Source organism: Photinus pyralis, unplaced genomic scaffold, assembly GCF_008802855.1.
Source record: "Photinus pyralis isolate 1611_PpyrPB1 unplaced genomic scaffold, Ppyr1.3 Ppyr1.4_LG5, whole genome shotgun sequence".
In the NCBI taxonomy this organism is placed as follows: domain Eukaryota; kingdom Metazoa; phylum Arthropoda; class Insecta; order Coleoptera; family Lampyridae; genus Photinus; species Photinus pyralis.
Genome location: NW_022170596.1, coordinates 32,188,020 through 32,259,034, shown reverse-complemented (window position 1 = coordinate 32,259,034; position 71,015 = coordinate 32,188,020). Strand labels below are relative to the sequence as shown.

General features: G+C 37.1%; 5 protein-coding genes and 1 pseudogene across 14 annotated transcripts; 4 read left to right on the top strand and 2 right to left on the bottom strand.

Moving 5' to 3' along the window:
* The first annotated feature begins 16,659 nt into the window (after positions 1 to 16,659).
* On the top strand, positions 16,660 to 17,935 carry LOC116172073 (retinol-binding protein pinta-like). Of its 2 annotated transcripts, XM_031489187.1 has the most exons (6): positions 16,660 to 16,872; positions 16,919 to 17,078; positions 17,128 to 17,503; positions 17,555 to 17,663; positions 17,712 to 17,834; positions 17,876 to 17,935. In XM_031489187.1, the coding sequence occupies exons 1-6, from the start codon at positions 16,740 to 16,742 to the stop codon at positions 17,884 to 17,886; spliced, it is 912 nt and encodes a 303-aa protein (XP_031345047.1). In that variant the 5' UTR covers positions 16,660 to 16,739; the 3' UTR covers positions 17,887 to 17,935. The 2 variants fall into 2 exon arrangements, with proteins under 2 accessions (XP_031345047.1, XP_031345046.1); XM_031489186.1 differs by having other exon boundaries at positions 17,712 to 17,934.
* Positions 17,936 to 20,326: 2,391 nt separating this feature from the next.
* LOC116172367 (retinol-binding protein pinta-like) lies at positions 20,327 to 21,526 on the top strand. Its single transcript, XM_031489576.1, has 4 exons — positions 20,327 to 20,500; positions 20,548 to 21,083; positions 21,132 to 21,240; positions 21,294 to 21,526. The coding sequence occupies exons 1-4, from the start codon at positions 20,335 to 20,337 to the stop codon at positions 21,443 to 21,445; spliced, it is 963 nt and encodes a 320-aa protein (XP_031345436.1). The 5' UTR covers positions 20,327 to 20,334; the 3' UTR covers positions 21,446 to 21,526.
* A 2,486-nt stretch (positions 21,527 to 24,012) lies between these two features.
* Positions 24,013 to 25,327, top strand: LOC116171971 (annotated as a pseudogene).
* A 2,971-nt stretch (positions 25,328 to 28,298) lies between these two features.
* LOC116172583 (retinol-binding protein pinta-like) lies at positions 28,299 to 41,067 on the bottom strand. The gene is made up of 7 exons (XM_031489812.1): positions 40,460 to 41,067; positions 32,843 to 32,911; positions 30,149 to 30,289; positions 29,944 to 30,103; positions 29,080 to 29,449; positions 28,921 to 29,023; positions 28,299 to 28,874 (listed from the first exon to the last, which is right to left on the bottom strand). The coding sequence occupies exons 2-7, from the start codon at positions 32,856 to 32,858 to the stop codon at positions 28,723 to 28,725; spliced, it is 942 nt and encodes a 313-aa protein (XP_031345672.1). The 5' UTR covers positions 32,859 to 32,911; positions 40,460 to 41,067; the 3' UTR covers positions 28,299 to 28,722.
* Positions 34,046 to 37,067, top strand: LOC116172581 (retinol-binding protein pinta-like). 3 transcript variants are annotated; one of them, XM_031489810.1, is made up of 5 exons: positions 34,046 to 34,123; positions 35,820 to 36,006; positions 36,053 to 36,588; positions 36,638 to 36,746; positions 36,797 to 37,067. In XM_031489810.1, the coding sequence occupies exons 2-5, from the start codon at positions 35,841 to 35,843 to the stop codon at positions 36,946 to 36,948; spliced, it is 963 nt and encodes a 320-aa protein (XP_031345670.1). In that variant the 5' UTR covers positions 34,046 to 34,123; positions 35,820 to 35,840; the 3' UTR covers positions 36,949 to 37,067. The 3 variants fall into 3 exon arrangements, with proteins under 3 accessions (XP_031345670.1, XP_031345671.1, XP_031345669.1); XM_031489811.1 differs by lacking the exon at positions 34,046 to 34,123 and adding an exon at positions 35,312 to 35,571 and having other exon boundaries at positions 35,823 to 36,006; XM_031489809.1 differs by lacking the exon at positions 34,046 to 34,123 and adding an exon at positions 35,315 to 35,571.
* Positions 41,068 to 41,220: 153 nt separating the features above from the next.
* Positions 41,221 to 47,823, bottom strand: LOC116172580. 7 transcript variants are annotated; one of them, XM_031489803.1, is made up of 10 exons: positions 47,553 to 47,619; positions 47,368 to 47,496; positions 46,942 to 47,321; positions 46,123 to 46,331; positions 45,572 to 46,073; positions 45,418 to 45,522; positions 45,271 to 45,369; positions 44,134 to 44,811; positions 42,538 to 43,727; positions 41,221 to 42,490 (listed from the first exon to the last, which is right to left on the bottom strand). In XM_031489803.1, exons 1-10 carry the CDS (start codon positions 47,597 to 47,599, stop codon positions 41,327 to 41,329), a joined length of 4,503 nt encoding a protein of 1,500 aa, XP_031345663.1. In that variant the 5' UTR covers positions 47,600 to 47,619; the 3' UTR covers positions 41,221 to 41,326. The 7 variants fall into 7 exon arrangements, with proteins under 7 accessions (XP_031345663.1, XP_031345662.1, XP_031345661.1 ...); XM_031489802.1 differs by having other exon boundaries at positions 45,271 to 45,522; positions 47,608 to 47,823; XM_031489801.1 differs by having other exon boundaries at positions 45,271 to 45,522.
* Between the last annotated feature and the right edge of the window lie 23,192 nt (positions 47,824 to 71,015).

Sequence of the window (71,015 nt, the reverse complement as noted above, 5' to 3'; positions counted from 1 at the left end):
TATTCAAACATTTTTTTAAGTATACCATACCGCCATGTCATGTCATATGCGCTCTTGATATCAAAGAAGACCCCAATCAAATGCTCGCCACCATCAAACGACTTTAGGATGTTATCAGTTAATTTAACCAAATGATCGACCGTCGACCGACCTCTCCGAAAATCGGCCTGATAGGGGACGATGATCTCGTTTTCTTCCAGAAAGACCCGCAATCTCCCATCAACAATTTTTTCCAAGAGTTTGCCTAGGCATGAAGTCAAACTAATTGGACGGTAGTCTTTATTCAACCAAATAACGTCAATAATAAATAACAATAAAAAACTAAAATGAAATTTGAAATTTGTTGATCCATCAAAACAATTATTAATAATTTTTTAATTATATCCAGAATATAATATAATAAATTAAACGAAAAGAAATGGAAATAAAATGTGTTTGAGAATACAAAAAAATTTAGACATGTTGCGCTCTTGGGTAACATATTATTCTACAAGTGATCGTTTGAATTTGGTGTGTGGTAATGATTTGATATGACTTGGAATGGCATTATACATTTTTGATATTGCGTACAAGAACGACCTTCGAAAAAATGAAGTACGGGTATTATGGAACGGTATTTCTATTAGCCCTCGATGCCTCAGATTAAAATTATGTATATCCGTTCGAAATGTTATCTTATTGTAGAGATACGGTGGAGATTTTGTAATTAACACATATGATAAAAGCAAATTGAATGCACTAGGTGTCTGTCCATATTCAGTCAAATGGCTACTTTAAGTTTATGTGATACGTGTTCCGTGCGCCTGATGCCATAAATATAACGCAGACAGGAATTTTGTACTTTTTGGATCCGTTTCTGATCATACTTGTCTATGCAATGATTATAAAGTACATCACAATAATTAAAATGCGACAACACAAGGAAATCTGTTAACCGAATTTTGATTGACGTCTTCAATAGGTGTCGGCTGCCGTAAATTAATCTGAGGTTAGCATAGGCCTTTTGCAAGCAGTTAGTAACATGCCGATGAATCTCATATCTGTGTCAAAATAAAGACCCAAGTTACGAGAAACATTTCTGCACTGAAGAATAGAATCGTTTATGGTAATCTTTAAACGCCCTACAACACGATCTCGAGCCTTCTTTCTACCCAAACACATTAGTGTAGACTTATTAGGGTTTATCAGCAAAGAGAGCTGTTCACTAGCTTTCATTAGTTCAGCTAAATCCCTATTCACCCTTTTGTTCACGTCGTCAATGTCCTTTTCATCAAAAGTGTAGGTAAGTTGAGTATCATCGGCAAACATATGACATTGACAGTATTTTAATGCAGTATGTAAATGAAAAGTATAAATTATGAACAATAACGGTCCCAAGATTGACCCCTGCGGAACTCCTGAAGAAAGCAGCAAATGTGTCGAGAAGGACATAGGTACTTAACCTGACAATTTGAGACCTATTGGAGATGTAATTAGACATTAAGTTAACAGCAGATTCACTGAATCCAATGTATTGTAAAATTGCAAGTAGAGTGTCATAATTTATAGTGTCGAAAGCTTTGCTGTAGGTAATCTAACATGACTAATAGAAACAGTTTATTGTTGTCTACGGCACTGCAAATTTGATCAGAACTAGTTGCAATTACAGCTATAGCCAGTTCGAAATCCCGATTGTACTTCCGGTAGAATATTGTTAACGCATAAAAAGGTCTTTATTTGTTCGTCCATAATCTTTTCTAAGACCTTCGATAGAACAGGTAGGATACTTATAGGCCTAAGGTCATTAAAATCCGTGGCGTTACCTTTCTTTGGAAGAGGTATAATCAATGCTGTTTTCCATGAAGTTGGAAATAGACACTGTACTCTAAACAAAAGTTATAATCATGTGTAATATATGGGATAAATGTTGGACACAATAGGGTCTTCCTGAAAAAAAAAATTGTAACTTTTTTGTGTCTTACTGTAAAGTTTATAACCTGTAATTGAACATCTTATATACAAAACTTTTTTTCCTAATTGCAGCATGTCAATAAACAAGATATAATATCGTAAAACTTTCAAATTTTGTCATGCAACCGACGACATGCCGATATTGGCCGAGCGTCGCATACGTCACTACGCGGGTTGCCGATCGGGAGTTATATTAGTGCATGACACTGATAGGAGTTCGATTCGACTTATTATGGCAATCTGCCATAAACTGAGTTCTGACTGGTTCGTAAAGGGGCAGTTAGATAGTCTGCCAAAGGTTGAAGTGTTAATGGTCGCCGCCTTTTTCTCGAAAAGTGAGTTTTTCCATGCCACTCGTTTGAGTGGAGTCAAAGCCCAGAAGCAAATCTGTTATGGTTCATAGGAAGTATAACATCAAGTTATGTGTGTATAGTGCAAGGTATAGTGTAGGTACCTAATACAGTATGCACCTTACGGATTTCAACGAGAAAATTAGGGTGTTGGATATGTGGAAGTGAAAATAGAGAAAAATGTGTGCGCTGTAAGGGCACAGATATGCCCAGAACAGAGTTCGAAGTAAATCATATTCTGAATTACAATTACAATATTATATATCTATGGATTTTCGTCGATAACTGACTGAAAGTAAATCGACATTATGCACTTTAATTAATTAGAATCGTCTTCACAACAATACAAATGGGATGTCAAATTCGCGGTATCACGTCGAACTTTTTTCGTATATTTCCTGTTGGGACGTTTATATACAATTTATTAGGTTCGCGATGACTTCTGCTATCACGCTCAGGTACAAATGCAATAATTATTCGACGCTTTTTTCCGTCAAAACGACTTTTTCTTTCTCTGAATCGATTGTAAGCAATGCTACGGCTGAGCGCCAACGCGCGTAGTGACGTCACTGCAATGTGGCGGTCATTCGAAACTTTTCAAACGCCGTTCATTTTAAAATCGTGTTTGCTAATCACAACGATTTCTCTTGACAAAAAAATGAGTACCACTAATATTTTTAATGTGCTTGGAGTTCATTTTCAAGGTTTTTGAAAAAACGCGGAAAACCCCATTTCTCAATGAAAATGTTCAGTTTGTCGATTCCTGCCGATTTAGATGAAATACTATCAATACGCAGAATTATTTCTTCTTTTATCGCCATAAACCTAAATTCCGTTAAATCACCTTTGTGAAAACTATGGTTCAAGTAAAAGGTCAAGTGGTCTGTATTTCCTAATTGACTGCAGGTTCGAGTATTCTGAACAAAATAATAATTTATTTTGTTAACGTCCTCAAGATGCACTGGTAGGGTTGGAGATTTCTTGTTGTAAATGTTTAACTTCCTGACTGTATTCCATAGTGTCTTTGGTGTGCCGTTTTATAGGCTATAAACTATAAAAAATATAAAATTTGGAATAACGATTTTAAGGCATGTTGCAATGTCGCGCGGACACTGAATTACCTAATCAAAATCATGTCTTGGCCATCGAAATAGTGCTCTTGGTCTTTTTTCCAACGATCTCGTTGCAAGAATAACGATTTTGACATGTTTTGATCAAAATACATGTTGCTATAGAAAAACAATTTAACATCTTTTGAATCTAACACATAATACAAGACTCCACATATGGTCAACCTTCGGCCATCTGTTTTTCGAAAGAGAAATATTTTTTAAGAATCTTAATGTTTAAACAAACACATTGCAAATAGGTAGCTTAAAAAATTATGTCAATACTACCGTTAATTAAAATTAATACAATTAATATTTCTGGCTGCTTCTATCATATGGAGAGAGCGCATGCGCACTCTATTACATGCGATGCCTACACCACGAGCAGCTGTTACGCTGACACAGGCAGAAGAAAATGCTGTTGAATTAAAAGTTGTATAATTTGTGAATGAACCTTAAACATTTACTTATTTAGTCTTATGATGTAACGGGTTTACCAATAAGAGCGATAGGATTTTAAATTGAAATAAAACACAGTCAATTTGGTCAAATTTAGGTTTGATTGGTTTTATTAGATGCTGTATTTCATGCCATTTATGATTTAAACAAAATATTGTTCAAATGGCCACCGCGGCTCTTTTTGCACTGGCTCATCCGATCGGACCAATTTTCGATGACTCGGTGGATCATATCGGGTGGAATGGCAGCTATGGTCGCTCGAATGTTGGCCTTGAGCTCGTCAAGAGTCTTGGGTTTATTCGCATAAACCTTTGACTTCACATAGCCCCACAAAAAGAAGTCCAATGGTGTTAAATCCCATGATCTTGGCGGCCAATTGTGGGGGCCATTTTGAGAAATCAACGATTCACCAAACTGTTGACGCAATAAGTCCATTGTAGCGTTCGCTGTGTGGCATGTTGTTGGATAATTTCCAAGCGTTGAGGCAACGTAAACTTGTTCATGATGAAATGGCAAGCCTTACTGATGACAACTGACAGCATATGTCAAATGTTTGGCATCCAACATAGCCGCCTTAAACGTTTAAAATCCTATCGTCCCTATTGGTAAACCCTATATCAAATCGTTACAAATAACGGACCAGTTATGACCCAAAATAACCTAAGATTTCGTATGATGTATCAGGTTGTAAGCATGGTTATCTTAACCGATCCGTACACGTTGCGCGGTTATGGGTAAAATACCGGACGGTCGGAAACAGAACGAAAATCATGGAAATTATGCGTTTAACTGGGGTCAGAGTAAATAGGTATTACAACCGACACATCTACTTTAATGGAGGGACAGTTAATTTATTGTTAGAGCGCGATGTACAATCGCTTCTCTAACCAGAAAACAGGACCGTGGTACTTAGGATCAGGACAAAGATTCTAAGACCCCCTTCTGGTTCGGTTTCCGCATCGTACTGCTGCTCATATAGTTTTTTGGATTTCAGTGGTATCAATTCTTTACTTACTTTGGCTGCTCTTTTGTCACCCACTACCAAAATTATGACACTACCAATGACAGTTTCCAAATTATTTTTGTTACCATAGCATAGGGATTGTCGTACCAACGCAACGTTCCTATGGTAACTTGTTAAGCAGCGATTTTTTGAAAGAACGCGTTCTCTAACTCCATGCATATTAAGTGTTTCAGTTTCGGAAGTACGAAAAATATCGTATATACCTTGCGACTGAAGTAGTGGTCTTATTCCCTCAGGTAAATTATGGCCCTCCCTTCGGTCGGGCCATAAACTTTACCTTTGGGATTAAAAGTACTACTTCAGTCCCGCGGTATATAATATACTATTTCCTTTCGTAAAAGGAAGCGATTATAATAGTGATATGTCATAACTTCTCCGTTTAAAAGTAGGATAGGATACTCCGTTAAAGTTACGTAACGGATTGCGGTTGTTAGTAAAGGATCTGATACATCATAAGACTGGAACTGTCAACACTTTACAGTACAGCGGTTTACTTAATCGTCAATCATCAGTTACTATTCTACATTTGATCAACATTCCATCTCCATGTATCTAGCGATAGCCAAAAAATTGTGTGTTAAGTTATACTGTGGTCTGTAAACAATTGGTTAATCCCTGATAGGAACATTTAATTGTAATTTAGGTAACATGACAATAAAGTTAGAATAGTTGTGCTTGACTTAAAAATGTTTATTTGATAGACCCATTTAATCACATTAAAATTTTTATAGTATGAATGGTGGTAATCTTCCAGTTAACAGCAATGCATTCCTTTTTTTCCGCCAGCGGTACATTTTCCTCTGTAGAAAAAATTGTGGTTATAAACTTCATGTATTAGGTAGGATAATAACAGATACAATGTTCAGTTCAATTTTAATTTGATCAAACCTCCAGTATGCTGATAATACTTGATTTGACTAACCATAAATTATAGTTAACATAGCATAGGTACGAAGTAGTACTATAGATCAACGGAATATTGCAGTTGGATACTGGGAATATGGGGGTTAAACTGGAAAAGTTCGGTTTGCGTTTAAATAAGTTGGTTTACGTTTGTTTATACTTTTGTCTATATTATGTACTAATAAAAAAAACTTACAGATGTTTAGTGTCCTTGGGGCAAGCTTTATTATGAACTATGCAAGCACACATCTTTTCTTCGCAGTGCGCTACTTGGAAAGCCACCAATACTATCAAAAAAGCCAAAACCAGGAACTTCATTTTTAAATGTTAGGTTGTCAACGTTACCTGGACTTGTTTGAAATTTGCACGTTATCCACGGTTTTATACTAAATTGAAGCGCAGTAATCAGTAATCTTATCAACACATACGAGATTATACAGAACAAGAACATGTATATTTATTATATACCCAATCGTAGTATGTTATTACAATAATTGCGCCGAAAGATATCTGTATCTGTACTTTTTATTTTGGCCGTAAATTGTTTGAGCAATAATTCTGTAAGGTTTTTTTATAGCTTGACAGAATTTTAGCGTTGGAAATGCTTATGTATTGTATGGGTATGAATTTAACAGGTTTGCCGAGTAGAAAAGAAGACAAGTGGTGTCGCGTCTAGTGTTGATTGTACCGTACTCGACTGCAATCGGTAGATTCCGGAAAAGTCGCGGATACTGTCGATACGGTACTTACTTAACAGTGCGCAGGGGTTTTGTTGATTCGAATTTAACATTCTCGCACATCGCCCATGAAAGTATTAGCAGCATGTTACGCTGCTTATTATTCAGAAGCTCGCTCGTGTCGCAAGATTATTCTGTGGAATAAGGGTTACCTATGCCTTTATAGGATATACGGCTATCACTTCCAATGTCTCCGATGGTTGCAAGGATTGCGAAATCTGTGAATTTTTTGTTTCTAAAATGGCTTTAACTTGTTATAATCGTCGTCGTAGAAGCTGCAACGCTTTCGTTTCGCGAACAACAATCAACGCCTCGTCGCCATGGAATTATCGCCTTCGTTGTAATATTGAGGTACTTCGAAACAAGAACAATTAAGTTCCTTTATGCCTATTTTCCTATCGTAACTTTTGCCTAACGTCAACCATATTAAGAATATTTACTTTATATATTTTTAGTAATAAACACGTTTAACATTCGTGTCTGTATTCTTTTATCCGAATGCATAGTAAGTAATTCATAACTTCAGTCCATTATATATTTTTTTATTATTGAAGCCCTTTTGTATGCTCCATAATTATGGAACTGGTGCCAAAAATTACATGACGACAAACTAGTTCATAGAAAGTTATTCGAATTTTAAGAAAGCAAGAGAGTGAAGATGTGGAATTAAAAGTTGTAATTTGACGTCGTATTTATCGGTCAACAGTAGTTGCAGTCTAACAAATTCTCGATAGTGGTCACATTAGATAAAGGACTATATAATTAGCTAATGTGAATGAATGCTGTTGATTTGAAAATCATAATGTCACATATTCCTAAGACGAAAAGTGCACTAAATGGATATCTATTATATTGTAACGTTATTTATAAATTCGGGTTCGATTTATATCAATATTTATTAAACAAAACTAAAACACTATAAAATCCGTACAATTTATATCGATTATTTATATCACACACTTCGAAATTTATATCAGCTTTTCGCGCTCGATGTTTCCGTACTCGTTCGATAGTAGACTAACTAGCGCGATGTTCGGTCCGCAACCATTTATACACGCAAGCAATGTAAGTCCCGAACATCCGCGTACCTTCTCGAATATTCCTACAAATTCCACTATCGCGCGCGTAGAAAATTCCAGAACGCCAAAGGCGACGTCATGTCTGGAGCATTTCCGTTACACTGCCCCCTTCTTAATTCTGGACGTCTCGTTCAGAAACTGCGTTAGTATTACTTTTTAATGCCTCGTGTCGGAATCTGCAGTCAGAGCCTGCTCGACAAACACCTTTCTTGAAAAAGTAACAGTCCACAGTTTTGCGGAGGGTCGTCCCCTGTGGGTTGAAGCAGCATACTGTAATTCGAACGTTAGTGTTTCTAAAAATCACTTCGATCATGGTTCGCACTATCTTCCAGTCCAACCCATCTAAACCACATCCAATCTTCGGGATCGCCAAGCTATTTATGTCATAGAATGCCATGAGTTTCTTTAAGCTTTTTAAAGCAGACCAGAGGTTTTCATAGGTGGGTTTGCCTTCTGACGTTTTCTTTGAAACCAAGTAGAACAAAGAGCGTTGACTATCTTCCAAGCGCAGTACTTTACCCACTCGTGGTCTTTGCTTTAACAACTCGTTCATTCTTCCAAATCTTTTCCGGAATACGGAAGCTATACCTCTACTCATGCGAAGGTCTTCGGCGACACAATGGGCGATGGAAACGTTAATCGGAAGCTCAAAAATATTTTGACAAATTTCCTGAGTAACGCCAAATCGAGCTTTCTTCCGCTGGGCGTAATTTGACATAAAATCGTTAAAGTTTGGCTCGATCCCAAAGCTGCGTTCCTCTTCTCGAATACCTCTAACTTCTTCGTTGTTGTTGGATCCGGCATATCGTGCGAGTCGATTAATGTGGACAACTTTCGGTTTCCGGTGGTTCATTCTGATACGATATATCACGTCATTTATTTTCTTGATCACCTCATACGGACCTTCCCATTGTCTTTGTAGCTTGGGAGAAAGACCTCTTCGTCTCTGTGGATTGTGCAGCCATACCAGATCTCCAGCTTCAAAAGTTTCATTTGCCGAGCGGAGGTTGTATTGATTTTTCATGCGATCGCTGGCAATCTGAATATGACTTCTAGCCAAGTCGTGAATGTCGTTCATCTTCACCCTTAGTTGGTCAACATAATTTTCACCTGCGACATATTCTTCATGGGGTTTACGCCCAAACTCGAGATCACATGGAAGGCGTAGCTCACGACCCAACATAAGGCAGGCAGGAGTCTGACCCGTGGTCTCGTTGACGGCTGATCGATATGCCATAAGGAACAGGTGGAGGTACTGGTCCCAATTTTTCTGATGTTCTGCCACGACTTTTGAAAGATATTTACCCATCGTACGATTCATTCTCTCCACCATTCCATCTGACTGAGGATGCAAAGGTGTTGTTCTGGTTTTATTGGCTCCTACCAATCGACAAACATCTTGAAACAAAGCCGATTCAAAGTTCCTTCCTTGGTCTGAATGGATTTCTATAGGAACACCAAAACGTGTAAAGAACTCCTTTACCAACACTTCTGCAACTGTTGCTGCCTCTTGGTTTGGAATGGCGTAAGCTTCAGTCCACTTTGTGAAATAATCCATAGCCACTAGGATATATTTATTTCCGCCATCTGTCTCGGGAAACGGTCCTGCGATATCGATAGCAACTCGTTCCATCGGACTACCAACGTTATACTGCCTCATGGGTGCCTTCTTCTTGGAAACTGGTCCGTTTCCAGTAGCACATAACTCACATTTTTGACACCATCGCCGGACATCTTCTTTACGGTTGACCCAATAGAATCGCTCACGTACCCTTTGCAACGTTTTCGTAATACCAAAGTGTCCTCCGGAAGTGCCGTCATGCAATTTTCGCAATACTTCCGACACTTTGCTCCTAGGTACTACTAATTGCAGCGTCGATTCGGTGCCATCTTCACTTTCAAGGGTCCTATACAACAGGTTGTCTTTCAGAGTCAGGCTATTCCATTGGCCCCAATAACGCTTTACTTCAGGACTTGTGGCACTAATGTCTTGCCAGTCTGGTCTTTGTCCGTGGCGCATCCAATTCAGAACAGTTTTTAAACTTGGGTCGTTTTCTTGGGCCGTTTTGATTTCGCTTGGCTTCCATTCCTCACTCTCTACAGTTGTTCGCCGCAGATGGCCAATCTTGTCTTCTATTTTAGAACAATGTGTGCAGTTGTCCTTGCACGGTCTTCTTGACAAAGCGTCTGCATTATTGTGAACTTTTCCAGCCCTGTGTTCAATGTCGTAGTCATATTCCTGAAGACGTTCTAACCATCTTGCCACCTGTCCTTCTGGGTTTCGGAACTGCAAGAGCCACTTTAGCGCTGCATGATCTGTCCTTATCAGAAACTTGCGGCCGTAAAGGTACTTATGGAAATGTTCGCATGCCTTTACCACACCCAGGAGCTCTCGCCTAGTCACACATAATTCCTCTCGGGTTTCGACAGTACTTTGCTGAAATAGGCAATGACTCTTTCCTGTCCGTCTTGCAATTGAGAGAGAACAGCTCCAATGGCGGTGTTACTGGCATCGGTATCTAGCACAAACTTTCCTTCATTTCTGGGGTAGCCAAGGATAGGTGCGCTAGTAAGAGCTTGCCGGAGATGTTCGAAAGCTCTTTGACAGTCTTCACTCCATTCGTACTCATTGCCTTCTTCTGTCAACTTTATTAATGGTTTGGCAATGTTGGCAAATCCTTTCACGAATCGTCTATAATAGGTGCACAAACCGAGGAAACTTCGAATCTCGTGCTTGTTCTCAGGAATCGGCCACTCTTGAATCGCTATAATCTTCTCTGGGTCAGCTGTAACACCATCACGAGATACGATGTGCCCCAAATATTTAACTTCTTTTTGGAACATAAAGCATTTCTTGGGACTTAGTTTTAAATTGGCCTCTCGTAATCGTCCAAACACCTCTCTCAGGTTCTTTAGGTGTTCTTCAAAAGTTTTTCCTACGACAATTACATCATCCAAATATACCAGACATGTCTGCCACGTTAGTCCCCTTAGAACTGCTTCCATAAGTCTCTCAAACGTCGCGGGGGCATTACACAATCCGAAAGGCATTACTGTGAATTGCCAAAGTCCAGAGCCTATAGAAAACGCGGTCTTCTCTCGGTCTGTCGATTCCATCCCCACTTGCCAATAACCACTCTTTAGATCGAGTGTGGAAAACCATTGGGCTCCAGATAAAGTGTCCAAGGTGTCGTCTATTCTTGGCAGTGGATAGCTATCTTTCTTGGTGACCGAATTTAACAGACGGTAGTCAACGCAAAATCTTGTGGAGCCATCCTTCTTCTTTACAAGCACTATCGGTGATGACCAAGGACTATTCGATGGCTCGATGACACCTTGTTTTCTCATGTCTCTAATAATCTCCTCAGCTTCGTCTCGTTTAGCTAAGGGGAGTCGCCTTGGCTGTTGTCTAATCGGTTGGGAATTGCCAGTATTTATTTTATGGGTGACTATGCTTGTCTTGCCCTTGTCCTGGTCGTTTACCGCGAACACATCTCGGAATTCCACAAGCATATTTTTCACCTTTTGTCGTTGTCTATTGTCCAAATCTGGAGTGTTCTTAATGACCATATCTATCAGCTCTCTTGGATACTTTCCTTTAGATAGATTTTCCGATTTCACAGAGCGAATAGCCGAGATGGGCACACACTGTCCAACTACAGTTCGTTTGCTTAGCTTAACAGGACTATCTTTCAAATTCATAATTCGAATCGGAACGCCATTTTGAACTTTTACCAGAGCCCTAGCCACTAGAAATTCCTTTTGGTTTAGTGCTTCGACTATCCGTAGGCTTCCCTGGCGACAATATCCATCTAAAGTGGTCATTATAATTTTTTCACTAAGTCCGGGTATAATGACGTCATGAGTGGTTAACAGGCGGATAACATCTTCTTTGTCTTCATGGAAAGGGAGTTCTTCATCGCCGACCTTTAACACGCCCTTTTTCACGTTTAACACAGCTCCGAGTTTCTTAAGAAGATCCATCCCCAAGATGAATTGATCAGAAATATCAGCAATTAGCACCTGGTGATTGATGGTGGTCTTTCCGATGGTGACAGACATTTGTATTTCTCCGTGCGTTTTTATTCTTTCACCAGTTGCTGTTTTTAACTGCACGGTCGAAGATGAGATCCGAGAATGATTCTTCAATAACTCTGGTCTTGCAATAGTTCTTGTTGCACCTGTGTCTACCAGCAAGGATCTGTCTTCTCCATTAACTCGGCCGTCGATGTACAGACTCAGAACTTTTCCAGACGACGTAATGTTTACAGTGAAGATCGGGGCTTTGTTTCTGCAGGTCGACGATAGCCCCTTCCTGTCGACCTTTCTTAGTTTTCCGACTGCTGTAATGGTTTTTGGCAGTTGCGGCGAACGTGTCCAATCTCGCCGCAATTCCAACATCGTGGTTCACGTTTCTTTGCCAGTGACTGTATTGCTTTATTGACCTTTTCTTCCATTACTTTACTGACCTTTTCTACCACTACTTTACTGACCTTTTCTTCAAAACTTTCAGAACCACCTTCCTCTTCGATGGTTCTTACCCGGCTGTCACTGCGAGGTTCCACCATACGTACTCGCGCACTTCCATGACTAGCTTTCTTGGCGGCTTCGAATTCTAACGCATGGGCCAAAGCTTTCTCAATTTTGTCGTGCCTAGCCAGTCTCAAAGCCTGCTGGGCATCTCCATCACGAACGGCATCGATAAATGTTTGTACAGCCAGTTGATCAAGAAAGCTCTCCGGTGCCGTAGGGTATGCCAATCGAATCAGTCTAGCGATGTCCGCTTCAAGTTCCTGCAAACTTTCTCCAGGTTTCTGCATTCGATTCTTGACTTGGGCATAGTAAACTTGCTGAAGGTGTTTATCGCCATATCGCATTTCGAGTCGCGCTACTATTTGTTGGAAGTTCTGTTGATCCTCGGGGATAGTCCGCAACACATCCAGAGCATCTCCTCTCAGAGCAAGAATCAGGGCTGTAGTTTTGTCTTGAAGAGTCCATTTATTTGCCGCAGCCGCTGCTTCAAACTGTCGAACGTACGTGGTCCAAGGAATCTTACCATCAAAAGTAGGTGGCTTTACTCGGGCTTGCTGAACGTCGCCTTCTACTCTTGTATTTGTTTCTGGGTCGACCTTCTTGTAATGAGTAGACTGTGGCACCTCAAGAAGACGGTCCATCAGTAATTCATCTGGGGCACTACTAGTACGCTCTTCCGTAGTCAGTCGCAAGAATTGCTCGCGCAGCTCTTCATACTTGTGCTCAATCTCAACGAATGTTGCTTTAAATGTTTTGGAAACTTCCGTAATTCTATCTTCAACTTTTTCTTCAAAATTTCTAGAATTTTCTTCCAACTTCTCGAACTTCTCTTGAATATTTCTAGAATTTTCTTCATTAATCTTTCTAGAATTTTCTTCCAACTTCTCGAACTTCTCTTGAATATTTCTAGAATTTTCTTCATTTTCTCGTTGCAACACCTGTTGACCATTTTGGATTTGCTGGAGCAAATTGAGCATCGTTTCTTCCATTTTAGCTGCAGCAGATCTTGTTACAGGCATACACAAACACAAGCACTTAATTTAATTTTATTTACTTTTAATTAATTTAATTAATTCCACTCCTGACACCAATGTAACGTTATTTATAAATTCGGGTTCGATTTATATCAATATTTATTAAACAGAACTAAAACACTATAAAATCCGTACAATTTATATCGATTATTTATATCACTCACACTTCGCAATTTATCTTTCCGTGCTCGATGTTTACGTACTCGTTCGGTAGTAGACTAGCGCGATGTTCGGTCCGCAACCATTTATACACGCAAGCAATGTAAGTCCCGAACATCCGCGTACATTCTCGAATATTCCTACAAATTCCACTATCGCGCGCGTAGAAAATTCCAGACGCCAAAGGCGACGTCATGTCTGGAGCATTTCCGTTACAATATTTTTTCCACAATCATATTGTATTGAGTACCTATAGTTCAAATAACTGGCTCTTGTAACTAACTGTAGATACTTCTCCTTTGATAGATCCATAACGCCGTGAAATGACGCTTGAACCACGCGATTATATTAACAGCGCTTTCTTTTCTTTGGTGGTCCTGGTAGGTTTACGTTGAGGTCTTGATTGTCATCATAATACCATAATTATTGATACTTGATACTTTATTCTAAATATTTTTTGTAGCTCGATAGTCTGGCTTTGGTGTTAAATTACACGTTGCAAACAGGTCGTCTTAAGTTACTTATGCAACGTTGCAGATTGAGCGCAATTTGGAAAAAATAAGCTGAATCGGCAGATTCAGAAGCTCCGTGGACAACCCTGAAAACCCGGTGAAGCAAGTAAAATTAATCCCATATATCTCCGCCATTATTATTCCATCATGAAGCAGGCGTCAAAAGATTACTAAGTAACTGGAGAGCGGAGGGATTTGCACGAAGATTAACCGAAAAGCAGCGGTTGCACTAGATGGAGACGATTCTTGATTTGGTAGTCGACCCCTTCAGAAGGTCCAATGAGATTAGCGTACACTTAAGAAATTTCCTCATATTTAATTCAATTAATTTAAGTTTTTCGGATTAAAATTATACTGACCAACAACAAAATTATCATCAGGAACAAGTTTGTATTTCACAATGATTGGTCAAAAATCCAAAACAAATAGTCATCGATTAGAGGTTGTTTCAGGCCGCCGGGTTTTTAATCACGCAACCCATAAACATCTCATATCCACCCCAGATTAATGAGAAAAAAAAGTTAAGCGTAAGTTCAAATTTTCCACGTCGAAGAGAGAAAAATTGTAAATAAAGAGGTTAGTCGTACTTCTACTCGTATATTTTCAAATATATTCGATAACTTCAAGATTTGTTGTAAAAGGTAAATTTAACCTGTTTATTTATTTTTTATTTTTATTTACGAGTAAAATTTTAAATGAGTGATCTTAAAGGAGTCGAAAAAAGTGTACCTTTTAGGTGTGTTATTATCAAGAAGGCCCTTCTGAATTTGGTGTTCATTCTAATCAAATTTTCTCTTTCGCAATCAAAGGGGGTTTCATGAGTTCCATTGTGAAAGAATCGACGGTCAGGGATTATCTATTACATAATTTGTTAACGAAAAATCAAAATTAAGGTGGGCGCGAAACGTAAAGTATTCCTGGGAATTAACCGCATTTCAATTTCAAATCATTAACTTAATTAGAAGTAAGAAAAGAAATGGCCATTTTCCAATAAACTATAATTATACCAAATTATGACAGTTAGATTGATTAGAAAATAAAAATTAATGTAAAACAAAAAATAAATGCAATCTGTTCACACGAAGATTACCGTCTAAAATTATTTTACAAAGTTTTACAAAAATGTTTCCGAGACTCGGGACACTGGATTTATTGTAACGTAGCACCTATGTTTCACCTTGAAGTTTCATACCCAAAGTACCGTATATTTGTGAAATCGATCAGCTCTGCTGAATACTCTGTGTCGGTTGGGAAATCTGGCGATCCCTTCATGAAATAGCCGAACTTTATAAAAGGTAAAGCCGTTGTTTAGAGGAGATATTTTTGCATTTGAGTTTTAAACGAAATGTAAGATCTTTTGCTTTCTGACTTTTGCACTTCCGCAAGCTAAGTTTTGGAAATAACGTAATTTTGAGTACCTAAATTTATTTTACAATGATACCGTTTCATTTTTGCTTTTACATTAATTTTACGGCACCGTATCTATAACTTTTTTGCCTTTTCGTAAATTTATTTATTTGCAAGGTAAGCTTTTTGTTACTTTTTGTTTCATTAATTATAAGGGGGTGAGGGGATGTTGTTTCGCTTTCCTGCATTTACTTTCTCGTAGATACGGCTACCGAATCCGATTATTTCCCGTTTAGGGAACTGTACGCTTTAATTTTGTTTTAGAAAATTAAATTATAGTCATTATTCCACTAATGCTTATTTCATTATTTATGCCATTTGTGCGCAGATTTACTACCGAAGTTCGTCATAATATGATTTTCTTACAATAATTTTCATAGCAACTGAAGGCATGAGTAGTAAACGATCAACAAATTTCTACTAAAAGAAAAGTCGCAAGATCTGTGGAAATTCGCTATTTATGCACCGAGTTGCAAAATGGGCGTGTTTTTTGCACTAGACGTGAAGACGTGTGCATTTAGAATGTGTTTCATACAAGGTTTTTTTACAATTGTGCCAAAATTTAAGTAAAAATTAAATAATTTCGACGACGAATCAATTAAATTTACAAGTTAGGTGGTTGGAAATATTTAGTTGGTTACTGTCGTTTTTTTATACCTAATAAGCAACGAAAACAATCGGAAGTTGTACTCGGATTTTTAAAAGTATAGGTTGTTTAACTGTTTTTTTCAAAAAGAAGAAGAGAACTTTGTCGAGCAGTGGTTCCCAAACTTCTTTCCATGGCGCCTCCGTTCTGACATGCCCCCTTTCCCAGATATAAAAAATAAAAACTGATTTTACTACAAAAAAAACGTATTAATTAAAATGTTGGGGGGTGGGTTTTTTTTTAATTTTTACTATAGGGACCGTAAGAGGTACACAGTTGCTTAATTGCAGAATGCAGAACTTTATCCTGATTAATTTGCCCTTACCTTGTAAGTCTACAAATAGCGAAGTTATAGGTAGCCAAAAAACCGAAAGATTCAAAAATTCAAGAAGAAAAACTCTAAAAAGAGATCTAGGTATTTGGATGTCAGTCAGACAGATAGTTTAAGTGCGATTATGTATTTGTTCATTAAATCATTAACATAAAAAAAGTAGTTTAATACTTCAAATACTTATTTATTTGAGGTTTACGATAATGTGCTAAAAAAAGTATACTTTGATCCCATTAGATTCGGAAATAGTGTCGAAATCTTTATCCAATGCACTACCTTATATTCTGAAAATAATTTGTATGTGGGACAATTGAAAACAAAGGTAGATACATTAATGTTGCCTGTTATTTATCACAGGCTTTTGACATTGCAGGAAAATTATAAAACTGGCACGTTAAAAATTAATTATCAACATTAAGTACAAAACCTCGCTTTGCACATCACCAAAAAGTTGTTTCCTGTACTTTAAAAACGGAGGTGTATTTCTTAAAAAATCTGCGCCTAAAATGCGTCAATTATCAAGTGCATTACAAATAGTTGCGGAAGCTGAGCTAAATGAAGTTCGTTCTCGATTGGAGACCGACTTTCAACAAATAAGAGATTGGTTCAAAAAACAGCCACACCTAAGTTTTGAGATTGGTAGCTATTTCCAATATCGATGTCAATGATCTAAGAATTTTTCCAGATGACCAGCTGCTGATTTCATTCCTTCGATGCAGCAAATTTAGTTTAGAACGCACAAAGGAAAAATTAGACTACTACTTTACGATGAGGTCGCTGGCACCCGAGGTGTTTACCAACAGAGACCCTTTGTTACCGGAAATTCAAGCCATCTTAAATGCAGGGTATCGCCATTTTTCATTCACCATCTTAGAAGTAAGCTTCTAATTACAGCTTTATGCTTCCGCTGCCAAAGGCACACGGCGAAGACGGTAGCAGAATAGTGCTTTGTCGCTATAGTGACAACCTTGATCCTAATACAATGAATTTTACCAACCTCTTTAAAGTGAATTATATGCTTTTGGATATACTGTTAAGAGAAGATGACAATGCTATCGTTAGCGGTATCATAGCATGGGTTTATTACAAGAAAATGCCTCCAAAATACGCTGTTCAGATGACTCCAACCGATCTACACAAATACTCAATGATTACAATAAAAGGATATCCATTAAGACATAGGGGAACATATCATACTCATCTTCCGACCTTATTCCAAGTACTTTATGACTCTATAACTGTTATATTCCCAAAGAAAACGCAGGAAAGGGTAAGCGCTTATCAGTAAAGTCGATCGCCTCCACAAATGGCAATGTTTCAGTCGGCCATATTTGGTGAGAGCAACTTCGCCAAGTTTTATGATAAAATACCACAAGAGCTTTTGCCTGAGGAATTCGGAGGATCTAACAGTTCTGTGAAAGATCTAACAGGTAAAAAAACTTTGAGGTCAGTGTAACTGTATATTTTATTCGTTGTAGTGTTTTGGAAGCAAAAGGTGGAAAGTTATAGGGATTGGTTTTTGAGCGACGAAAAATTGAAGACCAATGAAGCATTGCGGCCCGGTGCGCCAAGAAATGGATCGGACATTTTCGGCGTAGAAGGTTCGTTTAGAAAACTCAATATAGATTAAAGTGTTGCGTAGTTCTGTATTAATATGTTTGTAGAATGTGTGGAATGGTATATTAAAAGCCGAAAGATTTACTAGAACTGCTCTTGGTTTCTTAAGGTATTTTTAGTTTACATCATACATCCTATGTATTTCCCTGCGATTTCACTTTATCTTTCCGGAGCACTTTTTGAGTCCTTTTATCGCTTATCCTCATTACCTCCAACTAGGTACCTAATTGTGCTGCAGTCGCATCTTACCTTGGATTTCTTCTGAATAACATTACTTACGAAGTTCTTGACTTTATTGCTGTCCGGTCCGCGTTGTCCAGTTTTCCGGTTTCTGTCTATCACTTGCTTGAAGCATTTCAATTTATTGCGAAAATACATAAGTAACTCTTTCAATGTTATGGCGTCCTCCGGGACTTCGTTTTTGTTTTCGACTAATTCCAGGTGGTCGTTAATTTGATATCCGAGACACCTGGTTATTCTCGACTTCCGCTGTAAGAATGCCATGCAGTCGATAGAATTCGGTACTTAGTTTCGGTCTTATGTGGTGTTATCGTATTGTTGTAAAAGTAACGATTTCAGTTCCTTGAATGTCGGCTCGAAGTGATCGATGCCTCTCCACCATGTTTCCGCGGAACCGCGAAGGTGTTTAAGGGCGAGTTTGGTTTACTTCCTACTTTTTAGCTACAACGAATTTCGTACCTCAGATGACTTCACGTTAGTAGCTCTAAGTTTGGCTACAAGGGTCCTGGGCTCGAATCCCAGGTAAGGCATGGCTGTATGTGGTTGTATAGTGGGTTGAATGGGGAAGAGTAGCTATAATTAGCTAACACTCAGTCCACTATCAAATAAATTAAAAAAATAAAAATAAATAGAAAAAAATAAATCTCTTCGAGAAATTTGGCGTGTCTCCTCCAAGGTCTCCTCTGAAAGAAAGAAGGTCGATTTTGTCGTTTTGCAGCTTTTTAAGCGCCAAAACCTGACGCTAGACGCTAGTTTTGTCGTCTTTCGGTAGCGGTTGTCTTGATATCGTGAGTTGGATGGGCGCCAGTGGACGATGCCGGGTTCAGAACGGGTGTGTCCCCACCCTCCTCGTTGTCGCTGGCATATCTCAGTGGAAGGTTCAGGGCGTGATCCTTGGATTGCGTTGTTTCTGGAGACCGAAAACATTGGATGCCAACTGTTACCCAATAGTGAAATTGAGTAGACGCATGGAATCACAAATGCGATTGGGTGGGGGACTGTGCAATAACAATGCAAGGATTCTGTAATCGGTCCGTGCAAAAAGTTGTGGTAGGACCAATTTCAAATCTACATCGAAGAAACGGGTTTAAATTGTTACCAGGTGGAGCTCCAAGTGAGCAGGTGAGGACGGGGCGATGCACAACACGAGCAAGGTGCAGTATCTATTGCGTTGTAGCTTACACTGCTAAGCCACTATATCTATATGACTAAATAAAAAGGTTCACTAGTAGTCTTAACGCCGTGCGGTGGCAGTGGGTTCAGTGAGGCCGTGGGGTGGCGGAGTGTTCGCTGCGCCAGACCTCAATCTGCCTACTTCTGGCGGTTTGGGGATCTTGAGCTCAGCCGGCCAGTCTCAGCCGTCTGCAAGGGGTAGAGGTGACTTGCCCAAGCTCAAGTGGTTTTTCCATGCCAACACACAAAATAGCCGATCTGTGCAGAGCAAACCTGAAGGAAGGGCCAATTTTATTTGGATCAAAACCGTGACCAGAGCTCCTGGTGCACAAAGGTAGTTATGAACAATATCGCGTTGTAACATGGCCGCTTTCCGTCCTGTTACCATTTGTTGTTTTTTTTTTATTCTCAAGCTCATTCTAACCAAATGTGAAAGAAAAGCACATTAGGCAACCCACCATACATAAAAGTATAAAATGAATTTAACGGGCGATCAAAAATGAGTTGCTGTCGAGTCGCATTTTTCCCATGTAGACAAAAATTCCAAAGGTGACTCGACAGCAACTCTTTTTTGATCGCATAGTATTAATATTGTTACTGAATATTCAATGATTCTAGTAATATTTTCAGTCTGAATCAGACTTTTAAAAACACGAAAATAGAGCAACAAAATGTTGACCCATTCAATCAGAATGGAAGTATGGCTCTATCCCTTTGGTTTGTAAGATGTTCCCTAATTGAGTCTACATTCTTTAGCAAATTACCATCTAGATTTGATCTTATTCTGGTATAATTTTAATGCTTCTATACAAATGCAAAAACCACATTAAGAATCAGGGTGAAAATGCTTTAGTTCTGTAGATTTGTACAAGTAAATGAGCCATTAATATGCGAGAAAAAAATTTGAACACAAAAAATGGCAGTGTGATTGTTAGGATTACACGAACAAGCCATTAACTTCTTACCTACAAGTGAATACACGCAAATTTATTCCAAACGTTACACATTTAAAGAAGTTTGTGTACGTTTTAAATGTTGCATCGCTTTTATTAGTTTACAAATTTTGTCGTCATGAAGGTGGAAACATCAGTACCGATAAAAGAAGTGCGCCCACTTCCACAAGAGTTGCAGCGAATTGCTGAGAATGAATTAAACGAAGTGAGTTCCCGTCTTACAAGCGACATTCAGCAAATAAGAGATTGGATCAATAAGCAGCCACACTTCAACTTTGAAATCGGTAACCATATAAGTATTCGCTTGTATTCGATCTAACCCGCTTTCTAGGTGACCAGTTGCTGGTTTCGTTCCTTCGATGCAGCAAATTCAGTTTAGAGCGCGCAAAAGAAAGGTTGGATAGATACTTTACAATACGAACGATGGCACCAGAAGCCTTCACAAACAGAGACCCCTTACTACCTGAAATGCAAGCTATCTTAGAAGCGGGATGCATTCTTCCACTACCCAAGGTGGCAAATGAATATGGCCCCAGAATAATCGTCCTTCGGTTCAGCGACAATCTTAATCCCAATCTAATGACGATTGTCAACATTACTAAGCTAAGTTATATGATCCAGGATATACTGCTACGGGAGGACGACAACGCTGTTATTAGTGGTATCTTATTCTGGGGCTATTGTAAGAATTTTTCGTCGAAATACGCCGTTCAGTTGACTCCATCCAATTTACAACGACACGCGGTGATTGAAGAAAAGGGATTTCCGTTTAGAATGAAGGGGGCGTACTACTCACACCTTCCGCAAATTTTCGAAGCTCTTTACAATTTTTTGAAATTTTTCGGATCAGAGAAACTAAAACAAAGGGTAGGTATTGGTGTGAAAGCAATTCGCCAAATTACAGAAATTTCTTAGATGGGATTATACAGTGAGAGCAACTTTGAGGAGTTATTTAAGAAAATTCCAAAGGATCTGTTACCGGAGGAGTTTGGAGGTTGTAATGGCTCTGTAAAGGATCTGACCGGTAACACGATACAAAAAAAACTTGCGCGTTAAGCTGGTATTGGTTTGTTGTAGTTTTCTGGAAGGATAAGGTGGAAAGTTACCGAGATTGGTTCCTTAAGGACGAAAATTGTAAGATTGACGAACGATTACGACCAGGTACTCGAAAAACCTCTTCTGAAGTGTTCGGCTTGGAGGGTTCTTTTAGAAAGCTGGATCTAGATTAATATTAGTATCACTTTGCTGTAAAATCAGTAAAGAAAAAAACATCGCTTTTATAAAAGAATGTAGCAAACGAAATTAAAGTGAAAGAATAATGTTAAGGAGTTTAGGACAAAAACACGTGAAAAAAACCGGAATAAAAACCCCCGGAATAAAAACCCACGGAAAGAAATCCCCCCGGAAAAAAACCCTGGAATGAACACCCCCTTTTTTAAATCTCCACAATAGGTAGGTATACATCTTAGGGCGATTGTACAAGGCAAATAGATACCTATAGTATAAGCTATTCCAAGTCTGACGTATCTACAAGAAAATGTTCCCCAAGGTGCCGAGGATCTCTACTAGTTTACTTCAATAATACATACGTAACCGAAACATACAGAAGGATAGGTGGGGGCAACAACAATGTTCCAGTGCGGTTGCGAAATATTCCGCCAATTTTTCCTCCTGAAACATGGAACGCCCACCATATTACGTTGAAGACGGAGAAAGGATAAACAACCACACCGAGAGGTGGAATCACCGATTCGCAAATTTAGTGGGTCAAACCCATCCGACTGTGTGGGTTTTGATTATCAAGATGCGTCAAGAGGTAGCTGCCGATAGAACAAAATTGCACCAACAACATTTAGGTCGATTAATCCCAAAAAGGAGAAAAGCAAAATATGTACTGCTGCAAAGTAGACTAAAAAATATCTGCGAAGAATACAGCGCCGGACAAAGAGATGTGGTAAACTTCTTAGAAGCTATAAGTCATAATATTAGGTTTAATTAGGGTTAAAGGTAGTTTTAGGGTATTATGCAATTACCTACTTATTTTGTGAAAATTGTGAAATATCGAGTTCTGTTTGATATTCCTGTTTCAGTAAACAATATGCAACTTTAGCTCTCGCGCAATATTTCCTTTTTTCCCTGTGGTTTTTCTTCCGGTTTTTTTACCAGGGGGTCTTTCATTCCGTGGGTTTTTTCCGGGGGGTTTTCTTTCCGGGGGATTTTCTTTCCGTGGGTTTTTATTCCGGGGTTTTTATTCCGGGTTTTTTTTTCAGGGGCCTAATGCATAAACTTTCAACCTGATGAATTAGCTGGGGGGTCCATTTCGGAATGACAAAAGGAAAATTAACATAAGATAATGCCTTGAAGATATAGAACAAAAAATAATTAATTAAATGTGACCTGTGATAATTGGTTTTCTGGAATAGAGCTCGTAAAAATTCTTCTCGATGAATACAAACTTACATATTCGGGTACTATTCGCAAAAATAAACGCGAACTGCCTATAGAGATTACCTGTCCCAAAAAATAGACCAATTGGATCTAGTCTTTTTGGATTCCAGACCAATATTGCGATCGTATCCCATGTTCCTAAAAAAACAAAAATGTGGTATTGGTGTCAAATTTGCAACATGATGGCGCTTTAGATCCTAACGGAGAAAAACCAGAAATGGTTTTAGATTACAAGGCGATCAAAAGGGGTGTAGATTCGGTGGATAAGCTGTGTTCCGCGTATGATTGTGCTCGAAACACGATGGTAGTGTTTTACTCCGTACTGAATGTTGCCGCCATAAACTCTATGGTGTTGTATTTTTTAAACAATCCGGAAACTCGGACGCAAATTTCTACGCCAACTGTCATTTCTACTCGTGGAAGGCCATCTCAGAATGAGGATTCAAATAAAAAAACATTCCAAACACATTGAGTGGGAGAATTCTTGAAATTATCGGTGAAGATCAAACACCTGACCCCAGCCCGGAAAAACCAGGCAACACCAGAGGCCGTTGCAGTTATTGCGACCGGAAAAAAAACAGGCCAACACGATTTTCTTGAAAGAAGTGTGACAATTTTATATGTTATACTTCTTTAAGAAAATGTGATTTATTGTGTACTAAAACATTTCCAAGTACCATGGACATGGAAACTATAAAATCAGGCCATATACCATTATATAAGTGTCTTTCCAATGGTAGTAGGTACACTCATGTTATGTTCAGTGCACCCAACGCCGTACCCTCCTGTTGCAATGCTCAGCAGCGTTTTCCAGATAACACTTTGATAGTATTAGGAGCACGTTACGGTGCTTATTAATCAGAAGTTTGACGTTTACGACACGAGCGAGCTACCGTGCGAGTGGAGCAAGTATTTCGATTGAAAAAGGGTTATTTGTGTTTTACGTGTGGCGTTATACGGTTATCATTTCCAATGGTTCTGATGGTTGCATGAATTGTGATTTGCGAAATCTGTTTTTTTCCTTTGTGTACTAAGGTGTTGCCTTAATGAGTCTATATTATGAAGTATGTAAATTACCGTGTGTAGCATTTTAGTCAGTAGTTTAATATTTTATTCATTTAAGTGTGCGAGAAAAAAATGTAATTGTCAGAATTATAATTTTGTAATGAAGTGATTGTTTTCATCATACTCGAAGCAGAAATGGCAGAGTAATATGGGATTATGTACATTAATTAACTTATTAAATACGCAGATTAATAAGATGTATATAATTATGCATTTATTCCCAAAATTTACAAATTTAAAGTAGTTTATTTACGTGTTAAATATCGCATCTCTTTTAATTTTTGTCAGTTTACCAATTTTACCGCCATGAAAGTGGAAACTACGTTACCTACAACAAAAGTGCGCTCACTTTCACAAGAATTGCAACAGATTGCCGAGAAAGAATTGAACGAAGTGAATTCTCGTCGTACTAGCGACATTCAGCAAATAAGAGATTGGATTAATAAGCAACCGCATTTCAACTTTGATATCGGTAACCCAAATGTCTTCACTTGTATTCAATTTAACACGCTTTCTAGGTGACCAGTTGAAAAGAAAGATTGGATAGATACTTTACAATACGAACGATGGCACCAGAAATGTTCACAAACAGAGACCCCTTACTACCCGAACTGCAAGCTATCTTAGAAGCAGGTTTCATTCTTCCACTACCCAATGTGGCAAAAGAAAATAACCACAGAATAATCGTCCTTCGGTACAGCAACAATCTGGATCCCAATCTAATGACGATGGTCAACATTGCTAAGCTAAGTTATATGATCTTGGATATACTGCTACGGGAGGACGACAATGCTGTCGTTAGTGGTGTTGTGTTCTGGAGTTATTGTAAGGATTGTCCGTCCAAATACGCCATTCAGTTGACTCCAGCCAGTTTACAACGATACTCGGTGATTGAAGAAAAGGGATTTGCTTTTAGAATGAAGGGAGCGTACTACTCACACGTTCCGCAAATTTTCGAAGCTTGTTACAATATTTTTAAAGTTTTCTGCTCAGACAAGTTAAAACAAAGGGTAATGTATAGATGTAAAACCAGGTCATCATTTTACATACCTTTCCTAGATGGGATTATACAGTGAGAGCAACATTGAGGAGTTATTTAAGAAAATTCCAAAGGACTTATTACCACAGGAGTTTGGAGGTTGTAATGGCTCTGTAAAGGATCTGACGGGTAATAATATGCAAAAAAATGACCGATAAACTGGTATTGGTTTGTTGTAGTATTTTGGAAGGATAAGGTGGAAAGTTGCCGAGATTGGTTCCTTAAGGACGAACATTGTAAGATTGACGAACGATTACGACCAGGTACTCCAAAAACCTGTTCTGAAGTTTTCGGCTTGGAGGGGTCTTTTAGAAAGCTAGATCTAGATTAATGTTATAATTTTAACTTTGTACAAAGAATATTTCAAAGGTGCTCAAGCGTTCATTTCCGCATAATATCGTTACACTTTGGAATGAAATGTTTTCTTGAATAACAGGTGTCTTGGTGATCAACACATCAAGAAACAACTATGGAAGGTTCTGTTCGAATTTCAAAATAATGCAGCTTAAAATGAGCCTTAGGCAATTTGTTTTAACCAATAGATTCACTTGTTTTCTTATTAAGTAATTTTTATTGTTAATGTTAGTTCACGTTGCGCAACCTTAGATAATTTATACTACGATAGAGGTTCAGTGGAAGAGCAGCTTATTTGAATTCCGCCTCTACTCTTAATTGTTTGTCTTATTAGTCTCATCATACCTATAAAGGCATTATCATTATTAAACGAAATTATGGTAGCAGAATAATTATAAGAATGCGCAGTGTTCCCTCGGCGATTTCGTTTTACAAACTAAAGAAAGAATATGATCAGTAATTGCCTACTTCGGTTGTTTAATTTTTTTGAGTAATCGCAAGCCTTTTCGGTAATCGCGAGTTTATTTTGATAATCTTGAACTATGTTTGGAATTCGAGAGTTTTATTTTATTCTGGAGCAAATACGCCATTCAGTTGACTCCATACAGTTCGCAATGATACTCGGTATTTGAAGAAAGGGGATTTCCTTTTAGAATGAAGGGAGAGACGCTTTCTATAAATTTTCGAAGCTCTTTACAACATTTTGAAAGTTTTCGGTTCAGAGAAACTAAAGCAAAGGGTAGGTAGGTATAAGGTGTGAAACCAGACATATACCTAGCTTTCTTAGATGGGATTATATAGTGAAAACAACCTTGAGGACTTATTTAAGAAAATTCCAAAGGATCTATTACCGCAGGAGCTTGAGGATGCAATATGGCTTTGTAAAGGAAGTAGACAGACGTCACTTTTGCAATGAGAATATGTCGAACGAAATAAAAGTAGGAAAATGAAGATGATGAGCCATACCATTTCATCGCCGATTGCAGACGGTATGTAGTAAACATCAATGTGTGAGAAAAAAAATGTGTTGCCAAAATTATGATTTTGTATAATTAAATAATTTTTTTCATCATACGCGAACCAGAACTACCAGTGTAATTGTTAGCATTACATGAAAAATCCATAAACTTACTGCATACGCAAGTTAATAACATGAGTACGCAAATGAATTCATACTTTAAACATTTAAATTAGATCATTAACGGTTTAAATATCGCGATTCTCTTGATTTTAACCAGTCTACAAATTTTGCCATCATGAAGGTGGAAACTACGGTTCCTACAACAAAAGTGCGCCCACTTCCACAAGAACTGCAACAGATTGCCGAGAAAGAATTGAACGAAGTGAATTCTCGTCTGAATTCAATTTAACACGCTTTCTAGGTGACCAGTTACTGGTTTCGTTCCTTCGATGCAGCAAATTCAGTTTAGAACGCACAAAAGAAAGGTTGGATAGATACTTTACAATCCGAACGATGGCACCAGAAGCGTTCACAAACAGAGACCCTTTACTGCCTGAATTGCAGGCCATCTTAAACGCAGGTTTCTTTCTTCCGCTACCCAAAGTGGCAAACGAAAATGGCCCCAGAATAATACTCCTTCGGATCAACGACAATCTTAATCCCAATCTAATGACGGTGGTCAACCTTAGTAAGCTAGGTTAAATGATCGAGGATATACTGCTACGGGAGGACGACAACGCTGTTGTTAGTGGGATTTTCGGTTCACAGAAACTACAGCAAAGGGTAGGCGTAGGTGTGAAACCAGTTTGCCATTTTACAGAAATTTCTTAGATGGCATTATATAGTGAGGGCAACTTCGAGGAGTTATTTAAGAAAGTTCCACAAGATCTATTACCTCACGAGTTTGGAGGTTGCAATGGTTCTATAAAGGATCTAACGGGTAACAATATGCAGAAAACTTGCGCGTTAAGCAGGTTTTGGTTTGTTGTAGTTTTTTGGAAGAATAAGGTGGAAAGTTACCGAGATTGGTTCCTTAAAGACGAAAATTGCAAGATTGACGAACGATTACGACCAGGTACTTCAAAAACCTGTTCTGAAATTTTCGGCTTGGAGGGTTCTTTTAGAAAGATGGATCTAGATTAATGTAGCATAAGTAAGCTGCTTTTGTACACAGAATATATCAATCGAAATTAAAGTAGAAGAATAATGACAAGAACGCATACTATTGCTTCGGGGATTTTCATTAACAAAGTAGAGAAAGTAAATAGTTAGTGATTGCGTTCCTGCAATTAATGTACTGTTGTACTCGAAGGCCATTAGTCCGGTCAATGACTGTACATACTTACTGATAATATTAAGCCGCCCGCGTGGCAGCTACAGCGATTAGATGAACGACGAACGGCTAGCATAAGAATGCTGCACCACGAAGCCCACCAGAGCAAGTCGTATTCTCGAAGTTCAGCTCGAAGTTTGATTAGTTTTTTGAAGTACATAATCGCAAGCCTTTTCCATAATCGCGAATTTCTTTTGATAATATTGAATTTTTGGAAATCGCGAGCTTTTTTGTAACCATGAATTTTTTTTGGGGACCGCATGCTGTATTATTCATTTACTTGCCAGCTATCTCAGTAAAAATTATTAATCCTTTAATCTTAAACTCGCCGAAAAACTAGGATACAATTTTGTTGTGATGTTACTGACCGAAATGTTAAATTCTAAACGATAACTAACTAAAACTATCTTAGAGTGGAAGGCAGCAAGCCTATCGTAGAAATTAATGGAAACAATACACCAAAATGATTCAAATAATCAACCTTAAATTACGAACTTCATTAGTAGTTTGAACAGTTTGCGTGCTTCTTTATTCCACTGTTGCAAAATAGACATAAGGAGCTTACTACCCACGGAAGATTTCATAATAAGGTTTGAGATCGCTCGCTTGCTGCAATACGTTTCTTGATATGGCTCGTTATCGCCTCACATATCTTGTTGAAGTACACTATTGAGCGGTACATGTGCAAATGTGCGTACCAAAATATAAATTCGAAAAATTACCTTTATTTCTGATTCTAAAGCGACCACTCGTTACAATCCGCAACATTCTTGTGTGGTTACGAAGAACTGGATAATGGATATATCTTGAAAACTAATCCTTTGAAAGTACAATTTAATTTCACTATTGGAAAGACTGCATAGAGTATACATCAACTTTCATTTCATCTAAGTTTGACTACAAAATGAAGGGAAATAGAGATCAGATGGGCTACTTTAAGTTGCCAGACTAAGAAAATCATTTTGTTTGCACACACCTCCTTTGAACACAGCATCATAACAGTTTGACAAGTATGGATATGGGACATTTAAATTAATCAATCCCCAATTTCTTAAATGGTAACACTGAGTCCAAGCTCATCGGTACTTGTTTTTTTTAGGGCGGAGGTTTCATTAGATTTGTACTTGCGTTGTCTGGGAACCGGTCTTTATAGCACATGTTTCTTTTTTATTTTTACATTCGTGATCGGTCAACTGGTATCTACTGCTACAGTACCCTCACTTTTTGGAGTGGGAATAAATCTACCTAAACTATTAACATACAATATATTTGATCTAATTCAAACTGAAAATTCAAAAAAACTTAATTAATCAACTGCTAATTTTCTAAACGATCCATCGACTCCAAGCTCACTGTCACTGGTTTTTGGTGGACCGGGTCGAAGATTTTCATTAGTTTTGTATTTAGCGTTTTCTCGAAACCACTCTCTATAGGATTCCATTTTCTTTTTCCAAATTGCTGAAACATGGACCTAACGCAGAGCTTCTTGAAGTTGAATACTAACCTCCCAGCTCTTTAATTGATCCATTTTTTCCACCATGCTCTATGGGCAGCATTTCAAGCGGAATTTCCTTTTGTAAATTGCTATCCTCCCTGTAGACATGGAACTGAAAAGGAACCATACATAACATTATTTGTAAATGAATTTGTAAATTGTGCTTACCCTGTTACTAACTTTACCCTTTAAACAAGCGTTCGCTATTTTAATTATAACGTCCATAGCTGGTGGACAATTGTCGATCTGTATACCTTTGAGTCTCAGAGGGTATCCTGTTTCGGTACAGTAGACGTGCTGAGTCAGAATAGCCGGAGTTAATTGTAAGACATATTTTAGCGAAAATCTTTTTAAGTCGAATAGCAAGTAAATACCGAATGCAACAGTATTAAGATCCTCGGCCATTAAAATCTCGTACATCATTAGACACACTTTCATAATGGTGGTGTACGGTACAAGAACGGGATCATAACCACACCCGTAGAAAATAATTCTGGGTCCACATTTACCCAAGGTATTTGGCAGTGGAACCATAGTTCTTCAATAATAATAAATGAAAATGTATTACGACGTTTAAAGGAACCCATACGTACAATTTTATCATTAAATGTACCAGACCAAGGCATAGGTGAGTGTAAACAATTTAAATAGCACGTATTGGCATATCGCCGCCCTATAGTAAACTACATATTTTGCGCGAATCCTTATGATTACCGTAGTAGACAAATTCGCACATTTTCCCACAAGACGGGAATGATGATTTGCAAAGATTGCCATCAAAATTTTTCATTTGGAGATATTCTTTTCAGTGAGAGTCTCTAATCCACTCTCCATTCACTGCATAAATTGTGGCCTCGAACTACTACAAATCTGTTCTGTTATTTAAAAGTTCTCCAGTGTGTTACATTTCTTTGTCACATTAAATTTTAAACCTTTCAAGATACGTGCACAATGCAACCCAGAAATAAGGGTGTGGATTTGGACTTTTCGAGTCGAGACGTAGGAGTTCCTCAGTGTATACTCGTAACTTACCCTACATTTAAAAGCGTTTGAATATCAGACGCGAATGGGTCTCGGTCGTCAAACATCTCTGGAAGCAAGGTGATCATGGAGTAATAATTGTCGAGTTTTTCTTTAGTACGTTGGATACTATATTTTGAACTTCTTAGAAATATTAACAACGATTCGTCATCTGTAACAAGAATTTGTGGAACTCGGACACTTTGGAAAAACTTACCATCTCTGACATTCAGGTGTGGTTGTTTTCTTAACCACTCTCGAATCATTTCCAAACCATTTTGTATGCTTATACTATCTTCATTTAAATCTTCCTCTTTACAAGTATTTAAGACGTCGTTATTGCTCATCGTATTGGGATCTACGGTGATAGCACAGACTTCCGTGTAGGCAATAACAACTGATACGGATTGTAAAATAATTTAAATACAGGCATTCATTAAACAATGTCCATATGACGATTCTGCCATTAGCGAAAGTTCTGAAGCGTATACGTGGCAGTATATAATATTGAGATTCCTTATTCAATGATAATGTTTATAACAATTTACAGCACTCTGATTCAAATGAAATTGAAACATAAAAAAAAATAATTCCTCGAAATGAGTTTCGGTTATTAGCTACCACCTAATTACTTATAATTAACAATTCTTTTAAAGACTAAGGTCTGTGTAACTTTTAGAATTTATCTTTGGATTTCTGAATAATATGAATAATAATATTGGGCTTTTACGTTCGCGTTGTATAATATGTACATGAACAAATTTAAATCTTTCTTGGCCCTGAGAATGCTATATTCAACGCGTTTTTTAGCGCATTTCCACACAAATAAAAAAATGCGCTATTGTGGCCACTTTGTCCGTCCGTCCGTCCGTCCGTCCGTCCTCACGTTTTGCGACGCTACTAGTTCTTTATCTTAAGAGCTATTGTTCTACTTTTTTCGCTATTTGGTTCGTTATGGTGTCGAGTCTTGCACCGAGGAAGGATTTTTTTCTGTACCGCTTACAAAAAAAGTTATTGTAAAAAAACAAAAAACCGTTTTTTACATGTTCCATAATTTTACACTTTTGCCGTTTATTAACGATCCTAGAGATCGTTTATAATTTTGTATTGCTGTCTGTCGTCTGTCTGTTGGTCTGTCCGACTGTTCCTTTGTCTGTCTATCCCTGTATCTGTCCGTGTGAACGATAACTTTGTTTAGAAATGTCCGATCGCTTTTACATCTCCGTTAGTTATTTACTGAATTGCATGAAATACAATATGGGCATAGCTTTAGCCATATAATACGCAATGCCTAAAGTTGAGTCGAATCGATTCAAAATTCACAGTACCCTTTTCGCATCTCGACCATTTATAAACCGAATTGCAAACCTTTTTACTTATAAAAGTATTTGAATGAAATTTGATACATAGGCACTTGGAATAAAGGAAAATCAAACACCAGTTTCAAAATTTTATTTTGCGCATGCGCATTGAAATGAAATTCTTCTCATAAACTGAAATTGAAGTAGCACGTCAACAATGGATTGCCCATGTGCAACGCTATCTTTCATATTTGTGGCCGGATTTTTACGATTTTAACAAAAGTTGCATCTTGCAAATGGGAAATGAATGCAAGTGGAAATGCGCTCTATGTAAATCGTTTACGATTACTTTTTAACTTGTTTACTTTAGGGCTATAGTTAAAACCAGTGATTTTAAAATGTTTACTCTTCTATGTCTAATGTGTGTTTTTGGACATATTGTATATTCCCGGATCGACTTTATAAAAGCAAAAACATTTTTATTATTTACTTTTTGAGAAAAATGCATTGTTCATAAAAGCTTTTGCTTGTTCTAAATAAATAAAAAATATGGTTATTTCCGTTTATACCTTTTTATAACATCATAATTCACTAGTTTTTAGGTGTATTATAATACCTACCTATATAACGCCCAACGGAATTATCATAATTCCCAAGGGCGTTATTTTATTTATTCGTTTCTATACCTAACAGCATTTAAGAAGAACAGTACCTACCTACTTCTTTGAGGGATTGTCAAATGTTGTACCGTCAGTGTATTAATAGTTCCCGATAGGTACAGATATTATAAACAGTTGAGAGGCTTCTTACCTATAATTACTTAGATATTTGTGAACAATCAACCCCTTTTCAAGTAAGTATTATATTTGTGCATAAAGAAATGCGAACAAAACTCTCCGACAACTCTTGAAAATAAGCACGTTGCTAATACGGCATTCAAAGGATGTCCTGCGTTTCCATTCTTCTAACTTTTGCAACTTTTTTGCAAATGCTGTTACCGACTTCTTTGGTATGACCTCGTTGAGTACTCGCGCAAGCACTTCTTCAGGGAGTTGTTCAAGGGCCATGTTGAATTTAAGGTTCGCACTAATTTTATATTGTAAAGCTTATTTGACAAATTTTAAGATAAACAAGCAAAAATGGAAAATGCATACCAACCGTCAAAATCAATCGCCAGCCAGCTGCGTAAAATAGAATGTTTTATATTTTTAAAGTAAGACATAAAACGTTGAAGGCGCCACAGCGTTAACAGAAATATAGCTTACAAGTCCAGTCATTTAAGGCAAACAATATTAATAATCTCGGAATGAGAGATAATAAGCTATAAACTTGGATGAACGTTTATTTTGGCATTCTGAAAGTTGCTAGGAAAGTTGTCTCAAAAGTGTCATAAAATCTCGAGTCCGCGTCTTAAAATATTAAAAGTCAAAGGTCATAAGAATTGTTTTTTTACAAATATCTCGTTGTTATGGTATGGTTTTAATGCTATTTGCGTTTATTATAACAATTATTAATTCGCCTTCCACAAATCGTCCAAAAAATACGTTATTACTAAATATTTAAAAAACATACCATTGATTTAAAAAAAATAGTAAAACAATTGCACTGACCTGGACCAAGGCGCATTGCGGAATTACAAGAAATGAGGTAGCACAAGAGCTGCCAAAAATGCTTGCAATCTGAAACAGATAACACAGGTTTGCGATTTTAAGGATTTAATTAATGTTTTCAAAACTAATACCACATACTCTTTACAAAACAGGTTGTAAATCAGCATATGCATGATGAAACCGCATTTTTGGTAATGCAGATCAGTATTTCATTAGCAAAGTTTAAAATTATCGAACTCTCGAGTAATCTAACTCAAAATACACTAGAGCCTGCACATCTAAACTATAACAGAAAGCTCTTAGCGAAAATTTAAAGTCTCTAGCAATTGTAATTGCTGAGATCTCAGCCGGACAGCCAGCCAGCCAGCCATAACGAATATAATAATAGCGTATTTTTTTTTCAAAAATACGCTGGTAACGCTATCTAACGGTAAAATTATAGCACCTCCGAAAGCCCTATTGAAATTATTTTCTTCAATTATCGATCTCACAAGTAATGTAACTCAAAATAGAGCCTGCACATCTACATTACATCAAAAAGCTTTTAGGGAAAATTTAAAGTCTCTAGCTATTGTAATTGCTGAGATCTCGGTCGGACAGCCCTCCGGCCTTTGTACTTGTGATAATGAAAGTATTAGTGATCTAAATCATACAATCTTAAATTGCAAATTAAATGCAGACCCCCACCTCTCTACTATACCAAGAGCTAATCCTTCCCCATTAGTGTCTCTACTCTTTTGCCTTATGCCTACTTATATCCAAAATAGAAATTTAACATCAATTCGTGCTATCAAATAATAGTTATTTGGCAAATAGACGTAGTCTAATGCTATATTTAAAAAAAAAGTGATTTATTAGTATCTTGACTTAAGTAGACACCCAACAGCCAACAATATGCGTTCTCCCATTTCAGAAAATAATTACAATATACCTACTTTCAAGTATTCCACTCAACAAGTGTATTCTATTACAAAAATAGGTAAGTAATAAATAACTCCATAAATGAAAAATATTGTTGCAACCCGTTGTAATTTAATTTTCCCTTAACATTTCGTTTTTTCCTATTTACCACTTTACTTCGTTACCTTCCGTTTTCCCTTTCCAACTTACTTAAAAACAAACATGCGCGGAAAAAAGGGGATCGTCGTTCAATAACTTTTAGTAGGTAGGTACTTGAAATTGAAACCAACAATTCCAAGCAACATCTGAAACTCTTCGTCGCCTGTCTATCCACCGTAGTGGACAATTCAACCACCAGCGCTCGTCTTCGTCGTTAAACAAGTAAGTTCCCTTTTTATTAATTCGTCCTGTCAACCTCAACTTTGCAGTGAGCCGCCTTTACCGGTCCGCCAAGAATTACAGTCAAATACATACTTAGTTCATATTACACATTAATTTTGTCATTTGCATGTTTTGTTTGTATAAAGTAATAAATAGTTTGTTTGCGTACATTTCTCTTCAATTTACTCTTTAGGAAAGGCCCGAGAAATATTTCCTTTTCATCATACAGTCCACTTAATCGTTTTTAATCCTTTGTACCAGCGCGTAACAAATATAATATGATGTATTAATTAATAAACAATGCAAGTTATCTATAACTATATATATTTTAGTGATTAACCGTCATACTGCGTATTATTTACTAGCACTTATAGTTGATCTTGCATTATGCTGTAAATCTGTAAGCGCGGCGCACCCTCTGCACTGTCTCTCAAAAACGGTTGAGTATATAAAAAATGTTGGGACAAAAGTTATAGAGAACTTTATTTTCTACAATTTTTATAATAAATGCAAATGGCATTCAAACAATAGGAAACGAGATATTTGCAAAAAACCGATTTTTGTGACCATTGACCTTCAGCGGACACGAGATTTTATGAGACTTTTGAAACAACTTTCAGAATGCCAAAACAAAGGTTCATACAAGTTTACAGATTATTATCTCTCATTCCGAGGTGAAACTTCTAATATGACTGGACTATAATACAGCCGACGTACTTTGTCGGCCTCGGGTGTTATTTCCATTATAATGCCCTTGAGACCTTAATTGGTATATTAAAGTTTCCCTACCGTTACAGAGAAAAATACTTATAGAAAAATACGAAAATATGGTTGCGAATTCTTCAAAAAGTCAAAACGCATCTCTATTTTTGGGGAGATGTTTGTTATAACGACCCTGTATTCAAATAACAGGTAACGATCACCAACTCCATTCGTGAATACATCAACTAGCAACCTGATACATTAAAATGTACCTTGGTGTCCATCTCAGAACGACAAAAGGAAGATTAACATTTCAGTATTCAGTGCACTCAATGTACAACATACCCTCCTGTTGCAGTGCTCAGGTGGGCAAGAGGTTTGCGAGATAATCATGTAACAAGAAGGCAGGAGCACAATGGAACTAGTTTTTTTTTACTTTAGCTAGTGAACTGTTTCCTTAATGAGCATACATTCTTATACGTAAATTACCGTGTATACCATTTTAATGCTTCAACATATAAAAATGCAATTAGTTTAGAATATTTATCCACTTAGGTCTGCCATTAATTTTAATTAAGTTAATTGTCAGAATTATAATTTTGTATTGAAATGGTTATTTCCATCATAGGCGTATTAGAAATGGCAGTGTAATAGGATCGGGTACATGAAAAAGTCATTAACTAACTACATACGCAAATTAATAAGATCATAGTATATTATATGTACCTATTCCAAATTTTCTTGATGTAAGTATAGCTCTATATTATAATTATTTGGGTACTAGATATATCGAAAAAATTAGTCAAATACTTGTTTATTTTTCCTTAAGGATATTATCGATTTCAAAATATTAGGTCCGAAGATCAAATAAACATTAGAATCGATAACGAAATAAACATTTATTTGATTACTTCTTTTGATATAAGTATTGTATTCCAAACTTACAAATTTAAGGTAGTTTAGTTTTAAATATCGAGGCTCTTTTAATTTTTAGCAGTTTACAAATTTTACCATCATGAAAGTGGAAACTTCAGCACCGACAACAAAAGTGCGCCCACTTCCACAAGAACTGCAACAGATTGCCGAGAAAGAATTGAACGAAGTGAATTCTCGTCTTACTAGCGACATTCAGCAAATAAGAGATTGGATCAATAAGCAACCGCATTTCAACTTTGATATCGGTAACCCAAATGTCTTCACTTGTATTCAATTTAACACGCTTTCTAGGTGACCAGTTGCTGGTTTCGTTCCTTCGATGCAGCAAATTCAGTTTAGAACGCACAAAAGAAAGGTTGGACAGATACTTTACAATAAGAACGATGGCACCAGAAGTGTTCACAAATAGAGACCCCTTACTACCCGAACTGCAAGCTATCTTAGAAGCTGGTTTCATTCTTCCACTACCCAATGTGGCAAAAGAAAATGGCCATAGAATAATCGTCCTTCGGTACAGCGATAATCTTAATCCTAATCTAATGACGATGGTAAACATTGCTAAGCTAAGTTATATGGTCCTGGATATACTGCTACGTGAGGACGACAACGCTGTCGTTAGTGGTATCTTATTGTGGAGTTATTGTAAAAATTTTCCGTCGAAATATACTATTCAGATGACTCCGGCCAGTTTACAGCGATACTCAGTGATTGAAGAAAAGGGATTTCCTTTTAGAATGAAAGGAGCGTACTACTCACACGTTCCGAAAATTTTCGAAACTTGTTACAATGTTTTCAAAGTTTTCTGCTCAGAAAAACTAAAACAAAGGGTAAGGATGTGAAACCAGTTGTTCGCCTTTTTACAATTACCTTTCTTAGATGGGATTGTATAGTGAGAACAACTCTGAGGAGTTATTTAAGAAAATTCCAAAGGACTTGTTACCGCAGGAGTTTGGAGGTTGCAATGGCTCTGTAAAGGATCTGACGGGTAACAGTGCGGAAAACAAATGCGCGATAAACTGGTATTGTTTGTTGTAGTTTTTTGGAAGGATAAGGTGGAAAGTTACCGAGATTGGTTCCTTAAGGACGAACATTGTAAGATTGACGAACGATTACGACCAGGTACTCCAAAAACCTGTTCTGAAGTTTTCGGCTTGGAGGGTTCTTTTAGAAAACTGGATCTAGATTAACGATAGTAATTGTGTATGTAATGTAAAGTAAGTAAGGACATTGAATAATAAATCTGAATTTATTATTCAATGGTAAGGAGATAAATATCGAAAGAATATATCAACCGTGTTCAAGCGTTTATTTTCTTATAATTTCGTTAACCTCTGAAATGTTTTCTTGTTTCTGTCTGGCGATCGATTTCCTTTTAATAACTATCTTCAGGTTTTTAGCTACAAGATGTTTGTTAGTTTTAATGATATTGTATAAGAACCTTATTTTACCGCCATTGTTTTAAAGTTGTTTAAGCATGTTATTACATGGTGCTATAGGGATGAGGTTGAATTATTGAACGATGTTTCCTAAAAGGTACTTATGTGACATGTTTAAACAATTTTAAGTCAATGGCGGTAATAATGTTCCTATAAAACATCATTAAAACTAACATCTTGTAGCCAGGCTTGATTATAAAAAACCGAAATCGATCACCAAAAACAGATACAAAAATCTATTAGTTTTATTTTCACCCAACAACAAGCCTCTATACCAGGGGCGGCTCTCTATAAAGAGCCAAGGAGCCATGGCACCACCTCAAGGAACCTGCTAATTATCAATTCTTAAAATATAATTAACTATTATTATGTGCTCACTAGAGTACATAATTGTGTTTTAAAACTTAAAACAAAAAAAGTAAATGATTTGATAAATTAGGTACCAAGAAGAATTCATTCGTGCTTATCCGTGGACTTCGCAGACGGTCGAGCCGTGCCAAACTGAAACTGGCTCGTATTTTCCTACAAGTGCCGACTTCCGCGGGGAGTAGAGGGGTGGGAGGAGCGAAACCGAAGTAGCGTTTTATACGTACAACTTGAGCCATCAGAAGTTTGGCTCATAAGCACAATTGAATAATGTATACGTGTATTACTATGCTTTGCGCCGTTTTCCTTGTTTCAGTCGTTATAAGTCAAACAATTTTTTTTTACTTCTGTGTAAGATTACACTTCCCGGATTAATTGTTACGTAAAATACACAAATTAAAAAATCATTTAAATAAATCTTTTTCCATGCATTCTCTGGAAGATAGACTTTAAATAAAGCAATTAAGCAGGCCGTTACCGGACTTAAATATTGTTAAAAAACGAAATGTGTCTGAACTCGACAATAGCGATAAATCCGAAAATAAAGGAGTAGGTATTGAAAGAATTAATAAATTTCAGTACTTGTTTAGATAAAGATTTGAATAGTTATTTGTACAACTATTGTTGAAAATGATACTTCGGCCTCATTAATAAAACGGCAAATAAAATGTTGCTATTGTTTATAGATCGGACTAAACGCCATTGAAACAGATAGTACAAATCGTGAAAAAAGTAACACTTTCCATACGATTTTTTGTCAAAAAAATCCGCTAATTCTCATCTAAAACAACACAAAATGAATTACTGGAATGCATGCTTGAAGTATACTTATAATGAAACAAGCCTCCAAAGAAATTAAAGGGGCTAGATTTGTTTCCGTCACTTGCATTATAAATATTCGAATTATACTCAAAATCTAAATAACTGGAATAATATGAAAACAAAAATTTGAACATTTAAAATAATGGGGAGGGGGACACAATTTGGCACTACCTTCTACGCAGCTTACGAGCCGCCACTGCTCTATACAGTTTGAAGAATGCAACCATGTTTATTGAGAAAGAAGATATTGAATGAAGTGGTTAAAACGACGTACAACTAATTATTAATATGTAAAATACCAATAGTAGAAATGCTATATATTCTCGTATAATGGCGTTTACCACATCATTTCAAGAAACAGGACAAGCAGTAAGATATTTTGAAACCAACCCAACACTATTATACATTGATAAAAAGTAAAAACACTGTAAAAAGCGGCGCGGATATAATTGACTGGTCAATAGGGTCTAAAATTTATTTCTTATGCCAACGTGCAAAGAAAAGTGTAAGAAAATGCAAAGGATTTATAATTCTTAATTGTGAAAATGTCCAAATATTAAAGAACGAAGATCAAATTATGATAAAGTTAATTGAAGGTAAAGTGGAGAAAAGCATACAATTAAAGTACCTATAAACACATTACTAATGGATAAACCAGCAATCTGGTAAATTAAAATGCTTGACAAAAGGAAAATATAAACTTAACGTAGCAGCCTAAAGAGAAATATGTTTAAAAAATGTAGGTACTACAAGAATATGTTAACTCTGCACCGTACCTTTGAATATAAAATATATTCAAAGATTTTACGTACTCATACGTATCCTCCCGTTAGCAGGTAACATGTAACAAAAGACAAAGAGTAAAATGGAAGTCGTTTTTTTTCCCTTTGACTAGTGAACTGTTGCCTAAAGGATAAGGTGTATAGTGTATACAAATTTCAATGCTTCAAGTTCAACATATAAAAATGCAAATTATTTACCTACACATTAATGATACCTACAATATGAATACGCTTTAGTGAGTAGTTTAATAGTACATTTATACTCTTAAGTGAGCCATTAATATGCGAGACAAAAATTTGGTTGTCAGAATTATGATTTTGCATTAAAATGATTGTTTCCATCACAGGTGAATCAGAAATTAATGTCTAATAGGGTTAGGAACATGCAAAAGTCATTAACTTATCGAATAAGATGCATATACGAGCATTTATTTCAAACTTTATCAATTTAAAGTACGTTTTAAATATCGCCTCTCTTTTAATTTCTATCAGTTTTTGCGCTTCGGTTGTATACGAGTGGGTTGTTTCTGAGAAGAAGGAGTATTGTGTTTTTTACTATGCTAGGGCGTGTAACTTTATTGGGTGGATCTGTCTTTGTAGTGCATGTTGCGTTACTTGTATTTATTGTGTTTCTTTGTTCTTGAGGTTGTATTTGTGTGGTTGCTTGGGTTATTGGTGGAGACATTACAGTATTTTGTGAGCCTGTAGTGCTGTTAAGATTGTTGCGTTTGGGTTGAGTACGAGTGGGTTGTGATAACGTGGTGTGTTTCTGTGAAGAAGGAGTTTTGTGTTTTTTAACTGTGCTAGGACATGTAATTTTATTGGGTGGACCTGTATTATTTTTATTATTATTATTATTATCCCTCTCTTGTTTTGGGCCCTCAACAGGCATGCGCCCAATTACAGAGTGACCCGCATAATGCTATTTAGAGGTGCCTCTGCAGAAGGTCTTAAGTTGGTTTATACTACTCCGATATTTACCTTACGAATTAGGAAAACTGCAGGACAACCTAATTCGGAATAGCCGGTAGAATGCTCGGAAATGGTCTAAGGTAATTTCCATCTCCCCCACAGATGAAAAATTCACCTCAATAACCCAGGTTCGAACACCCGACCTCCGGATTTATAACCCAATGCTCTACCACTGAGCCATAAATCCGATATGTAAACTAACGAGGACTGAGTTGTCTAAACTCACTGAATGTCATCGTGGTTGTTGTCTAAATTCAATTCGATCGTGGTTGTTGTTTAATCTAAATAACCACTGAAGGTTAAACCGGTAGAGTTCTTACCTGAACTAATGTCGCTGTCCGCTGAAGATCAAGCCTAGAGGCGAGTTCTGTGTGCCCCCTTGAAGGTCGCGAAGGCATTACCCGATCGTAATGGGTGCTCGATTTCGTTGAAGATCAAGCCTAGACGCGAGTACATCCATTTTGGTTCAGGAACACTATACTGGACTGATTGAAAGCATGGCTACTAATGTTCGGGTAAGAACCCTACGAGTGTTGACAACAACCACGATGACCTTCAGTGAGTTTAGACAACAACCCTAGTTAGTTTAGACAACAACCACGACGACCTTCAGTGGGTTTAGGCAACAAGCACGCTTTGGAATTGACGCATGTGCAGAACTCAAGGTCAAAGTGCGCTAAAATCGGCGTTACTATACTACTCGAATGTGTTACAGGTATAAGAAATAAACACCAACGATAAATTTAACAATTTATAATAATAATAAAGTATAATATAGATAATTATGTACAAGAGTAATTCATCAGTTGATTAATAAATAGCTTTGTATTCCAATTATACCTTTGGTCCCTTAATAAGTTCTTTACAAATTCAGTTTTAAATAATACATTCGTAAGAACGCTTTTTATTTTAAGTTAGAAATTCATGATCAACAAGGAAAAACTTTGAGGTAATACTGGAGTAATATGAAGAGTACATACGTGAATAAATAATTGTTTTAAGTGACCTAATCTCCGATCACTCTCACACAGAAATATTGATTGATGGTTAATAAAAAAAATATTAAAGAAACTTCTACAAGTTCAGTAAGGCACATTTGTATGTTTTTGGGAAATACATTTGAAAAAGTATCTACAGTATGTACATCTAATTAAGTGACTATAAATTGTATTCGTTGACGTCGACCCTTACACTTTTACATGTTTAAGACCTTTAATGCCTCCAAAGCTTCTAATTGAGTTAAGTAAGTCGTCTCTAGGGTCTGTTACAGGTTCAAACGTTTTTACACTTTTCCTTTTAGTATTTGTAATTTTTGGTATTGTTGGTGGAGGTGGTGGGATGTTAGTATTTGCTACCTCACTCTCCAAAGAATAAATATTTCCAGATGAATAGGTATTGTACAGAGTTGTTTTTCCATTTAATCGTGAATCGGTAGTATCCGCATCGTTTCCACTCGACACTTTATTAGACTCAACCCTTTTCAATGTAACTTGCGAAAATGGTACATTTGTGTTAGTGGTGTACGTTTTCGTTGAATGATCAGCGCTAATCTTGGACGGTAAGGTGTTCGATAAGTTCCAAGATCTTCGCCGCACGCTTTCATTATCATTGTCAACGCTTCGAAAACCAACGACTGTAGGCCCATATCGACTTTGAGCAAAACTATTAATTCTATTTACTGGTTTTGGTAACGAATCCGCCTCATTGCAGGACTCATTATTTGTACTACACACTTTGTTCGCTGGCTCTGGCATTTCAACGAATTTATTCCTAATATTATTCACCAGTTCGTTTGAATTTATTTGCGTTACAGATTTGTTGTTAACTTCCTTTAGCGGTTTCTTTAGCTCGACCGAACGAACGACGGGCACTCTCGAAATATCAATGTCCAAATCCATGGCGATTGAATGAGGTCGGCCGATGTTTCCGATTTTATTTACATTTGAAAGCGGCTTTCGGTAACCTACGCCGGCGTAGTGGTTGAGAAACCGCGACGAAAACGTGTTGCTCTTTGATTCCGACTCCCCAATTTTGATTATAACGTTACCAGGGGTGGTGGATTTGATCGTTTCCACACCATTCACTTTAATGCTAACGTTATTGGATTTTTCCGGGGAAAAAGTGTCATTGCTTCGATAATCTTTGTCTTCCTTCAGACTTACTTTCGTCTTTGGTCTCTCTGACCAAGTACTGAGGTTAATTGAGGGAGGACCTTGGTACCTGTATGTTTTCGTGGTTAATGTGCTGTCAGGTTTATCTTCCTCAATGAGCGGTGGTGGTGTACTTTGAACTTCTTTTTCAAAAATGTGTTCGGTAGAATTACCAAGCTTAGTCTGGATCATCCTCATTACCTAAATAAAAGTGAGTTAAAAGACCGTTTAATTTGATTTACTCTTACCTCTAAACTTTGAAGCCCTGGAACATCGAGCAAGCTGTTTGATCTGGTCAAACACTCAGTACCATCTTCTGTAAGCTCTTTATAATCATTTAGGGCAACTTGAGATTTCGACCGTTGCACGGGATTTTGGGGCTTCCACTTGTAAATATTATGGTTTGAGGAAGAGAACGATTCGGACCTCATTATATTAGTAGGTGCGTGGTTATTTTTCACAAAGAAATTACTTCTGGTCAGCGCCTTATATTTACCAAACTCCTGAGGTTTCTTGAACGTGTCGTTTTCAACCGCCGAATTTTCCGACGTTTGCCTCAAATTATCATATGGAACTTCATCTTTAACAGGAATCTCGACGTTACTCCTCACACTGTCGTCTTCAAAAATATTTATTTTGCTTTTCGGTTTATCGTATGTAGATATCTGAAAGTTTGGTAAGTGTCTATCGAAAGCCGCATTGTAATCGTCGGCGCAACTATTGTGACGAGACAGAGTTTTACTTCGGCCGTGGTGGATTATATCTTCCAACTCATTGATAACATCTGAATGACTACCATGAACTCGGTCTTCAGAACGCGTATGGTTCGTATTAGAATTTTGAGCAATTTTAAGACTAGTACTAAGTTCTCTATTATAAACTAGGGATTTTCGTTTCTCGAGGTTTTCCAGCGTTAACTTGTTTAACATTGGCCTTTCCTCCTCACTTAAAGTACTGTTGACGTCACTGACCGTCTCTATTTCACTTTGGCGATCTTTGACCCGTTCCAATTTTTCAAAGAGCATCGGATTCGTGATAACGGAGTCCCCTTTAAACTCTTCCAGCGTGACTGTGTCGTAATTGGTCACGTCCGTCATATTAGTTGGACTAAGGTCCCTAAACGCAGTGGGGGGAGACGGGAGCTGGTACTGCCACTCATTTTCCAACTCCGTTTCCGGACCAGTAAAATTACCTTTGGGGTATTCAAACGTACCGGAATTTTCGTAGGTGGGTTTTGAAGGATAGATGTCTGGAGGAGTGGGGTTTTGCATGTACTTGATTTGAGGTCTGTCTACTGATGATGTGAGCTCTCCATTTTGAGCAGGTATTACGCTATTTGTAAAAGTTTTTGTCTTAGACAGGTGACTGGGCGTCGACGCTATGGATGATGATATGCTTGCAGGTGCAGATTGTTTCGTTGGTATTGTCGACAAGGAATCTGTAATACAAATCAAATCATGTAATAAAAGTACATGTTGTGTGCCTATGTGAAGTAATGGTTTTGCAGATCTAAGTAATACTAATTATTGATAATCATTTTTCTAACAAACGTAACAATTATACGCCTGCGCCTAATTTGAAAACAGGTCAGTTGCAGTACATAGATAATGTGGGTCTCCATCACGGTCTCTACCAATGGGTAGTATAGAAAGTGCAATTCAATTGGCCTGTTACGTGTCAAATCTATAGGAAAAGGAAAATCTGGTACCTAGTGATAAACCAAGAATTAGTATGTCAGTAACGTAACAAACATGCAAGACACCTTCACCAACAAAGTGTGTTTGTTAGAAAATCATTATCAGGTGAAATGAATGAAATGTGTTTTAGTATTAGTCTACACATGCCTGTATCACTATCACCACCCACCACCCATTTCTGTGTGTGAAAGTCAGAACCAATAGAGAGATCGTCCAAATCTTGCATGTTGCTCCACCGTCTAATACCCGGCATCTCCATTAAACAAGGGTTGCTGGAGCTACGGTTTGTATCGAATTCCAAATCGTAAATTCCATGCCGTTCTTGTGACACTTTCTTCTGCCTCACCAACACCGGCTTACATTTAAACATATCCAAGTTGAAATCGTTCACTTCGTAATCGTCGAGCATACTCGGTATATGACTTGCGCTTTTTGAGCTTAAGGCCTTGCGTTTGTAGTCAGAACCCAAAACGTTGCTTAGAGACATTCGCTTGTTGAATTTTCGCTGCGAACTGATCGAGAGAAAAGGCGAATTTCCACAGCTCTTCGGTATTAAAGCCACAATGTGTGGTTCACTCGTGCTTTTTGAATAATTCGGAACCAAAGATGCGTTAGTTGGGTGAGTAACATTATTTAATGCGAAAAGTTCACTATCACTAGGTACTTTTTTATTGTAACTTAATGTAGCCCCTACTGTCTTGCTTTCTTCGCTGATAGTTGCGCTATTCTGTACCTGTGGAAAGCGTTTATCTAACTCTACAGGTTTCGATTTAAGCACTGAAAGCTTGGTTTTGTGTTTGGTCCTTGGAAGGGGTACGGGAAATGCTAACATGCAAAAATTCTAAGTTAGAAGTGCTAAATTTACAAAAGCGTTAGTAGTTTCAAGCAATATACATTTAAAACGAAGCATAAATGAAGTTTGGGTTATGCAATAACTGCTGAACACTCAAACAAACTCGCCCATACGACTGCCAAAGAATAAGTCTACGTTTGCTACAAAACTGTTAAAGCTATCATTAGAGTTTTGCTTAGTAATCAGGTAGCTAGGTCTAGTTGGATCATGTATACTCAACTTCTTGTTTATACTATGTTTCGTAGGGGTTAATGAGTGTTCAATGTCGCTATCAGTACTGTTACACTCCCCAAATAGATTTTGTTTAATGTAAGTAATGAGAGGAGTATCATTGCTTGAAAGTTGAGGAAACGAATTGGAGCTACACAAGTCATTTGGAATGCTCTTGTGTGGTTGCAAGTCATTTTCAAAGTTTAACTTAATACGCTTACTTTTCTCATCAGCTTCTAAATCCGGGGTTGAGGCTTGCTCTGAAATATCAGGCGAAACTAGACCGTCTAAGTGCGTTTCTTCGACGCTGGATATCTCAACTGTGCATTTGGTATCGTGCAGTGTTAATGTTTTTGGATTGGACTCACCTTGCGCTTCTACAATGGGACTAGCAACTACGGGACTAGGTTTCTCGACTAAACTCTGCGACTGTAGCAAAGAAGGCGGAGGAGGTGCGGCTTTCTTCTTACGACCTGAAATTTTTTTTTCAGCCACTTGTAGATGTTGACTTTTGATACGTACTTGCTATACTCGTCGTTGACTTAGAAAACTTTAACATATTTGACAAATTTCCGGTACTGCTTCGGTTACTTTCCGAAGATTGACTTTCTTCGTTAACCACCTCGTTTATAATATTGGGTTTGGTTCGCCTTGGAAGTGATAAATTACAATTATCACTCAAAACTGAAGGTTCATGGTAGCCCGAGCTGTCACTGCTATTCCTAGAGTGGCAGATGGTTAAACCATTTTCACTACCTTTCTGCTGTAACTCTGAGGTATTACTGTCGGATATAGTGCTAATTTGACTCGAAGGTTTGCTGTTGGGCAAGTTCTGTTGGGGAGGCTTTGGTGCTGGTCTGCGCTTTCGTTGTGGTGGCTTTGGTTTTTCGGTTATCGGTGATTGTTGCTGTGTAACGGGCAAAATTTGTTGCTGAATACCCGGAGGGGTTACAGAGCGTGAATCATCACTGTGACTAGGAGATATTGAGCGGGTATCACTTGAAACTGATCCAGAACCAAAACTCTGCCGAATTTTTGAGTAGCACAAGAAGTACCATCGCGACTCAACTTACCGATTTGCCTCGCTTAAATATTAGATTAAAGACACCCCCTCCTGTTCGTGCCTGCAACTGTTTACGTTCTTCTTCTTTTTTCAAAGCCATTATGTCGTTGGATGAAAACGTCTGCGATAATCCCGCTGTACCCTTTGCAACCAAATAGACTTCCGTTATTTGGTAATCACTGAGGGTTAACTTTGGATCTAGTACTTCATCTAAGTGACCTAAAAGAAAAATGGCGGTTCACAAGGGGCACAGAGACAGTTTTGTTTGCAGTGGGAGTAATAAAGTGTAGGTATCTACTTCAATTTGCATTAGCAGGTAGGTAAACACAATAAAGAATTTTCCACTATGTTAATATTTGATTTGAAGTATAAATATACATGTAAATAATTTACTGCTCGAGTACGTCATTGCAAATTGTGCGCAAATTATATTTAAAGAAGCTTACATCGATCGATTTCCGCGGCGTGGCTTACCTCGTTTCCATACAGTACACTATTAAGCTTTTAGATAAGAGAATATAATTGTTACTCCTATCTCATGGAGGATTGAGATAAGACACTTACAGCGACAATAATTAAACAAATGACGTGCAGATAAGTGAGAAATACGCAATTCGCCTCAATTGAACCCGTAGAAAATGGGGACATAAATATTTACCTGAAGAAAATTCACATCCCTATTCACTGATCACCAATACTGCAAATCTTACTGCGAACCTTGTTGATCACGTGAAATTCAATTAGCATAAAGAACTTATTTTATACGAATGATTCAGAAGCGGACATAGTATGCATGTAGTATTAATCCCAGGTACAATAAGGAAATTACCTGGATGCCTAAATTCGTACTTTCTAATATCCAAATTTTTTTCATCGCACACTTTCTTCATAATATCTTCAAGGAAAACATATTGGCTCACTCTAATAACGTAGAGTTGATTTCTAGGCAAGTGAACCTGCAACCTGAAGGTACTTTCAAACGGCTGTTGCCCGATCGCCGAAGTTTTAGGTACAGAATTCGTTCTATTCTTCGATACCACTTTAACGTGCTGGGTCTCCAACGAGCCGATTGGCGTATTAGGTTTGTAGGGTAGAATTTTGTCGGTCGGTCCGGAAGTCGACCCCATTTCCAGCGCCTGCAGTATGTGACCGGAGTGTTGGAGATGATGCGCTGTGGTTATTTGTACCAGAAGATCCATCATCGGAGTACTAAAACTTGAACGTTGAGTCGAACTTTTACTAAGTAATAGATTACCTTCTCTCAACGGACATTTTAACGGTTCGACTAGTGGGCAAGTGGATGGTAAGGTCCATTGCCCCGGCTAGCATGTCCGGTGGAGTGTCCTCGGTGATTTGCATCATTGCGGTATTATTTCCAAGCGATCTGCAATAAAAACATGTATAATTAGCATTGCACTTACAATCTTAATTGAGATTAACTCTAAGGTGAGTATACAAAGAGCAACTGTACAGTGAACTTTGAACATATGGTTACCCTTGCATGAAAACTACATCCTTCAATTAATTTGTACTGCACGTGAAATATGAGTGTTTTCCTCACAAATTCCTATGGACACAGTAATCGAATGGTAAATCAATTAGCCACCTCCAAGGAATTGAATACGTTAATTGCGATTTTCTGATCATTTTACGGCACATAAAGAACTTGTTTACGGTGACTCATCAGAAGATGAGTTGATCGTAGCATCCTTGAGGTAACATTGTAAAGAGGCCTTGCGAAGAACGCGACCTCTTAATGGATAAGTAGGTAGGTAAAGTCGTCGTGACTTGAATTCAACCTTCGAATTATTATTGTCATTAGAAATGGTAATAATAAATAAAAACAATTGTCATTACTGCTATAAACGCATGGTCCCTAGCTACACAATGCTCTCATTAGCACGTAAGTTGTAATTAGCCGGCAATTGTAGCGTGGCGTATTCATGCAAGGAGTACAGTAATCGTATTAGTTGTAATAGTAAGAGTAAGCTGGTAATAAGTGAATTAGAAAACTACCACGCCTATTACGTGAGCCGCACACGCGATTTAAATAAGCAATCAAAATTATATAACAATTAGAAAACAAATTGCCTTTACCCACGTTTGCAAATAGAAGTGAAGGGCACATCTTCCGTAACTTTGAGACGTGGCAGTAGTGGAATTGTCTGTAAACCAAAACCTCTTCGAAAAAAGTCTTTTATCATACGTTAATTACAATCAAATCGATTGCGAATAAAAGTGTGTTGGATGTCTTATTAACGTCATTTACCAATTATTACCTATGATTATAAATATTGCATTCTAAATATCGTGCCAAATCTGTTATAACTACCCATTTAAGTATTACTGCAAGACTAAGGTGTGCAATTTTTAAAAACGTTTTATCATCTTTTAGCGTCGAGACGCTTATGCTTTCCCCACAATCTCGTTGGCTTGATAGCTCCATGTCTATCGCTTTAAACGAGTGCAGGTGGATTTTTTATTAAATTTGTAGATCGAAGTTCGTGGATTGGCCAAAAAAAGAAGGCGAGTAAAACATAAGAGGCGAGAACTTTGTATTAAAAGGGCACCAGACGGAAATGGATATAAAGGAAGTTATGGGGGGGGGGGTACGAGTTAGTAAGAGATAACCCTCAGCGTCAGACTTCAGAAGTGCTTACGTGATATTTTATGTGCCGCGTTATTCACTACCACTTTTATTTGTTTGTTCTGGTGATTTCTGTTACAGAAAACGCTGAACGCACCCTTTGAGCTCCCAAGGTTGCGACCCGAAGTTCAAAGTTAATTTTTTTTCGTCGACTTCTTGATATAACGTTTCATTACATACCAGTTTTCGATACAATGGAATTTGATTGATATTCACTTAACCATTGTTTTCTGTGGAAGCCTGTTTTGACATTAATACTTTTTCTGACTACGTGTTGAATTAAAAACGTGTTTGCTTAGAAATAATCGTTGTATCGTTTACTAAGATAGGTTCAATTATCTGGCCAGCAGGAATATTTTTTATTTTCCCTTTTTGTAGACCTGTAGGAATTTGTTTGATTTAAGTGTTTACTTATAATAAATGTATTTTGTCTGCCAAATTGGCAGTTGCGTTATTTCTCCAAAATATACTGGAGTGTTAAGGTTCTGAATATTTTGTTTGAGTTATTTAGATTATCAGTGAAGGAAAAATCAATTGATTTTTTTCCTATTCTTAACTAAATTTTACAGCTGAGTTAGCATGGAAAGTAAACTACTTATTGAATGTTCATTTTGTTTAAATAATAGCTTCATTTATTTTGTTAAACGATTAAGTTGGAATTACTTATGTAGTATTTGTAAAAATCGTTGTAAAACTGATCGCATATTTTCCTCCCACATGGCGATAGTAGCGTTACCGCGGCGTATGCTAACTACTAATTAGTATCAAAGAAGCACGTGTTATCTCCGATTTAAGCAGGTGTTTTGCAGGTAAAGTAAACATACAGATGCAGGTTATTGATCTACGACGGATTTCTGCGGTTATGTCGCTGAAGAGAAGCCTTTTCTTAATGTCTTTACGTTACCCGTCAAAGGGCATTTTTGAATCCATCAAAGGCCCAAGCAATAATTACACCGAAATCATCTAAATCGAGATTCAAGTGCAGTCAAAGAAGTACAGAAGTTCTGAAGCATCATTAGGTTGGTTTTGGTGTTATGTGTGAGTGCGAAATTTTGGATTATTAACACTTTAAGGTAATTAACACTTCTTTTATTAATCTGTTCCATCGATCGCATGTTGCGTGCATTTATTTTTCTAACTCTGAGCGACTATTTTTTGTTTTGTATTTAATAAAGCTCAAATTACGACCTAGATAAGGGCGTTCCTATTAAATTTTTCTATTTCGTACCCAGAATTTTACATCAAGTGTTGATTAAAAATTTGGAATTTTGGACACGATTGAGGTGGTTCCCAAATTAATAAAATTTACGCCAATGTCGAGATTTTCATCGTGGCGGAGGCTGGACGTGCCCTACAAAAATTATAATTATTTCTTTTAAAGGTTTTGTTAGTACCTACCGGAATTTAAATGACCTAGGGGTTAATGACCCGTTTGCCATTGCATATTATAGCAGTGTAAATTGTGAGTCAAAAAATAATATGGCAAAGCCTTGAAACCCCTATATTCATTCAAATTGTTAATTTTAAAACAAACGCCACTTATTCTTAAATTTACGTAACTTTTTTACTTTATAAATTTTATAAAAATTTGGGTTAGTTCAATATTTGCTGAGAAGTATGATGTTCCATACCAAAAATGGTCAATTTTGCTGGACGGAAAAATACAGTAGAAATATATGCAACCACAGAATCAGAAAAAGAAGTAATATAACGGAATACACCTATTAACATATAACATCAGACGCGAAAATGAAAAACTCCATGGAAGAACAATTAGGCAAAATTAAATGGGACGTCATTTTATGACCATCTGAAGTCATAGTGGAGAAAACTTAAAATACATTTTGTTACCGAATATTGTTTACGATGATTTTAAACTCATTCTTCCTTGATCTGACAACATAAAACTCATTCCTGACAACATAAAATATGCTAATGGTTGAAATATAAAAAAATTGAAAAATATGTGATTCAATATTTAGAAAAATGAAATCTAGCATGCCGTGTGCCATACCACACAGATAAGACCTACATCAACTTGTTCAATGGCCCGTATGAATAACAGTAAGCAAATGCTTATACTTCAAATTCAAATTCAAAGTAAATACGACATAACCGCAACTGCCCCTTCATACTGGTCTGTTTAGCATGGTTTAGCAGTGCTGCACTGCGTCCTGTCCTGTGCGAAGGAGCATTTACGAGTATTTACTTTGAATTTTTTAAGTATAAGCATTTGCTTACTTTTATTCATACGGGCCATTGTTTCGTTTTGAAAATTTACTTTTTCGCGATACGATGTACCCGTGTAGCGCAACAAACACACGCGCATCCTAATAGCACACGACATGCTAAATTTTATAGGTTTCTAAATATTGAATCACGAATTTCTCCATTTTTTTCGTACATAAACCATATGCATATTTTATGTTATCGTACAGTAAATTAATTACTCTTTTCAAATATCTTTAAAAACACGTAGCCATTGCATTTGAAAAACAAAAGTTGTTTCCAATTCCGGTAAAATCGAAAGTTTCTTTTTTTTTAGCATCAGCTTTTGCTATTTGCCACATACGTCTCATATATCAAACATCACATTTGTTATATCATATATTGAGGTTAATTGTTTTTATAAATTTAGTTATCGAATCGAAAACTGCTTTTTTACCTTAGGCTTTGAATATAAAATTTTATATTCAAAGCCTTAGGCCAGGACACATGTAATGTTTAAAGGACGTTGGACACCGTTATCATTTAGCTCTTTTAATAGAGTTTTAATTGCGTCTGCATAATTTGGACATTCGAAGAATAAATGGTTTAGGTCTGCCGTTGGTCTATTACCACAGGTACAATTTGGTGAATCGAGTATACAGGAAGTTTCAATATGCGATCGGATAGATCGTAATGTCACATATATTTGACAAATTTTTAGTACCTCACAGACCAATTAGGAAAGGCGTATAACAGGGGATGTTTTTTTTTCAAAACTTGTCTCATTAGCAACTAGAAAACGTTGCCTATGACAAATACAGATGAAAAAAAGTCACAGATTATAAATATCTTGGAAAAATAAACAAAGAAAACCAAACAAGTAAAAAGGGGTGAGATTAGCTTATTAAAATGGATCTTAAATGATAATAAAGTACAGTAGTAGTTAAAAATGAAGGTATTGGACCCGTCTATCCTCGCTAATTACATACGTCTACCAAGCATGGAGATTAACTAAAACAAACATGGATAAATTAATGAAAACGCAAACACCCACAAGATAGCAATATTATGCCTCTTATAGGATAAAAAAAGTCACGGCATTCATCGCACTGTAAAACTGGTCGCCTGTGAGTTAGATTATGCTATGATATCATTATCGAAAATAAAGGCAAAATAAAATAAAAATAAAAACATATATTCATCTCTATCTAACCCAGGCGAATAATGATATAAGTATTGCAATGAGTGGTTACCTGCGACTGTTTTTGTACTACACGATAGCATTGTTTAAATAAAGTATTTAAACAATGACAATAGCTAAATTAAGAGACAAAATGCAAAATAAGTAAATAAAAATCAATAGCCAAAGATGCAACTGAACACCTATCCAGATTGTAACTTCAGACAAAGGGTGGAATACCACGTCAAAAAAATAGAGATCATGACCAGGACGGAGAACAACAGGAGAAAAAGTATAAAGTGAGAGAACTTGGATAAATTAAAGGGAAAAGAAGAAATCCACTGGTCCTAAGATGTGCACTGCTGACTTCAGTTGGAACACACTGCAAATATGGGAAACTGTGATTTGTAAATGAAAGTTGTGTTTCCTTTCTCATTTGACCGTTTTGATAATTTTTCTTGTGGATTGAAGCAGAATTATGAATAGTGCGATTTTAAGATGACAGCATTTAGGATCCCCCAAACGAGTCACTTCTTTGTAACATCATTCTTCAGAATTCCATCACACTTCCGTTAACTTCTAAATCGAACAATTGCATAAATGCTTTGTTATTTTAAACTAATGCGTATAGGTAATTCTTGTGTATAGATTTAACGTCGTAATACAAATACCTCTCAGCTCGACTACTCAATATAAATTATTAATGATCTATTAGTCACGTAGGAATTTAATAACCACATGATATATAATAATAGGAATATTATAATGCACCGCAATCAAAATTCTACAGAATGCTATTTTGTAATTTTAAATATGTGTGTGTTTAAATAATTCAATATCCCCATAACGCGACCCCGATGAGCAACCCGATAGTGAATAAATCACAAATTTTACGACTAAAAGCTCTTAATAGTCATTTTGTATAATTATACATTATTATTCGTTCCTTCACTCTACTTACGTAATAATATATTATAGCCACATTATAGAGCTATTAGAATTTGGCCTTCATAAAAAAACTTCTAAGGCTAAATTAGATTTTCTAAATATTACCACGTATAGTTTTCGAGATACTTGTAAGAATTTTGCGAGGGTGGGCCGTAGCGTAGGTCACTCTATGAATAATTCAACAGAGCGTACTCATCAATATGAATAAATTCTATTGAATTCTGACGTAGTGCATAATTTTACGTTATTCGTAAATGAATGTCGGAAACGAATCGCCAGGATTGCAGTCACCTCAGAAGGATTAACAGGTACATTAATGACAGTAACTTTCTCATGCCAGAATATTACCGTAAACGTAAAAGGCGTCTCAGTACACGAATCCTGTCTAATTAGAATTAATTAGACGCGAACTGTCATTGCATAATTAAGAAGTAACTTCACATGCACGTCGCCAACCTGATCCCATGCAAGTAAAGTATATAAACCAACATCAGAAGAAATTATTGTTTTGTGGTTTCTATTCTAGTCCTTCGACCGTAAATCTGTTAATGACCTACTGTACATTTAGCTTTCAATTAATTTCTATCGTATTCAAGCAATTTAGTATTGTTTGTATATGCACTTTACGACCACTTTCCCTCCCTACAAAGTATGTTACGCACATTAGTTTCTAATTAGTGTTTCAGCAGCCATCAAACGCTTAAATCAATATAACAATATTATGGATGACGTGATTTATAATTAATTCAACCTACGAGACGGGTAAAAGGAGGTGCAAGGGGTAGCAGTCATTAAATCAATTATCGATAATAATAATTTATTGGATCTTCCCTCGCAAGATGTTTTATTTATAATAAAACGATGATTGCCATTGTAAAACTTATGGCTACCTAATTATACGCCTTTCCACCTTGGATAGCTAACAAAAAAAAAGAAAATAATCGAGGTAGGTTTGGCATCTAATTACATTAACCGCTTGTAAAGGTTCATCTTCGATGCAATGTCAAGAATTTCCGACGGAGTGAAGTTTATTAATGAATCTGGATTGGCGAAATTGAATTCTCTAAAAATTAGTTTGTTGGTAATTAAAGTTACTATTTAAGAGCTTATTTGAGTTTAGTTAAGGTGAAAGTCTTTGCTATAAATTATTATAAATAACGATTGTGACATTTCTTCATAAAAAACGTCTGTGGTCAATTGCCAATTTGGGCAAAGGAGTAGAGGAAGCAATGGACTGATATATCCCATCGACATCGAAATTAAGATTTTGATCAAATGTAAACTACACCTAGAAGTGGATTGACAAAATTTGTTTTTGATTCTTTAATAGGGCAGCAGGTTTTTGCGCTTCTTGAAACAAAATTTTGGAAGATATGTTTTCGGCAAATAAGCATTTTATTTCTCTACAGAATCTCTTTGTAGCTTAGTCCACTGTTTTTGCAATTTTTTTTATTCCTTAGAAATAATACTTTCCCTTCTGCTTTAGAAATAGAAAATAGTCTCAAGGGGCTAAATCTAGTGAATAGCTGGATGCGGTAGCCGTTCGTGGCCCAATTTATGGATTCTTGCCATGGTGACTGCACACTCGTGTCTCGTGTATTTTAAAGGGGGTTAAGTGCGCCTGAGTGAGATTATGTAGCTACGAATCAGTGATCTTTAAAGCGCAATTCCTCAATAGCTAATCGATCGATTGAAAAAAAAACATTAGTCAAATGATCGATATTTTAGAGCTGTCCCGCAGTAGTCAATAACTCGACGGAACTGGAGGTCTTCGAATCAAACCTCCGATGGCCACCAAAGGTGCCTATGAGGCAATCTGTCCCACAAAAAAAGAAGAACCTCAAATAAAGTGCCCTGGTGGGACGAGGGACCCTCTTTCTTGCGCGCGACTAGGAAGCTTTGTAATAAAACAAAAGACACGAGAGGTGGGGTTCATATCGAACTATACACTCGCCGAACACAATAAGGCCAGAAGAAAGGCAAAACGTGGCTAGTGTAGTAGGTACTGCGATGAAATTGAACAAATTCCAGAAGGCGCCAGACTCCAAAATAACACCGGGGGTAGAATCGGTTCCTTGAAGAAAATTGAGGGAGACCATGGAGTTTTTTCTTCTATCACACTTTCCTGGATCAAAGACCTTCGCTGAAAATGATGCGGGCGAACTCTGGAACCACTTCTCAGGGGGAACAGAGGAGATTGGGGTTTGGCTCTACAGATAGTGAACCTCACCAAACTTAGATGGGAAGTAAAGACTTTCCATCCGTATATAAATCTTCAGAGATCGATGGAATCTGTCCTGCTCTACTACAACAAGGCCCACTAGCCTCCACGCTATGTACGTTACTAAGGGTTTTGTCCTGGGATTCATACCTATGGCGTGGAGGGACATAAAAGTCGTATTCATACCGAAACATGAGCGAGACTTATACGCCCAAGAGAAGGCGTTTAGACCCATCTAATCTGGTTAAAATAGACATTTCAAATTACAACATTTCCGACAGAGCTGAATTTTAGTAGAGACCTTCGATGCACCAGTAGAAATAAAATGATAAAAGTTCCCATAGATCCCATGTGTGCTAGAAAAGTTATTCAAGGTCAGAGGCCTAAATTTTCGGTTACTGTCTACATGATATGCACACATTTTCACACCACCTGTGAGGTGATGGCACTTGGCAAGCTTTTTAACGTGATTTCCCCGGTAGGCCTACTCCACGATCAGTTATGACGGAGTTTTATGGGAAAAAGCTGTATTTACTACATGGTGATTGGTTTTGAACTTGATATCTGATTTCTGCTAATTTTTTAATGTTAATCCTACTCTTCAAATTCAACTTCAACAGTCATGTCTTCTTCTTACTGGACGTTCATAAATTGTTAAACTGAACATAAATCAGCTGTCTCTTCGTCGATATCAGATGAATCTTCGTCTATTGGATTCAATTGAACATTCGAGCAAGATTGACCTTAACAATTCTACAGCCACATTTAGCACTACAACCTTTGTTGCAATTACAAAAATTAATGGCTAGGAGTTTTTTCGGAGGAGGTGGGAGTATACTTTGAATCGATTCCAAAGTATTATTTCTTAATTTCCAACCCCAGTCTTCGGGGTTCAGTTGATTGTTACTTAACCATGTCTGAACTTGATAGTATACTCGATACAAGTGATAATGAGCAGAAGCCGATGTTGGAGTACTTGTTTATTGTTCCATGTTTTTAGCGCATTTTTGCAAATTTATTTGTAAAAAGTAGCTTTTAATCTCACTTTGGCTGGCTGGCTGGCTGGCTGGCAGCAAATGTGGGCGCGTAGAAGAACTCTTGTAGAAAGGCAACGGGTGTACGTGTATCTACAGGGCCGTGAAATTTGTCAACCTTAGGGACATGGCTACATGATGTGGGGTTGGCGACATCTGGGCGTCATCCTCGAGCGTAGTATACTAACGTGAAGGTTTTTCAGTTTTTTCCTATCTTCTACTACAGTTTTGGTCCGATTCTTTTGAAATTGGTGTCGTCGGAAAGATGTTGTAAACGCGCACAACTCCTGCGTGGCGGAATTTTGTTTTTTGTCATAGGGGCGAAATTAACGACCTTTTGCGAGGCGCGCGCGCGCGTCTTCGAGAAGTAGTCAGGCGCCTTTTACCTTCCGTTGCGAACTCACGCGGTTTAACGTTTCGTGAATCTCGAATCGCTGTCTCTCTTTCTCGTGTCGCCAATAGAAGTGAATTGCGAGTGAACGGGACGTCGGAAGTGGGTACCGTAAAAGAGAATGTGGTAGCCCGCGACACGATCTCACTGATGGTGGAGTCAAATCTTCAAACGCGAATTGCGGGTGAACGGGACGTCGGAAGGGGGTACCGTCAAAGGGAATGTGGTAGCCCCCGACACGATCTTCCTGATGGTGGAGTCAAATCTTCAAACGCGAATTGCGGGTGAACGGGACGTCGGAAGGGGGTACCGTCAAAGGAAATGTGGTAGCCCCCGACACGATCTTCCTGATGGTGGAGTCAAATCTTCAAACGCGAATTGCGGGTGAACGGAACGTCGGAAGGGGTACCGTCAAAGGGAATGTGGTAGCCCCCGACACGATCTTCCTGATGGTGGAGTCAAATCTTCAAACGCGAATTGCGGGTGAACGGGACGTCGGAAGTGGGTACCGTAAAAGGGAATGTGGTAGCCCGCGACACGATCTCACTGATGGTGGAGTCAAATCTTCAATCGCGAATTGCGGGTGAACGGGACGTCGGAAGGGGTACCGTCAAAGGAAATGTGGTAGCCCCCGACACGATCTTCCTGATGGTGGAGTCAAATCTTCAAACGCGAATTGCGGTGAACGGGACGTCGGAAGGGGGTACCGTCAAAGGAATGTGGTAGCCCCCGACACGATCTTCCTGATGGTGGAGTCAAATCTTCAAACGCGAATTGCGGGTGAACGGGACGTCGGAAGTGGGTACCGTAAAAGGGAATGTGGTAGCCCGCGACACGATCTCACTGATGGTGGAGTCAAATCTTCAATCGCGAATTGCGGGTGAACGGGACGTCGGAAGGGGGTACCGTCAAAGGAAATGTGGTAGCCCCCGACACGATCTTCCTGATGGTGGAGTCAAATCTTCAAACGCGAATTGCTGGTGAACGGGACGTCGGAAGGAGGTACCGTCAAAGGGAATGTGGTAGCCCCCGACACGATCTTCCTGATGGTGGAGTCAAATCTTCAAACGCGAATTGCGGGTGAACGGGACGTCGGAAGTGGGTACCGTAAAAGGGAATGTGGTAGCCCGCGACACGATCTCACTGATGGTGGAGTCAAATCTTCAAACGCGAATTGCGGGTGAACGGGACGTCGGAAGGGGGTACCGTCAAAGGAAATGTGGTAGCCCCCGACACGATCTTCCTGATGGTGGAGTCAAATCTTCAAACGCGAATTGCGGGTGAACGGAACGTCGGAAGTGGGTACCGTCAAAGGGAATGTGGTAGCCCCCGACACGATCTTCCTGATGGTGGAGTCAAATCTTTAAAAGCGAATTGCGGGTGCACGAGGAAAGTGGGAAGCGGTTAGTGAATGTAGTAGCCTTCGACAAGATCTGTTATTGATGGTTGAATCGAAAGTGGCTAATAGAATACTGATCTGCCACACAAAAATGCGCTGAAGTCCCTTCGATCTCAAACGAGGACTTTGATAATTTTTTTTTCAATTTGCACTGACTGACTATATATTCCAGTAAACTTAATAAGAAGTTAAATTCCCTCAAAATGTGTATGACAAGGATTGCGATCATTTTTCAATATATACGACTGCGGTGGGCAGTTTTCAAATAAACTTCAACTGTTAAGTTACGACACAGCTGTAGATAATGCAAATTTTCACCAATAAAACTTTTATTGAATTGGAATAGCTTTAACCGAATTCATTTCGTACATATTGGGTCAAGCGATTCTTTCATGCGTCAAATTTACGTCATAAGTTGTTAAATTTTTCCTCGTCCCAGTAAACCCAATTTAATTCAGCAAAAGGACAATGTTTAATCTAGTGTCATAAAGCAGCTCTGAAAGCTCTCTGAAATCTTTAATGCATATACGCAGAGATAATCTCAAGAGAAACGTATAAAGTTACATTTGCATTTGCTTTCTTTTTTGGAATTGGGACTCTAAAAAGTATTTCTGTTGTAAAGTGACTTATGATGTGTCCTGGGACCAATGAAGTTTTATGTAGGGGAAGGTAAATATAAAATGAAGTCTCGAAATTTGTTATATTATGTTTCTTTCTTTCTGTTTTAATAATTTATTTTTAATTCTGACATGATCAAATTAACATTTTTGACGATAGTGGCTACGCGTATTTGCGTAATTATAAATTTCATGCAACAAATAACTTTTGAATTAACGCAAATATTTTCATGAAGGATCACTTTACGACGATGAAGAAGACTACAGTTGATGGGTCCTCTACGTAAGGGGCATAGGACACTACACATTTTCTTATATCTTTTAGGTTCTTATTAACCATAAAAGCCCCTCAACTGTAGCCTTCATCATCGTAAAGTACTCTCGCATGAAAATTGGCGTTTATTAAAAAAATAAAACAAGTTTATAATGTTATACATATCATTAAATTGCTTGTATAATCGATACAAATCAGGGTAGATATTATACTAATAGTGTTATAAATTGGAAAATGAAAAATAACACGGCAGCTTACTTTTCGTTGTGTAAGTTTTAGCATAAACTTTATAGTAGGGGAGCTAACACGAAATCCACTGAACGAGAATGATCAAAATTTTAACCGATGGTGTTCCATTTTGCCCTATCAGAGTATGCTAAAATCGATCGTCTGCCGCCTCAGGTCATACGACTTAAGGCGCTGCGGGTACTTCTTGTGGTACCAATTCTGAAAGGTTGTTTTTCGAAAAAATAAGTTATATACCAAATGAAAACGTTGATAATAGCTCTTAAAAAAATATTTAAAAAAATCCCGCGCATTTGATAACTCCGTAAAAAAACAATTCTTAGTCGGTTTTTCACGAACTTTCTACGGATATAACTAGGTTACGGTGGGACGAATGAAGCTGATTTTTTTTACAGACTCATGATAGGTACTACTAATGACTTAACGGTGTTTCGTTTTTAAATTTTGTCTCTAATTACAAGATTATCTTATTAGCTTAACATTATAAGATATCTTATAATTAGAGAAAAAATTTAAAAAAGAAACACTCTCATAGTCATTGGCTGTAAAAAAAATCAGCTTCATTCTTCCAACGGTAACCTAGTTATATCCGTACAAAGTTCGTGAAAAACCGACTAAGAATTGTTTTTTTACGGAGTTATCAAATGTGCGCGATTTTTTTAAATGTTTTTTTAAGAGCTATTATCAACGTTTTCATTTAGTGTATAACTTATTTTCTCGAAAAACAACCTTTCAGAATTGGTACCACAAGAAGTACCCGCAGCGCCTTAAGTCGTATGACCTGAGACGGCAGACGATCGATTTTAGCATACTCTGATAGGGCAAAATGGAACTCCATCGGTTAAAATTTTGATCATTCTCGTTCAGTGGATTTCGTGCTAGCTCCCCTACTATTAGTACATCCATGATATCAAAAGTAGGTACCTATTTTGTCATTTTTCCAAATAAATTTGTTTACAAATAAACATTTTGCTTTATAATCTTAATCTAGCCCTTTAGCAAAAAAATGACAAAATTTAGTTCGCCCTATAAAATCAAATTAGTTGGTTGTTTTTCCAAACAAAAGTGGAAATAATTGAAGATTTTTTTATACCAGCTTAATCCCGGCCTTAACCAAAGAGATCTCATAAAATTTACACCCTTGCCATGAAATCGAATTGATTTATCGTTTTTCCGCCGAAATTTGTAAATAATTGACGATTTTCTCTATCAACTTAATCCGGACTTTAACCAAATACATGTGACACAAAATTTAGATCCACGTCACGAAAGAGAAATGACGTAAGGAAATGTAAGAATTTGAAGAACCTGAAAAATCTAAAGAAATGAAAAAATGAAAGAATCGGAAACTTAAAAGTACACAGAATTCTGAAGAAATGAAAGATTTTAAAGAATCTGTGTACGAATTTTTAGGCAAATAAACTTCTCTATGATTGAAATATATTACATTCTATAAAGTATCAAATAAACTACCAATTCTATTCAGACACCCTCATCCAGCTTCTTCTCCCTTCCTCTCTCGAACCATGCACTCCACGTTATGGAACATTTAAAAAACGAATCCAAAGAATAAGGAGAGCCCAAGGGAGAGCCTAATGGACCAGAATCTGAAGTTTGTCTTCTAAATGTAAAGAAAAAAGAACAAACTAAAAATTCAATTTTTTTGCCTAGAAAGCCCTAAATATGGCAATAATTTAGACACCAGAAGCTTCAATTTACATCCTTCAATTTCTAGTACCAATAGTAACCACTACCTCATTATTTTCTGTTTTACGACTGAAAATGCCGAATTTAGAAGCTTTAGGATTCTGATCGCTTTAGAAAGGGTCTAATTTGCACTCCATAAATTCAAGAGTTTGAACTTAGAAAGTCCTAAATGTGCAAATAATTTTAAAAATTCCATCTACAAAGCGCCCAACTCTAAATTCTTAAATTTTTTGTAATTACTAATCCTTCTAAAAATTTGCCAGAAAACACTGAATTTTGGCAAATTTCGGATTCTGAAAGCTATAAAAGAATAAAATGTGCACTCTTTAATGGAGAGATTGGGATAAATTCAGGATTTTCGCATTAGAAAGCTTTACATGAGACAATAATTTTAAAAAAAATCGGAATACAGAAACCCCCAACTATACATTTTTAAATTTCTAACTAAATAATTGGGATATTATTAAAGGAACGGGGATATTCCTTAATCGTTGCATCTGGCATCAAGGGGTGGGACTTTAACGCTACGTTTATAAAAAAAATTGCTGTGACCATCACAGATACCACCCGCACACCGGCTCATGCGCGATTCTGCCCAAAAGTTTGGCAGTTCTTCCCTTTTATGACTAAGAATATGTTTACCAAATTTGGTTCCAATCGGTTCAGCTGTTTAGCCGAAAATGAGATCACCGACCGACATCATCGAAATTTGGTTTGATTCGTGTTCCTGGTGCTTCAAAACGTGTATTTATTTATTTACTTTGCCTTTATTTTTGGGTGGGCGGGGTTTCAGTGTATTTTCGTCCAGAAGGGGGGAGAGTCATTTGTGACCTCAAGGCAGGCCCCAATGCAACATCTACTAACGTCCGGATAGTAAAAGTGCCAGATTTCTCTTGATAATTGTTTATTACACATCTAGTAGTGAGCTATGTTTGTTTCCGATGAACTGGTGGTTTTTTTAACTAAATCTAAGGAGCTACAGCTAACCTTAGAAAAATAAACAGCAAATTACTCACCCAGATTTAGCATTTCCCCTTTCACTTGGTTTAACAAAAACTTGTGCCTATTAATATAATTGTACATTATCAAACCTAACCAATTTCTTTTTTAAATACAACTCGTATGAATTCAATATTGTCGGTCGTATGATTAAAGAATAATAGTAAATACGTTAGGAAAGGCCAAAAGTTGTACTATCAAAAGGGGAATATTTGTATTTAGCTACGGTATGCGAAATTGTAGTTGTAACAGGAAATGGAGAATTTGTTATACAGCTTATATGGTCAGTTATTTAATAGAAAAAAAGCAAGAGTCGCACAAATGGATCCTAAAGGGCATTACAGGCCTTTCTTCTGATTCGACCCACTATTGTTAATAATATCGAATTACCATTTGCCGTTTCGGTGATCCTCATACAATCGAAAGTCGGTAATCCTGCGAGGATACAAACGTACGATTCAGAACCGCTATATGTAGGAACGGTGGTAATAAGTTTAAATGACGCTATAAACACATTGCCCCTTAATAAGAGAATGTCTAAATACGTTGAAAATCATTCCTCATTACAATGGACCAATACTAATTACATTTTCATTATGTTTCAGGGGAGCATCCTGCAGCAATGCAACATGGAGGACAACTACGTCTGGAATATCCCCTATCTGCGTGTTTTCTTAGTGTATTTGTTGCCCTGGTGGGACCATAAACTGAACTTGAAACATCAATTGTGTTCCCGGTCCTTGACGTCTTTACTACATGAGATCGAAAGGAGAGAACATCTCATACAAAGTAAAACTATTCGTGACCCCGCTCTAAAAAACGAGAACTCTACAGAGCGTAATAAATAAATGTGTTAACTTAGGGTTCGGTGTTTAAATTGAAATTGTGAAATATATAGACGCATAGCGACCTTTAAATCTACATCTTATCTTAAACCTAAAAATAAGATGTGTTAAAGTTTTACAAAAGACTTGTGGTTTACGCTCAAACTGTTATTATAAATTTTTGTTCAGGTTTTCCATGTTAGTATAAAAGAATTTTTATACACATAGCTTTGCATAAACTGGTTTGAACTGTTGTTGGTGCAAGGCATTCGCGAAATGTTTTAAATCTTATTACTTAGCGATTAATTACTTTAAGGTATCTAATTTATAAGAATTCTGAGGCATCGTGATCCTTTTGTCAATGAAATGAAAGAAAGTTACCTCACCCAATATATTTTCGTTATGGCAAGTTCAGAGTTATTTCATCAAAATAAATACCTATTCCATGTAAATACCTAGAATGTGCTAAGATAGTTTTTATGAAGCAACTGTACGTCCTTATATATCATTTTACATAATGTAAATAGCTATTTTAAGTGTAAAACTTCTACTTCTGTTAAGTGTGCAAATTACATAAATAAAATGCATACCAAGACCGTCTCATTAATATGTAATACAAATTAGAGTTTACTAAATCACGGCGAAATTAAAGTAATTAAAGTAAATGTACATTGCCGCTTTGATAATGCGACATACTTTAAGGATATGAAAACAGCCGTAAAACAGAGGGATGGCAGAGCAAAGCTCTCTAACTTTACAACCTTTAAAGGTCATTGAGTATAAAGTAGGAGCAGGCCCATTTTCATTAAAGCACCAACAAAAGTTTTTCCCTACAGGAATGGGGCGTTTGGTTTTAATAACTAACGCACCTTGAATTGCGGCATTGAAAACAACATCCAACCTAAGATAAATACCCGACGTACACCATTGTACGCGATGGTATTGTTTAACCCCCTGGAATGCTTCAATTTGTTCTTCTTTTTAGGGGATTTAATTCAAATAAGCTGTTTGCTTAGGACCATAATCTGAAATAATAATTTTCCAAGATTATTTGTTTTATAACGGCATTAACTTTATTTTGCTTAGTTTAATTACGTTTTCGGCGGTTTCATTATTTGGATACATACTTCTCGTTTTTAATACGAAACTTATGCAAATTCTTTAAATTACACGCGGACGGTTTTAAAGACTGCTATTACTTTCAAAGGATTAGGAAAGCTCGTTTACATATTGGGTATTTTAGGGTGTAGCTACCTAAATTCGGCACACTTGTTTCATGTTTACGAGAGCTGAAAAAGGTATGTGAATCAATCTTCGAGACGCCTCCAGAAAACATTTGTCAAATTACACCTTCGAAACTGGTGAAGTCGTTGGAGTGGAATAAAATGCAAGACAATGTCAGATAAGAAGACTATTGGTAATTTTTTGTACAGATTGCAAGCAGCGACGTGTTACAGGACGGCGGGCTTGGGTGTCCACTATGTTTATAATAACTCGTTTATTTTTAAAAAGTGCCAAATAATTTTATATTATTTCCTCTTTACAAACATAAAGCAGCATATTTAATTCCACATGATTAAGTACTACTTTACATATATACCTGTTGTAGGAAAATAAATATGGCATTATTTTTACCTTTTTTACTTTTACTTTCGTTTTCGACGTAGAAAATAGAATCAATTGCAAAAATATGAGAATTAGTCACATTCTATGCCATAACCAGCAAATAGAAAAAAATCGTGTGGGGAAGGTCCCCTGGTGATTATGTAACAGTCCCGATCGATTTGGATGCCTTTCAAAATAAAAAACTCGAAGAAAATTTATACATCATCTAATTTTATACGCTACCTACAATTAAAATAAAAATAACAATCTTAATAACAATATAATTAAAATATCCAACTGTCGTGAATGGATATGCTACTAATACAAGAAACCTATACAGGGTGACAATTTGAAAACTTACCACCCCCCATATCTTAGTAAATAAACGAGATATTAAAAAAAATCAAAATCCGTTTCAGTAATTCGGAGGGGGAGTCACAATGACATAGTTGGCGACGCACCCCCTCCAACCCCCTGCGCCCCAGCCACCCCAACTTTTAAATCTTAAATAGTGACCCCCCCATGTGTGATACGTCGTTGGAAAGCTCTGAAAAAATGCTTTCCAACCATACCAAATAGCATTACATTTAGGTTAGTAATTTTCGTGCAAATCAAAAATAAACTAATATGATACATTTGAAATCTGTCGTATTTAAAACGCAACCGGCGAACATGGACGAACTAAGACAGAGAATAATTCAAGAATGTCGAAATATTGCAAAACTAACATTGGAAAGGTTCGACAAGAGTTTGAGAATAGATTATAACTGGCGATCAAAAATGAGTTGCTGTCGAGTCGGCTTTGGAAGTTCAAGTTAAATACGATTTTCCATGTTTATTTTTTTATTTGCACGATAATTACTAACCTAAATGTAATGCTATTTGGTATAGTTGGAAAGCATTTTTTCAGAGCTTTCCAACATAGGGGGTCACTATTTAAGATTTAAAAGTTGGGGTGGTTGGGGCGCAGGGGGTTGTGAGGGGGTGCGTCGCCAAGTATGTCATTTTGATTCCCCCTCCGAATTACCGAAACGGATTTTGATTTTTTTAAATATCTCGTTTATTTACTAAGATATGGGGGGTGGTAAGTTTTCAAATTGTCACCCTGTATACATTTATAAATGGTGAACACAATATCAAACTTAACCTAATAAATGAATGAAATTAACTCAGGGAACAACTAGTCTACACTCGGTCATGTCGTTTTTGGCCTTTTAACAGTAGAACACATATTTTTGTTAATGGTACATTTCAGTTTCACTATACCACCTTCGATTTGAACCATAACTACACGCACCTTTTTATCTGTACCACTGTGTAACCTTGTGCTCGATTGCAGCGGAGGAATATTTTCTTTTCACCATCACCATGTCTCCCACGGATAGGTTGTATTTCGCAATCTTCCATTGGGTTCGTTGTTGTAGATGGTTCAGGATGTTCGCGTTTCCATCGTTTGGAATGCTGCTTTATTTGGTGAACTAACTGCCGTGGTGCTGGTGATAAACAGTTCGTACAGTTCAACTTGTGCTGTTGGTACGACAAGTAAGTCTCCACTAAGGAAGTGATTTGGGAATAAGGATCTTACGTCATTAGTTAAATGGGCACATACACGCCTCAACCCCCGTCAGAACTGGATATATCTCCTCAAAAGTAAGGTTCGCGTTGCCTACCCAAAAACAACCTTGATGTGGCGCCCTTGAAGGAATAAAGTGCCAGATTGATATTTTGTGCTATCAAATTTCATAAAAATGAGTTTTTTAACGAACGGAGCTTATAAATTCGCGTTCGGTTCCTACAAAGTTCGTTCCGTTATCGTAATAGAAATCGGTTACGTGACCTCTGCGCCAAATGAAGCGCTTGGGTGCACGCACAAAGGAATCTGTGGTCAATTCACCAACCAAATCCAGATGAATTGCCTTGGTGGCCATACTAATAAACAATGAAATGTAACTTTTTTACCTCACCTCTTGCCCTCCTTTAATGACGGACCGGCATAGTCAACTTCGCAGCGAATGCAGTCGTGCGGACGCAACACGAGCGAGCAATGGGTATAAGTTCTTCCATAAGTTATTCGGAAGCAACAGGATTTACTTTGTACGCATTGTCTTAGTATATTTTTAACCTGATCTTTTCCTGCAATGGGCCAAATTTTCTCCTAAGAGAGTGTAAAGTCGTCAACTGACCAGTATGTTAAAATCGTGGATGTTCTTCTAGCATCAATGCCTAAAAATATTTGATGTTTTGACTCGAAGGGTGCACTGGTGCAAAGGGTGCGGGGCGCTTCTAGACTTGCCTAGACTTTGTTAATAACTAACTGATATAATTAGAAATTGAGTTTATATAGGTATACAGGCTGTTTTACGCAAACTGTTACCTAAAAGTATTCAGGCAGTTTAAATCTCAAAATTTGCATACCAAAAGTTTATCATGACCTCTCAATATGATCATGATCGTTTCGCTTCCGGTTTTACCAGATGCGGATAGCAAATGTTTTATTTTAAACAGAACATCCTGTATTTTATTGCATTTTCGAAATCTACATGATAATATACGTCGTTTGATACCACATTTCTCTATAACGGTTTTTAATTCAACATTTTTCAAAATTTTTGACTGCTTTTCTTTTGGGCCCTATACCTAGGACTCCGTTAACTTAACATTTCAAATAATCTTCCAAAATCAACAATACTGATTTGATACTACGATTATATGAGAATGATTTAAATTTTGAATGTTCTTGTACAGGGTGTCTTAAAACGAATGGTCAATTATAACAAGTTCAAACCTTAAAAATTTGATTTTTTCAAATGTGAAAAAAATTTTACATCGATCAATTATTACATTCCTTATACTTCTGTTATGCTTTCCATCTTATTTTAAATTTTCTAAAGTTGTGATCGTTGTGAATTTTTTTTTCACTATTATAACAGATGTCATTGTACTGTTTTTGGAGACATTACCGGGTGAAAAGTATTGCTTTATACTTGGCGGAACAATTTTTTTGACATTTGAAAGGGCCAAAAAATAAAGCGTGTTTTATTTGTAAAAACCACCACGGTTTGAAGTTATTGAAATTGACCATTAGTTAAGAAAGACGATCAAAATTTAAATCATCCTCATGTAGCATCAAGTCAATATTACTGATTTTGGGAGACTTTTTGAAATTCAAGTCAACGGAGTCATAGGTGCAGCGCTCAAAGAAAAGCAGTCAAACATTTAGAAAAATCTATTTAAAATCACAAAGTAGTTATCCGCATCCGGTAAAACCGAAGTAAAACGATCATGATGATATTCTCTTTCGATAGATCATGAGACACTATGTTGGTATCCCATATTTTCAGATTTAAATGATCAATGAGAGCCTGAATACTTTTAGGTAACGGTTTGCGTGAAACAACCTGTAGATATTATAGAGGTAGTTCTTTGCCAAGACGTGAAGATGTGCGAGGGTAGGTACTTTATTAAAACTTGATATCTTTTGGGGCAACTGGGCAACTTTTCGAACATGATTGCACGAAGTTATAGTTGATTTTAGCGAGTTGCGCTAGTAGAGGGTTCCATAATTGTGTTTTTACCGTGAAAAAGTGTATTATGTTTTTTATTGCAATGTCTACATCTACTGGATCTACAATTCATGCTACTATGACCTTGGCGTAAACAATTGGTACAGTGTTTTAACCGTCTTGCTTCTTGGAAGGCATTTTACATGGTTAATTCTTTAAATTCTTGACATGCGTATATGAAATGTGATTGGTTGCAATAAGAACATCTAATTTGAGGTGTATTCTGTACCGAGCCTTGGCTAGAGGTTATTTTGCTTCTCTTGTCCAATTGCAACCGCTCTAACATTTCGCACCTACGCTGTAAAAATTCAATCAGGTCAGATAATGAGGGAATATGTGTGGTATTGTTCTGTTCCCAATCCCGGGCGGTAATATAATCTAATTTATTAACAACTAAGTAAATAATTAAAACATCCCATTGCTCGGTAGGCAACGCTAAACTATGTAAAACATTTAGATTTGACGTCACTTTATTAATTAATTGACGCATTGCAGTGGAATTGTACTTTGTAACGGTAGGTAATGCAAATAAGGCGCTTATGTGATTTTTAATTAGTAATTTTTTGTTATGGTAACGCTTGACTAGTAAATCCCATGCAATGGAGTAATTTTCGAACGTTGTCGCTAGCGAGTCTACTACTTTAGCTGCTTCGTTTTTTAAACAGGATTTTAAACAGTGAAGTTTTTCAATATCTGTGATAGTTTTGTCATTATGAATTAAACTTTTGAAAGTCTCGTAGAAGGACAACCACTGGTCGTAGTTACCGTTAAAGGATGGCAATTCTATAGGAGGTAATATAAAGGTACTATTGCCTTTGAATTCAGTAGGGTTATTTTGGGATTGAACTAAATTTGTAACCGGTTCTAAGTATTCTTTAGCCAACGCAACGAGTTTGCAGTATTCATTTTCGAAACTTTCTCTTTCTTGGAAATTCTGAGCTGACTCATCGGTATTTGTATTTATTTCGCACAATTCGTCAATTTGATCTTGTAAAGTGTTAAATTCGTCTAAAATTCCCACTACTTTATCGAATCTTAATTTTAATTCTTCTACTTTTAAATTGTCGTATGAATTTATAAACGTGGAAAATCTGTTTAATTTACCTTTTACACTACGTCGTTTGGCAATTAATAATTTTAATTCCGCCATTTTGAGAAGATGTATACAGCACGTGTACGAGAAATCAAGGACGTGAGCGTGTAATATAATATACGAGAGGGTGTATATTGTAACAATAAAGGAAGGAGACTTACGCGAATGTCGTGAATGCTGTATCGAGGGATGATTGATTCTTCTTTCGATGATGCACTTGTATTTACTAGATACTAATTAATCCGAAGTTCCCATGCTGTGGAGCGGTTCACAATAATAAAACCACCGACTATTTTCACTTAACGATTGAATATATTTGGTGTTAACCAGACGAGAACTGTATACAGAATACAGAAGGTTCCTTTACCTGCTGGAGCCTGGAGCAGGTATAAAATGAATCCTTAGTTAGGGTACGAGCCAACAGCCTATATTTACATTTCAAACAGTGGTTTAATGATTTTTACAGCAATAGTAACCTGTGAAAATTAAGAAATTAGAAGATACATCCAACATTTTGTAATTTTATTGAATTTTCTCTTCCTTATTTCACCAATTTAGACTCTACTCGACGTGATAAGGAAATGGGTTTAGCAGGACGGTTTCAAGTTTTAGGGACGCTTAATGTCATCATTCCAGAAAGGTTTCGCCTAATTATTCTGGTAAGAGTCTTATTCTTTGACGTGGAGTCTGCAATTTTAAGGACAAAGTATGCGAAGGTAACAAGAGTCCACCCATGCTTTGAGGGAGGAAGCAGAGTTAGCGGTCATACCAGTACATTAATTGTTGATTAGGCAAGGGAGACTGTCGGCTCTGTGTATCCGAGGCCGAGCTCCTTTCTTTTCAGAACCCGAATATTGGACTTGAATTTACAAAAAGTTGATGAGGGTTCCAATATTTTGGGGAATGGTGTGGAATTCCGAATGTTTCCCTTTAAATAGGTATGTGTTTATTCAAATTTCACATAATTAGTTTAATCTCATTGTAAATAGCATTCCGTTTCATAATTAGCTCTAAATATTCAAATGCGAGTTAGGATCAGCTTATCTTGTTTTATTGTATTCAGCTTATTGATTAGGTACCTTTGTCCACTAATGGCCCTTAAGAATTTAACCTTGTACATAGTTTCAGTGTTTCGTGGAATTTGTAAAAACCGGTCAATCAATAACACGGCGTTATTTATCTCTGCTTTCTAAAATATTGTAAGGTCCGTTAGTATTTTGGAATTTAGTGTATGGATATCTTGGATTGATGGATATCTTGGATTGATGGATATCTTGATTTATGGATATCTTCACACTCAGCGCATAACCAAGGCACATATGTCTTTACTCAGGTCACGAACTTTAATATCTGCGACTTCGACACAAATGGAACGAAACGAACGATTACATCCATCACAGAATATCATGGATTGTGAATATTTGTTGGGATCATCACACGTGCATAGGTTGATCTTCGAATTGTCATCCAAATTGCTATAATTTATGTCTGCGATTGAGTAATTCATATTGAATCTATTTTTTTAATATAAAATATTGTTTCCAAACTTGTTCAAATGGTAACACTCAAAAGCTTAATCCTATACGGGTGGATTTAAGTTCAAATCCACGAAGACTTTAATGCAAATAAAAATCGCATTTGAAGAAACTGAAGATGTAGTTTGAATATCGAAGACGAGGACCAACGTGGACGCATATGATCTAATACCGCAACATTCCTTTCGGAAAATGCGGTATTTACTTAGACGATTACCTAAAATATCCCGCTGCACATATGGAAGCAATAGCGGAAATGAATACCAGTGTGCTACGGGGGTTCCTTCTGGACTTGAAAATTACCATCGGTTCCGCCCAGCAAGGCAAACCATCTTGTCCTCAGGCTGCGTAACAAATAAAAATAAATGCTCCGGCTAACTCAAATTGGTGGGCTTTTAACTCTTTCCTACTG

What these genes read in the sequence shown, in the direction of transcription:
- LOC116172580 (XM_031489801.1), bottom strand. Translation starts at nt 47,599, where the DNA reads ATGTTCAAAGTTCACTGTACAGTTGCTCTTTGTATACTCACCTTAGA. An exon ending in GTACGAATTTAGGCATCCAG is followed by an intron (nt 46,332 to 46,941) that starts GTAATTTCCTTA and finishes TTTTTCTTTTAG; the next exon opens with GTCACTTAGATGAAGTACTA. An exon ending in GTCAACGACGAGTATAGCAA is followed by an intron (nt 45,523 to 45,571) that starts GTACGTATCAAA and finishes AAAAAATTTCAG; the next exon opens with GTCGTAAGAAGAAAGCCGCA.
- LOC116172367 (XM_031489576.1), top strand. Translation starts at nt 20,335, where the DNA reads ATGAAGGTGGAAACATCAGTACCGATAAAAGAAGTGCGCCCACTTCCA. An exon ending in ACACTTCAACTTTGAAATCG is followed by an intron (nt 20,501 to 20,547) that starts GTAACCATATAA and finishes CCCGCTTTCTAG; the next exon opens with GTGACCAGTTGCTGGTTTCG. An exon ending in CTCTGTAAAGGATCTGACCG is followed by an intron (nt 21,241 to 21,293) that starts GTAACACGATAC and finishes GGTTTGTTGTAG; the next exon opens with TTTTCTGGAAGGATAAGGTG.
- LOC116172073 (XM_031489186.1), top strand. Translation starts at nt 16,740, where the DNA reads ATGCGTCAATTATCAAGTGCATTACAAATAGTTGCGGAAGCTGAGCTA. An exon ending in ACACCTAAGTTTTGAGATTG is followed by an intron (nt 16,873 to 16,918) that starts GTAGCTATTTCC and finishes GAATTTTTCCAG; the next exon opens with ATGACCAGCTGCTGATTTCA. An exon ending in CAAGCCATCTTAAATGCAGG is followed by an intron (nt 17,079 to 17,127) that starts GTATCGCCATTT and finishes TTCTAATTACAG; the next exon opens with CTTTATGCTTCCGCTGCCAA.
- LOC116172581 (XM_031489810.1), top strand. Translation starts at nt 35,841, where the DNA reads ATGAAAGTGGAAACTTCAGCACCGACAACAAAAGTGCGCCCACTTCCA. An exon ending in CAGAAAAACTAAAACAAAGG is followed by an intron (nt 36,589 to 36,637) that starts GTAAGGATGTGA and finishes TACCTTTCTTAG; the next exon opens with ATGGGATTGTATAGTGAGAA. An exon ending in CTCTGTAAAGGATCTGACGG is followed by an intron (nt 36,747 to 36,796) that starts GTAACAGTGCGG and finishes TGTTTGTTGTAG; the next exon opens with TTTTTTGGAAGGATAAGGTG.
- LOC116172583 (XM_031489812.1), bottom strand. An exon ending in AGGGTAAAGTTAGTAACAGG is followed by an intron (nt 29,024 to 29,079) that starts GTAAGCACAATT and finishes GTTCCTTTTCAG; the next exon opens with TTCCATGTCTACAGGGAGGA. An exon ending in ATCAATTAAAGAGCTGGGAG is followed by an intron (nt 28,875 to 28,920) that starts GTTAGTATTCAA and finishes TCCATGTTTCAG; the next exon opens with CAATTTGGAAAAAGAAAATG.